The following is a 69,143-nucleotide window of genomic DNA, read 5'->3' on the forward strand; positions in this document are numbered from 1 at the left end:
TGTCATTTTCCTCTTCTTCTGGCAATACAGCAGCCTAATGTAAGTGTAGGCACAATGTTAGCCTTGACTTTAACTCACATTGGCCGGTTTTCTCTACTGATGTCTTGCTTAGTCAAGTACACTGAAACCTAATGGGAACTGTCTAATCATTGCTTTCTGCTGGACACGATCAGCATTGCTCAGCTCTGAAAACTGGAATTGTTCATCCCTTATCTGCCATGTTAGAGGGCTTTTGCTTTTGGAGCAGAAAGGTTTGAGTTCTAACACAGCTGAAATAGTCAGGTGGTTGCAGTGCCCAGTATGACAGATGTGGAGAGCTGGATGGCCACCGATTTACGGCAAGCTATAAAGTCTGTCTCCATTTTCAACCTCTGTCTCTATACCCTGCCCTCTATACTATTTATTATCTCACTCAAGCTCTGTATCTAGAGTGGCTGGCTGCTTCAAATTCACCCAATTATGTTTGCAGAATACAACACATCTGTATATTGTAGAATATACTGTAGGGGAAAAGTAGCCTTGCATTGGCTAAGGGTCGGGGATTGAGGCACAATCATCTTAGGAAGGCTCTTCCATCTCTAACATGTCTGTGTGATCGTTGCATTGCCTGGCATTTGCAGATGCAGGCAGATGGTCCTGGCATGCAGGAGATATTCCCCTGGATTTGGAAGTGCTAAATCTCTGCTGAGATAAAACCCGGCTGGTTGGATTTCCATTTCTCCTTTGTTGAGATGTTGAGACATAACAAAATAACTACAGTACTTTAGGAAGGCAAAGAAGCTTCAGATAAACATCAGCAGGTGGATTTCCGTTCCAAGGAATCATCCTGCCTCAAGTCCAAGTGTTCTCTTGTTCCTAATCCACTGTAGCTTTATAAATAAAACAGCACAAGTAGAAACGGTGAACAAACGGTTTTTCCATCATCACAGTCACAGCTAATTATAATATTTAAATATATTCAATTATAATGATTGAATATATTTAAATGTCAATTATAGCAACAAGAATGATTAAAGGTTTAGAGAACATGACCTATGAAGCCAGGCTTCATGAACTGGGCTTGTTTAGTTTGGAAAAAAGAAGATTAAGGGGGGACATGATAGCGGTTTTCAAATATCTAAAAGGGTGTCACAAGGAGGAAGGAGAAAATTTGTTCCTCTTGGTTTCTGAGGACAGGACAAGGAGTAATGGGCTTAAAGTGCAGCAGGGGAGGTTTAGATTGGACATTAGGAAACAATTCCTAACTGTCAGGGTGGTCAAATAGTGGAATAAATTGCCAAGGGAGGTGGTGGAATCTCCCTCTCTGGAGATATTTAAGAACAGGTTAGATAGACATCTGTCAGGGATGGTGTAGACGGAGCTTGGTCCTGCCTTGAGGGCGGGGGACTGGACTCGATGACCTCTTGAGGTCCCTTCCAGTCTATGATTCTATGATTCTGTGATTCTATGATTCTAATTACAAGCAAAACACCAAGGGGCAAATTCAATGAAGCTGGCATAGAAAGGAGCAAATGGCAACTTTCTGTACTGATCCACTCCTTTTACCCCAGCCCTGGCAGGAATTTAGCCACTGGGTTAATCCTACTCAACGCTGCAGTTTTTATTCCAGCCAGGGGATCCAAAGGATCTTTGCTTGCAGAGGCTATTTCTGTGCGTTCCTTGCACATCTCCTTCCCCACTACCACTGCCCACGCTTTGAGTTGTAATGGTGGAAGGGAGGTTGGGGCCATTTTCTGCCATGGTAATCTCCTCCCTGGTGGATCTGCCACTGATCCAGGAGAACCTATGCCTGCATTTGTGTTCCCAAATCCAGCACAAATCTGAGTTGAATCTGGCCCCAAAAGTACAGTACACAGACTTTGGTATGACCCAGCATGGTAGGATCCCGCAGCTCTAGGCCCAGCTCTCAGGAATTCCAACCAGAGGCCTTAAGCAGTTATCAATAAGGCTGGCTCTATCCCCTCCAAAAGTGATAACCTCCCCATAGCATGTTATGTCATGTCATGTCAGGAATGCACAGAACTAGCCTCTGCAAGCAAATATCTTTTGGAGCCCCGGTTGGATTCAAAGCTGCAGTAATGGGTAGAATTAACCCAGTGGCTAAATTCCTGCCAGGGCTGGGGTGAGAGGAAAGTTATCATGTGCTCTTCCTATGCCAGCTTCATTGAATCTGCCCCTCGGTGTTTTGCATAGAATTAGAATATTATAACTGGATACATTTAAAAATTATAATTAGCTGTGACTGTGATGATGGAAAAAACATTTGCTCGCCCTTTCTGCTAAGGAGTTTCATGTGTCTGCACCAGCACTGTGCACCACTCTATGCGTGTGCTGTTTTATTTATAAAGGTACAGTGGATTAGGAACAGGGGAACACTTAGGCTACGTCTAGACTGGCATGATTTTCCGGAAATGCTTTTAACAGAAAAGTTTTCCATTAAAAGCATTTTCGGAAAAGCGCGTCTAGATTGGCATGGATGCATTTCCTCAAAAGCACTTTTTGCAGTAAAGCATCCGTGCCAATCTAGACATGCTTTTCCGCAAAAAAGCCCCGATCGCCATTTTCGCGATCGGGGCTTTTTTGTGGAAAACAAATCTGTGCTGTCTACACTGGCCCTTTTGCGCAAAAGTTTTGCGCAAAAGGACTTTTGCCCGAACGGGAGCAGCATAGTATTTCCGCAAAAACACTGACAATCTTACATGAGATCGTCAGTGCTTTTGCGGAAATTCAAGCAGCCAGTGTAGACAGCTGGCAAGTTTTTCCAGAAAAGCGGCTGATTTTCCGGAAAAACTGGCCAGTCTAGACACAGCCTTAGAGTTGAGGCAGGACCCTCATTTCTGTGCTACTGTTAGCAGTGGTGTGGCCTTCAGAGCTGGGTGCCTGGCTAGCAGCTTCCCTCTGGCCACCAGGCTCTGAATTAGGGATGTAAAATCCTGTTTAATCAGTTAACCAGATAAATGTTATATTTATCCAGTTAACTGCTTAAACAGGGGTGGCTGGGAGGAAATAGCCTGCCTGAGCCCATCATAGGCAAGGACTGCTCTGGCCAGGCTGGCGCACTCCCCTGCCCATGTCAGGTAACCGTAACGAGAAAGCATCACCAGATAAGGGTCATACTTCACATCCCTACTCTGAATGCAGCAGTGCAGAAGTAACATAAGAATGGCCATAGTGGGTCAGACCAAAGGTCCATCTAGCCCAGTGTCCTGTCTGCCGACAGTGGCCAATGCCAGGTACCTCAGAGGGAGGGATCACAACAGGTAATCCTCACGTGATCCCTCCCCTGTCTTCCACTTCCAGAGAAACAGAAGCTAGGGACACCAGTCCTACCTACCCTTGCTAATAGCCATTGACGGACCGAACCTCCATGAATCTATCTAGCTCTTTTTTGAACTCTGTTCAAGTCCTAGCCTTCACCGCATCCTCTGGCAAGGAGTTCCAGAGGTTAACTGTGCACGGCGTGAAGAAAAACTTCCTTTTGTTTGTTTTAAACCTGCTGCCTATTCATTTAATTTGGTGACCCCTAGTTCTTATATTGTGGGAATAAGTAAATAACTTTTCCTTATTCACTTTTCCCATACCAGTCATGATTTTATAGACCTCTATCCTATCCCCCCCCCCTTAGTCTCCTCTTTTCCAAGCTGAAAAGTCCAAGTCTTTTTAATCTCTCTTCATATGGGACCATTCCAAACCCCTCATCATTTTTGTTGCCCTTTTCTGAACCTTTTCCAATGTCAATATATATTTTTTGAGATGAGGTGTACTCAGTATTCAAGATGTGGGCGTACAGTGGTTTTATATAGAGGCAATAATATATTCTCTGTCTTATTCTCTATCCCTTTTTTAATGATTCCTAACATTCTGTTTGCTTTTTTCACTGCCGCTGCTCACTGAGTGGATATTTTCAGCCAACTATCCACATTGACTCCAAGAACTCTCTTTTGAGTAGTTGTAACCAAATTAGTCCCCATCCTATTGTATATATATTTGGGATTATGTTTTCCAAAGTGCATTATGTTACATCAGTAGGGCACAACCTTTTTTCATTCGCTACCCCTAGGGGAACTGCTGAATTTGGTTGAGCAAAAAAAAAAAGGAAGCAGTTCCTTTAATTGTCGGGCTGCTCTCCTCCTACCCCCACTGCATGTACATAGGACACCAGGAAAAGCAGCCGGCCAGATCCAAGCACTGCGACCCCCCCAGAAAGGTAGCCATGACCCCCACACACAGGTTGCTTTACATTTATCAACAGGCCTTGACAAATAATGCAATCTACTCGCCCGGAAGAGCCAGGTTCGGGCGATCTGTGCATACGCAGATCGCCGGACAGTGCGGCTGGCGAGCGGAGCTCGCCGCAGTTCGGCGAGCCCTGTTTATCAACATTAAATTTCAGTTGCCATTTTGTTGCCCAGTCACTTAGTTTGGTCTGCTTTGGTCTTAACTATCTTGAGCAATTTGGTATCATCTGCAAATTTTGCCACCCCACTATTTACCCCTTTCTCTAGATCATTTATAAATAAGTTGAATAGGATTGGTCCCAGGACAGACCCTTGGGGGACCCCACTAGTTACCTCTCTCCTCTTGGAAAACTTACCATTTATTCCTACCAAAATAGATTGTAAATTTGATAGGGCTGTACCATAAGATAACATCTTGTAGATGTAAAGTCCAGGGATTTGTATGTACATTCAGCAGAAGCTTCAGGGGGTAGCTGAGTTAGTCTGTACAGGATAAACTTAATAAAAAAAACAACCAATGGTCTGGTAGCACTTTAAAAACTAACAATACATGTCGATGGTATCGTGAGCTTTCGTGGGCACAGCCCACTTCTTCAGATGACCAGTGAAAGCTCATGACACCATCGACATGTTTTGTTAGTTTTTAAAGTGCTACCAGACTATTTGTTGTTTTTTAAGTTACCCAGGAGAAGATTATTCAGAAGTGGGTTTCAGTATTCAATCAATCTCTAGACCAGGGGTTTAGACCCCCGGTTTGCCTGGATCCAGCATGCGAGGCTCAGGATCCCTCCCAGCACTGGGGAGCCCGTGTTGGCACTCCAGCCACCCCACAGCCCACCACAGGACTGGAGCACACAAAACATACTAGGCTGGGCCCCCTATATTCTTATGTGCAAGGAGAATGTGGGGAGTGTCTCAGTGAGGATTTTTTTCTTTTCACTTGTGTATAGCCCTGATTGATTTTTTTTCTGTGGGTCAGCGGCCCCAACCCAAAAAAGATTCCCCACCCCTGTTCTAAACCATTAAACCTATGTGTACTGAGTATTTCAGAGAGCCTGAGATTCACAGAGAAATCAGTGCTGGTAATTCTGACTTTGTGAATCATTATTTATTCTGTATAGCATCACAGATGTCGGTAATGGCCACCTGTCCTCCTATTTTAATGATGACTCTTTGGGCTAAATTGTAGTGAACATCTCTCTCTTGACTGGTTTGAAGCAGCCCAAGATCCACACAGGGTTTAAAGCAATTCAAGCTTTGCAGATGCAGGGGATAAGTGCACAGTGGGAGGAGTGAAGATGGTGGAACCAGTATGTCCGCTGCTGGTGAAGTGTTAGGCTATAAAGCTGCATAGCCTGGAATCCAGTTTGAGTTAGAACACGAGATCAGTTTTGTGTGTACATATCAGCCTGCACAGTGTCACAACAGAAGAGGGTGAGTACAGCAGTAGGCAGTGAGGGTACGTCTAGACTACATGGCTCCATCGACGGAGCCATGTAGATTTGTGTATTTGGCAAAGGGAAATGAAGCCGTGATTTAAATAATCGTGGCTTCATTTAAATTTAAATGGCTGCCGCGCTCTGCCGACCAGCTGATGATCAGCTGTTTGTCAGCAGGTCGGGGCAGTCTGGACGCTCCCGCGCCAACCTGAAAGCCGTTTGTCGACCTCCCCCTTATGCCTCGTGGGATGAGGTTTACCGGGGAGGTCGACAAAGGGCTTTAAGGTCGACAGGGGAGCGTCCAGACTGCCCTGATCTGCGGACAAACAGTTGATCGGCAGAGTGTGGCAGTCATTTAAATTTAAATGAAGCTGCAATTATTTAAATCGTGGCTTCATTTCCCTTTGCCAAATAAACAAATCTACGTGGCTCCGTCAACGGAGCCATGTAGTCTAGACGTACCCCCACTGCCTACTGCTGTACTCACCCTCTTCTGCTGTGACACTGTGCAGGCTGATCTGTACACACAAAACTGATCTCATGTTCTAACTGAAACTGGATTCCAGGCTATGCAGCTTTATAGCCTAACACTTCACCAGCTGCGGACATACTGGTTCCACCATCTGTACAGTGGGGTAGCTACAGCAGTGTTTTCATAGATGCTGGTGACTGGTAATATTGCAAGTGCACCACAATCTCAAGCTCTCAAACATCTTGACTCAAATACAGACACAACAAAATTGTGTTTGTTCGTTGCCTTCTGCGTTTAGAGCTGCTAGGCTGCAGTCACAGGGTGATTTCAAGATTTTAGCTGAAACAAAGAGGGTGGGAAGAAGACTCTTTTTAAAATGAAAGCAGAGATTGTCGTGCAATCTGCTCTCCGCAGGTGGGGCTTTCGCAAAACTCCCAGCGCTGTGAGACTTGGCACGAATCCCTAGTGGTGCCCAGTGAATTGGATGTAGCTAGTTGTGCGGGGAAAGTTTACGACTGCGCTGGACTGGCAGCTTCGCATTCTCTGGACCTGGTGCCCATGTGGGAGCAGGAGCAACAGAGACACCTGGCCCATGACCTGCCGGGCTCATCAGCCCCTGCCCCTGCCCCTGCCTGCTGGGTCCAGCCCTGCCCTTCCTCCAGCCCTCCCCCACCCAGAGGGGCCTAGTCCCCGCCCCCTCCCCCAGCTGGGTGCATCCCCCCTGGTCCTGCCTCTCCTCCTTCTCCCTCCTCCTAGCAGGGCCCAGTTGCCCCGCCCCCTCATTACCATCTCGGTTCCTCCCCCTCACCAGGGCTGGGAAGGGGCGGGACCCCCCTATTGCTTAGCCCCGGCAACCACCAGCCAATCGAAGCGTGGCGAGGTAGCTCGTGACCAATCGCACAGCGCAGAGACGGGATCCCGCCTCGGACGGCGATTGGCGAGGGCGCGGTGACGTCTGAGGGCGCGCCACCAATTGCGTAGAGGCGGCGTCGGGGCCGCGCAGGCGCAGTGCGGAGCCGGTGCTGACAGGGCGGCTCGCTGCAGGGTGTCGGGCCTGGCGTGGGACTCGGCTCCGGACTCGCTCCCCGGCCCCGCTCGCACCGGCCTCCAGCCCCGCGCCCGGCGCCATGTTCCTCACGCGCTCCGAGTACGACAGGTGAGCGGGGCTGGGCCCGCGCCGCGCCGGGCCGGGATCTGCCTCGTCATGGGCCTGGGCCGGGCCCCTCAGCCTCGGCCTGCGCGCGGCCTTCTGCCCGGGGGGGCTCGACCCCCCCCAGCGCCCCCCCCGGGGTGCAGCCGCGCCCCCCCCGGGGTGTCGGCCCCGCCCCCCCGGGGTGCAGCCCCCGCCCCCCCAGCGCCCCCCCGGGGTGCAGCCCCCCCCCCCCCCAGCGCCCCCCCCGGGGTGCAGCCCCCGCCCCCCCCCAGCGCCCCTGGCCCCCCCAGCGCCTGTGCCCCTGTGGTGCAGCCCCGCTCCCCCAGCGCCCGTGTTCCTGGGGAGGAGCCTGATCCCCCCTCGAATGCCCTTGCCCTGCCCCCAGCACCTGAACCCCGGTGTCTGAGGTGGGGCTTAATTCCTCTGCCCCAACTGCCCCTGCCCCCCCAGCACCTGCACCCCTATGTCTGGGGTGGGGCTGCCCCCCCGAGCATCCCTGCCCCCCCAGTGCTGTGTTTGAGGCGGGGCTACTGCCACGAACACCCCTGCCCCCCAGAGCCTGAGCCTCCTGTCCCTGGGCAGGGCTTGGGCCTTAGGTGGTATCAGTGGGGGGTGAAAGATTCCCTTTGCCAATTTCCTGGCCTTGAACTGGGGGCTCCTTAATGAGGAAATAGTCTCCAGGGCATCATTTTAGAAAGATTAAGTTGCTCTGGGCTTCAGGGGATAAAATGGTGTCCTTGGCCTCTGTTTGTCAGAGGCTGGAGAGGGATGGCTGGAGACAAATCGCTTGATCATTGTCTTCTGTCCACCCTCTCTGGGGCACTTGGTGTCGGCCACTGTCGGCAGACAGGCTACTGGGCTAGATGGACCTTTGGTCTGACCCAGCACGGCCGTTCTTATGTTCACTTTTGATTTACAACCACATCCTCATTGTGGATGTTCTGGGGGCTGCCCCCCCCCCCCAAATGTAATGTCTGAAATAGGAAAATGAATGCCGTGATCAGAGGAGCACCATTGAGTCATCTTGCTGCAGTATCCTCCTTTTTTGCTCATGGCACCAAACTCTCCTCAAAGTCTTTCAATAATAAACAAAAGTGCTGTGGTATGGCTAAAAGTCAGATGTGAAGCAACTGTTATCGGGTAGAGTCCAAGTTAGCAAAGCCATTTTGACTCTGTGCACACTACAAGTACAGGCGGCCGTATTCTTCCTTACAAGAAGGTAGTTATAGAGTAGTTGGAACCTTTGTCCCTAATTCAACCTGCTGTGCCTTTGTATTGTAGTTTAAATTGCTGTTCTTAAATATTTGAGCCCTGTCTAACCATGGCTCAATCTGCTTTAAATACAATGGTTATTAGCAAAGTGTTCAGTTTCCCTGACCCCGGTAGATGGGGCCTACTCACATTACAAAGCCATGCTACTATGTGACTTGCAACTTCAGACCTATCAGAGTGAGGAGGTTTTCAAGCTTTCGGTTTCATTTTTAGTTGATCGCAATGCTATGTCTTGCATAGTTTAAAACTGCCATCAAAGCAAGTAAATAAAAACTACTCTCCCTGAAAGTTTGGGTCACTATGTAATCATGAGCTAAGCTATTTGTGGGCATGTGACAAATGTGAATTTGCATATGCACCCTCACACACTAAATGTATTTGGAATTGTTCAGCTAATAACTTTTTAATAAAAACATGGCTAATTGTTCCTCATACAAATCCAAATACAAACTTGCAGTTGCATCCCAAAAGTGTAGCAATATCTGTTAATATGATACAGTAGAGTAAGCAAGTCCAAAACCAACACAAGAATATAGAAATTGATTAGACCATTTTTTATGTTGATTTGAGGGTTATTGTTGAGAAACTAACTCTGATAAATGACTGAGTTGCTGCTAATAATTTTACCTTTTATATGGTTTACTTATGTTTATATAATTCAGAAGCATAAGGTCCTGATCCTGTGAGGAGACTTGTGTGGGCAGACTTCTGTGCCTGCAGATCCCCACTGAAGTCACTGGGGCTTTGAGCATGCGCAGTGATCTGCCCACAGAGCTCCCTAGGACACAGGTGTATCAGACTCCATATGGAGCCCATTGCAGATTTGCTGCTCAGGGTAGATTCTTTTCCATGTTAGGGTATAATCCAGAGTTTTGTTGTGGCAATTCAGGGGTGGATTGCCGGAGTTTTTGTGGACAGTGGCATAGGATGAGTTCCTGGTACATGTTAGTGGCAGGCTGTGCCCTGGGTATCAGTCAGCTGGGGCACTATGCTGTACCAAGTTTCCTACAGTTAAATTTAAAATGATACTGTCGTCCAGGGCGAGACAGGAGTCACATGTTAAGAAACCTCCCCGTGCCTCCCACAGAAGCAGTGTGGGGAGGATGGGATTGAGTGCTTGTTGGAAGCAGGCTTAAAAACTGGCTCCCCGTGAGCACTAGCTTGTGTGGAGCTGCTTCCTCCCTTCCCTCCCTGCTGCCTCTGTATCAGAAGCAACATTGTGTTTGGGGGGTTCAGGCAGGACCCCCTTTGACTTTCAAGCCGGCTCCCTGCATGTACTGGCTCCTGCGGATTCAGAGGCAGCGGGGCGGAGGCCAGCTCCCCCCCTCTCCCCTCACGGTAGGAAATATGTAACCACTAAAATGTTCAGCTGTTTACATGTTTCCACAAATACATGTATTTTAACATCTCTAGCATATAGAAGATCTTTTGAAGCATTTCTCCCCAGATATGTAATTGGTCCCACTGGAGTCCTAGAGCATTTTCTGCTGTTTTGTCCAATCTCTGCTGTTTTTCGCTCCTTCCTCTTTTTAAAACTCATGGAATTATATCCCTCTAGTCAGCATCTACCATGTTAGTGTTAACTTTCTGAATATACAGGTGGCATGCTGCTGGATGAGGAGTATACATCTATAAACATATCCAGCAACTGACTGAAATACACTCCCTCTGCATTACCTGATTCCTTGACTTGGTACTATGGTCCTGCTATGGAGCTGAACCAGGAACTATTTTCTATTATATTTGCCCTTTAAGTTTTTAGCCTTTTCTCTAGCTTTGATTTTGTTTTCTTCATTGCAGGGGTGTGAATACCTTTTCTCCAGAGGGGCGGTTGTTCCAGGTGGAATATGCCATCGAGGCTATCAAGGTATTGCAAACCTCAGCCATTGTTGATACATTGCAGTCTGTAGCCAAAGTGCTTCTAATTTTTTTGGGTTGAGTCACTAAGGATGGGAGGACTCTTAAGAAAAGTCCAGTTGTCTCAACTACTGAAATGAACTCTTCAGTTGTTGAGGATTGAACTAGTACCCTATTGTTATTTATTGTTCCCTTTTTAAACACACATGGTGGAGCTATTCAGTGATGCCGGTTAATAGCAATCTTCATGCTATTTTGCAGTTGAGTCAGTCCCCTTCCACTGCCGTTAATGGGCTTCAGATACTGGCAGCAGGCATACTGCTTATTAACTTTTTCTGGAGGAAAGACCCCAGGCAGGTTTGCGTGACAACCACCAGGAAAGAAAGTGCTTGAGGCAGCATAGTGTGTTGCCCTGGCATCAGTGCCTGGGCTCGACATGTCCCACTGCTTCCTTTCCTGGCTGCAGCCACAAACACATATCTGTGACCAAGATCTGCTGCCCTCATCCATAGTGGGCAAAGAAGCTCAGAGAGGAGCCTCTGTCTGAGTCTTGACACTGGGTTGGGAGGCACTGGTAGGGAGGGAGATTTCAGCCCAGATGCTGGGGCTTCCTAGAGTGCAGATGCTGAGGCCCACAAAGCTGCATCCTGTCCTGGCACTGGGGGCTCGAGTTCTGCATGTCCCAGTGTTTGCTCCCTGCCTGCAGCCTCACAAACCAGCTGCTGCCTTATTGGCACCTTCTGGACATTAACAATTTTTACTGGGAACCAAGATGTTGCTAATAAGCAAATCCAGTGTATAATCGATTCAGTGAATGAATGAATGTCAGTTAACACTTAGGAACACCACAGCCTGGAGTCGGGGAAGGGGAAAGAACTCTTCTCCAAACTCTTCCCCAAACTACACAATCAGCAAAAGCTTTAGAACTGGGAGTTCTGACCACCCAAGACTGTTAAAGATCCCATGGCATTTTTGAGACTTGGTGTTAGCACCAATATATAAACCAAACTCTAATTTGAGTACAGCTGGTCCCCGAGTTGCAAACAGTTGATTTACAACCGTTCGCATTTACAACCAAAGCTGTCTTAAATGTCGGTCCCCGAGTTACGAACGTGATCCGCGCTTACGAACAGTGCGGTCAGTATAACTCTGTGGGGTCCAACTTACAAACAAACCAAGTTACGACCAATTGCTTGGTCCGTAACCGGTTCGTAAGTCGGGGAGAGGCTGTAATTACATTCTAGATCCTTAGGTTCTGCCCTATAGCTTAAATTAAAATTTTTTGCTATACGCCTCAAAACTTCTTGGGCTAATGGAGCACTGCATTCTGGGACGTGTAGTTTCCACATACTGCACCTTTCAGAGATTACCAGAATATGGCTCTACCAGAGTCTACTCTATTTAAGGTTAACTAGGTGACCTTTACTTTCTTGGCTAATTGCCAAAGAAGCCTGATGTTTGGGAGTGCCTGTTCATAATATTTGGGAATGATTGTGTTCTTTCTATTGCAAATAGTGCAGTTATCTCATTGCACATGCACCAGATGTATGTATTTTTACAATACATAACAAAGCCAACAATCTCTCCCCAAATTTGTTGCAGAGAGTTTGCATAAGTGTAATTGAGGAAAAACATTTTTTATAGGTTCTTAGAGATCCTCTATTTAATGATTTACATTAAGGATTTATGTAACTGAATATCTTCTCTGTTACTATTGCTTACTAAAACATTTTTGGTCACAAGGAGCAGGGATGATGTAGCTATTCAGTTTCATCAGGTTTTTGGAAGCAAGAACTCTTAAATGCAACCTAGCAGTCAGTGGGTTGATACATTCATATTGCTCAGCAAATAAATATAATTTCTGCTTTAATCCATAGGATAAACTTGCTTGTCTTTGTCAATACCATCAATACGTCTAAAAATTAATTACATTTGTGCAGCTCAAATATTGACTTTTAAGATGTTGGGTACGTTATTCCATGTATTGAGACAATGGCAGGATCCTTCAGTTTACAGGAAAAGATATTGGGGCAATTGGTAATACAATCTTTGTAGTATATCAACCAATAGTAATGTTTCATAATTACGGTAGAGTGTCAGTTTTGCTTGTTGGGAGTTATAAATCTGGAATAACACCAGGCAACATTTCTTTGCCAAAGATTTGAATGTGGTTCAGACAAGATACATACTTAATAACCACCTGGATCCTTTGTTATTGAGAAACATACAGATAGATGGATATGATGCAGCTTCCAGAATTAGGGAACTTTTGTGAGCATTTGACAGTGACATGATTTAGGGTTTCTCTCTAAGGGGAAATTTACTGAAAGTTATACAAGTACAATCTTGCCAACAAAGTTTACTAATATACAAATATATAGGTAAGCCCTTAGTTATGAGCAAGCAATTGATAGCCAAGTACTTCTAATCCTAGCTCTGTTGCCAGGCGTGGCCGTTATCAGTCACTTCACTGTGCCCTTTTCCCTGCCTCTTGACTATCTCAGAAGGGAGCTGAGGATGTAGTAGTTAAGGCATGAAAAGTGATATTTGGTGTTAGTTCAAAGTACCACTGTTTCACTTGTGCACTTGAAGACTCCTATGTAGATTCTGCAGATGGGAAGGGATTTCAAAGCAAAGGCGTTAAAGGAAAGAATAGAAGCGACTAAACCAATAAAATTAATCTGCAAATATTAGATACATCCTGTTTTAAAGCCTCTATGGAAACCAGTGTACCTGATTTAAATTTTTGTTCTGCAAAAGAATATTCACAAGGCACTTTTTAATCCGTGAGACTTTTTAAAAAAAAATCTGAGATTACGATATAGCTCAGGGAAGACATTAATTAGTAATTGATGGTTTCTGGGTTTCAATGAACTTTCAAATTGCACATCCTGAGCAGCCTTATTTCCTTCGGTTCCCAGATCAAATTAGGACCTCTTAGTTTAGCTCTTGCTGTGCATTATCCTGTCTTTGTTATGAAGGTACATTAGTGCAGTGGTTCTCAAACTTCATTGCCTGATGTCCTCATTTTGATGACTGAAATTACTACATAACCCAAAGCGGGGGACTAACACCTTTGCCCACTGGAGCTCTGTTGCTCTGGCTGTGGAGATCAATGCTTGAACCCTGCCCCAGGCAGAGGGGCCTATAACCTGATTGCCGTCTTAGGGCTGATGCTGAAGCTTGAACCCTGCTGGTTGAAGCCCTCAGGCTTCAGCTGGGCCCCACAGTTTGTCAGCCTTGTTGATGCTATTAAAATGGGGTTGCAAGCCACTCTCGGGTCCCGGTCCATAGGTTGAGAACCCTGCATTAGTGTATGTAGAACCTGTTTCTGTTACTGATATTGTAGTACATCAATGGTGTTTTTCTGGGGGGATAGGAGTATGATGTAGGTCAAGATGAACATCCTTATTTTGTGGAGATTCTCTAGTGCTGTTGCAGATCATGTGATGGTGGTAACCTTGTGTGTGTTCTTAGCTTGGCTCCACAGCCATTGGGATTCAGACATCTGAAGGCGTTTGCCTGGCAGTGGAGAAGAGAATCACCTCCTCACTTATGGAACCTGCCAGTATTGAGAAAATCGTAGAAATAGATTCTCATATAGGTAAGAGTAATGCAGGTTTGTTCCATTTTGTGGTAAGGTCTGTGGCATCCTTCCAGCGCTTGGCATATAATGAAAGCCTCTCAAAGGGTATGTCTACACTGCATCCCTAGTTCGAACTAGGGATGCAAATGGAGACAATCGAACTAGTTAATGAAGCGGGGATTTAAATATCCCGCGCTCCATTAACATGATCTCGCCGGCGCGCTAGTTCGAATCACAGCTGATTCGAACCAGGAAGTGCGCGCCGGGACACGTTAGTTCGGACTAAAGCCCTTAGTCCGAACTAATGTTACTCCTCATTTTTTGTTTCATGTTCATTCCCACCCAGCAAATACTGGGTGTGGCTACTGGTTTTCCAGGCTCTAGGCCAGGAGGACATAGTTGCAGGAGCAGGAAGCAGCAGCTGAAATATGCTCCTCCTATTTGACCTCCTAATGAAAGCTCATCCCCCAAATTTAGATCTGGGAAGGCAGGGAATTATTGCAATGTAAAGGTTTGATCCCAGGCCAGCAAATGCTGGGAGCTTACTGATTGGATCACTAATGTTAGCTTGTTTCTCCATGTTCAAGACAGCTTACTGCAGCTGCAGGGGGCCCAAGAAAGGCTTAATTGCCAAATATGTCAGCTTAAAGTTCTCCAAAGCACTCCTCTTGTAAGTGATGAGAATTGGTGTGGACTCTGCTGCCTCTGAAGAGACCGGTGTTCCCTAGGAATCTAGCCTTTCTCCTCTGCTTTCTTAGTATCCTGCCACATTAGCTACCAACAGCTATGTGGTATTGCAAGTTGAACAGATCTATTTATTTATAGCCAATTATTTCAGCCAGCTACAAATGTGCAACTTTGGCATCCTGTGTGCATATCAAATACTGTTAGGTAGAAAGGGGGACTCTTCTGATACTAATAGTGCCACACGTCCTCCCACCCCAAACCTTTGTGTATAGTAGGTCTCCAGTCTGAATTCTGGATGCCTTGTGCTATCCTGCCACTAATTAATTCTCACTACATTATGCCACCCATGTTCGGGAAGCTGGTGAGTGGCTCTGTGGAGCCTGATTGCTGTCTCTGACCTCTTACTGTGCCACTGCCAGTTAATAGAGAAGCCCTTTCCTCATGGGAGAATGACTGTATTATCTTTCTAGTAGTGTCTAGTGTCTTGGATTTTTTTCCAAGGTCCCAAACACAGTTCCTTTCTCAGTTCATGGCAGTACTGAGTGCATGGCAGCTTTGTGTCCTAGAAAGGTAGGCATCAGCCTTGATAAGGCATCGCTTTAGCCAGCTGGCTGACTAGCAAAACCTCACCTGCAATTCCATTTGCATCCAGTGTTCTTTGCTATCTGACTTAAACTATTGTATAGTGCTACTCAGTGCTGTTACAGCAGCTACATTTGGCCCTGTAGGTGAAGGGGTACTTATGTCCCTAGGACAAAGGCAATAAATATGTCACACTTTCTCCCCTTCGTTTCAGGCTGTGCCATGAGCGGATTAATAGCTGATGCAAAGACTTTAATTGATAAAGCAAGAGTGGAGACGCAGGTAAAACTTCTTTCGGTGCCTCTTAGTGTTGTCATTCCCCCTCCACAAACCAATGACCTGATTCTGAGAATAGGTTATTTTTATGGCCTGTTGGATGGTCCTTTGCCGATCTGAGTAGACAATGCTGATTGGGAGGAAAAACTTGGAGCCAAGCCCAGCAGCTGAAATTTCACATGTTTGGCAGAACTGACACTCGCTCACACTGGTCTATTTCGCTGCTTTTCTAAGGGAACTCACAGCTGGATAAAGGCACATCAGTACTGTCCCTCCCTTCTTTTGGAGTAATATGAAACCCTTCTCTCCTTTCAGCAGAGTGCCCTGATTGATATTGCACCACTCTATTAGTGTTGGGCTTCTGTAAAGGAGCGGCAAAATAACAAAGGGACCAATTCACTAATTCTGAAAGATGCTCTTGTGAATTGGTGGTATTTCTGGGTTTTCCCTCCAAAACCCAACCCTGAAGTTACCCTCCTTCTGGGAGGACCATGTAACAGTCACACATCTTTTATCTTGGGATGTTGCTTCTGAGCAGCATGAAGCGTTCCTAGCCTTAGCTCCTCCTTGTGATTGAATGTACTCCCTTGGGCTGCTCCAAGTCAGTGCCAGGTCAGAGAATAGAACTAGAGGCTGCCACCTAGCACTGCAGAGCACTGTCCCTAAGCTACCTGGCAGGCCCATTATTTTTGACCCTTTTATTCCTTCAGAACATTGACTTGTGCATGTCCTGTTGAGGATCATGCGCAAGAACTGGCTTTTGGAAAGGGGTGAGTAGGTCATGCCCTTGTGTTGTCTTCTCCTAGAATCACTGGTTTACGTACAATGAAATCATGACTGTAGAGAGTGTGACACAGGCCGTATCCAACCTAGCCCTGCAATTTGGAGAGGAGGATGCTGATCCTGGTGCTATGGTGAGTAGGTGCTGGCATGGGACACTTTCTGAGTGTAAAATCATTGGATTTGCTCTGCCTCAACAGTTCCTGTGTCAACTCTCCTGTGGTTTTGTTACAGTCTCGTCCCTTTGGTGTAGCACTGCTTTTTGGAGGAGTCGATGAAAAAGGACCTCAACTGTAAGTTCAGCTCTCACTAGTTCATGCTCTTCTTGGGGAGAGGCGGGTGTGTCTTGTCTCAGCAGGTGCTTCTGGGCATTTCTGGGTCTTCCCATCCCAAACCCAACCCTGAAGTTACCCTTCTTCTGGGAGGACCATTTAACCATCACACACCTTTTATCTTGGGATGTGACTTCTGAGCAACATGGACGTGTGTCTTGTCTCAGCAGCCCCTCAAATCTGCCCTGCAGGATAATAAAACTATCTAGAGCATCACAAGATATTTTTATTAGACAAGAAATAGAGAATTGCATAAAAATCAACATCTTGGGCTTATCTCAGTATGTGCCTGGGATGCACCAAGTGCAGTGATTGCCTGTTGAGTGTTGAACAGAATGCGATGCTTGCAGTAAGTTTGCAGTAAATCCTAATTTTAAGTCTAATTTTACAAAAAGCTGAGAATAAAGTGAGAAGGGGAGATCTTTCTTACCCTTCCCCAGAGGACTCGCGGAACTACTGGTAACATGATATCTGGAGCCCGTAATACCGTTCCTTAGTGGGGCAGTGGGAACACTTGTAACCAGAAACTCAGTGTGGTTCCAAAACCAGACCTTCCTGGATTGGTATTGGGGGTGAGAGCTCCATGAACACAGTAGGAGGAACAGCTCAGAAGAATCTCAAGCTGAAGGTCTGTCTGTGAGTAGCCATGGCCTAAGTCCTTGACAGAACAATAAAATGCTGTTGATGTGAAATGCTGCCACTAGTGTTGCAAGTGACGGTGACAAAGTGTGCAACTCTGATTCTACTTGGGCTGCCCTGGTTGTCTGTTGGATTTTGCATTTGCTTTGGGGCATTTCTTGACCCTTCAGCCTATTTGGATTCTTGGTCTGAATTTTGTTTCACCCTCCAAATGCCAGCAGGAGTTATGTGCTGCAGGTGTGTCTTGTCTCAGCAGCCCCTCGAATATGCCATGCAGGTTAATGATGGCATTAGCCACATGGCATGTACTCTGAGCCTCTGTCTCAGGACATCAGACAAGCTGCCACTCTGAATGTTAGCTGATGAGTCCTTAGCTTCTAGCTGTAAATTGGGCTCTGCGGGGAACATTCCATGATTACAAGGGGTTACCATAGGAGATTCACAATGCAGTGGCTTAAGACGTGTTTATCTGGATTCCTGGCAGGTTTCACATGGACCCTTCTGGGACATTTGTGCAGTGCGATGCCAAAGCAATTGGGTCTGCCTCGGAAGGTGCGCAGAGCTCCTTGCAAGAGGTTTATCACAAGGTAATGGAATGAGTCAATAATTATACCTTCTGAATAGCTAGCTAGCTGATGTTTGCAATGCCCTGGAAAATAGGTATGACCCCTTGCTTCATGGGAAAGGAAACTAGGCACCAGGGCCAAAGGACTTTTTCATGGTCACAGAGGAAAATGTGTTAAAGCAAGATTGGTCCTCAGGAATTCTTGGTGCTCAGTCCTGTGATTAGACTGTGCTGCCTTAGTTTTCCTTAGGATTTTTTTTCTTGGTTGGGAAACTTTTTCTACCATAGTGGTAATTATGGTGGAATTTCCATTAGGTAACAATCCCTGAAACTATTGACAGAGTATGGTCCTTTATAGACAACTGTCTTTGCATCTGGCACATTAGAAATACATAGGTAGGTCCCATAGCACCAAGAAGTCACCATTTTATGCAGCTATGACGGTCGTCACAGCCTTGTAGTATAAAGAATGAAACTAAAAAGTGTAAGTGATAAAGATAATTGGCCTTGTCTCACCTAGGGTTGTTAACAGGTAACTGGTTAACTAATTACCTGGTATGCATCACTCTTAACTGTTACCTCATAAGCATCACCCGTTGGCTGGTAACAAACACGCCCCCCCTTCCCAGGAGACAGCTGGGCTGGAGCTGCCTTCTAGCCAGTCACTATTTAATCAATTAACCAGTTAAATGTTAAGTTTAACTAATTCAGCATGATTCTACATCCCTAGTCTCTGTCCCTGCTTGTAAATCAGAGCTAGTTACTTCATGGGACAACACTGAGAGATGATGAATATATCAAATGCAGGAGGTGACTTAAGGAAGGACTTCTCTCTCCCACCAGTGAATCTGTCTGGGTGCTCCATTATACAAGGCCAAATACCATAATGAAGAATGTAATTGATCATGCAGATGGACTGGCTGAATGTTCTGATGGGATTTATTCCTCTTTAAAAGCTTAAACAGCCTAACAAACATAAATAGTTTGTGGAGGAGCCAATGGAACTAAGACCTTAGGTGGCTTATTGATGTTGGCATTCAGAAGGCAGATGGATCAGTAGTGGAAAGACAGCCTATACAGTAGTTACTTCTAATGTCAGACCTGCTGCTATAAAGCAAAGTTAGCAGAAGTCAGGCCCTGTTACAAAACAGCTGCTTGCTGGCAGATTCACTGTCCAGAACATGAACAGACCTAGCACTGCAGAATTACAAGCACTCCTAAGAACACGTTCTGGGAGAGTGGTACCAGAACTCCCCGATACGCAAGTTATGGGATAAACGCACTTTGCAAAGATGATGATCCTACAGATCACATTAGGAAGATACCATGCTAGAGGTGTTTCAGGTGAAACAACAAGTACAAATTAAAGGGTGATAACTAATCGTGCCAGAGAGATGTAACTTGTTTGTGTCAGTATATAAAAGAGGAGCTGCCAAACGGGTGTCTTTGGGCTAGGGAGGAGCAAAAGATCCTGCCTGCTCACTGAGCTGAGTCCATTGCAATGAGCATAATAGAGCAGGGTGCTCTCAACAAATATTTTGGTGGTCTCAGTGTGGCCACCAACTCTTGCTGGTGTCCAATCTAACTAACCAGGGCCTGATGAAATGCATCAAGGAGCTGATAGCGGAGGTATCTGAGCCGCTAGCTATCATCTTTGGAAAATCATGGGAGACAGGAGAGATTCCAGAGGACTGGAAAAGGGCAAATCTAGTGCCCATTTATAAAAAGAGAAATAAGAACAACTGTGGAAATTACAGACCAGTTACTTTAACTTCTGTGCCAGGGAAGATAATGGAGCAAGTAATTAAGGAAATTATCTGTAAACACTTGGAAGGTGGCAAGGTGATAGGGAACAGCCAGCATGGGTTTGTAAAGAATAAATCATGTCATCTGAATTTAGACTTGACATGGTCTCATTTGTTGTGAGGTTTTTTGTGAGGGAGGTTTGACTTGTTTTGTAAAACAATAGCACTGTAATAGACAGGAAGAGGAAGGTTGCAGTATTCTACACAGACAAAAAGGAAAACAGTACACCCAGCAACTTAATTACTATGTTGCCCGAATGGCATCCCTCACTGCTGCCATGTTACTATACGCAATTTGGTGACATTTTGATTTGTGGCCAATGATAGCTTGGCATGATATTTGGAGAAGGCCGGAGAGGAGGACTTCTCAATAGGGTGTGCTTTTCTTTTTGAGAGGACTGGTTAGAGCAATGTGCATGAGAAGCTAAACAATGAAACTGAGCAGCTAACTTTTTGTGGCTTGTTTTATTTAACAGTCAATGACACTGAAAGAAGCAATCAAGTCATCCCTCATCATCTTAAAGCAAGTTATGGAGGAGAAACTGAATGCAACTAACATTGAGGTACTTGCTTCTGTACTGCTCTTCCTTTCATAAATATTGTAATATTTTTTCAGAGTTTGGGCTGCCAGGGAAGTCTGTTTTCTAGTTTTTGCTTCCCTGGTCCAAATCTCTGTGGTTACACAGCAATTATGTCCATTATAGTGTTTCACCTGGTATTAAGTCAGGGTTGCTTTTAGATATTTGTTATCATAGCAGTGACTGTAACGTGTGGCCTTTAAAAACAAGGACCCGTCTCCAACTCTTAGCTTTCAGCCTCTTCCTGAGAAGGTAATTCTTGTCTGTGCTCATTGCCATAAGAGCTGTGTGTTATCACATAACTCTGTGGTATGTCCAAAGTGAGAATGAAGTCTGAAATCCTTAGTCTTTCTCTTGAGTTGGGCTCTTGGGAATGTGGTGCTGAGCTCTTCTGCTTGCAAATGCTTGTCTGGGTGAAGATCTGAATTCTGCAACACTCCCTGAATGTGGCAAAGTTTGACTTTGTATTCTTCTCTGTATGTTGGAGGGGGCCATGCTGAGAGCACTGACTCCACAATGGATGTGTCATGTTAGTTGGGTAACATTTTTTAGGGTTTCCCACTGCCATCCTTTCTTGGCACGTTTCATGCTCCGAGGAATAAAAATTGTACAGCTTCAGGACTTGTTACTTTCAGTCTTGGATCAGTGTCAGCAATCCCTGTTATATGATAATATCAAAGAGATTGTTTCCCAGACTTCAAATCTCTGGAAATGAATACGTAGAGTCTGTTAAGCTCCACTTTCCAGTGATGAGCAGCAACTTTGCCAAATGTAATTTGGTTCATGCATGCTAATGCTTTTTTGGGGTGGGGGGAATAAAATATTTTCCCTCTTACTGTCCATTGTGGTAAGGGTAGGTGAACAGATTTCTTTTAGCAGAGCTAGTGTCTAACAATTTGTTGCTATTTCTGGCATTTTACAAACCAACTGAACCTTAAAATCATGTCATTCTGACTACTAACTTGCTCTTCTGTGTGTTCAGTTCCGGATGTGATTTATTTATTTATTTATTTTTAACAGCAGCTGTCTCTACAGTGGTTAGTTGTAAATGGTAGGTGCACACACTCTAATTTTGGGTGCCTCTGTTTTTGACTACCCATCTTAAGATGCTTGGAATCTGACTGCTCTCAGATGAGCTGCAGCTGCCTTCTCTCTGGCACTCTGAAGGCCCATTTGCTGCAATTGTAGTGGCCATGAGGTGAGGCAGTGAAGCAAGATGATGATCAGAGAATGATGTGATTTTATTTTTTTGTACTGCACAGACTATTAAGCACAGAAATACTTTGACTCCTCTATCAATGCTCTGAAGTCCAGGAAGCATCCCTACGCACTGCTCCTGAGCAGTACCTGCAATAGAAAGCAGTTCAATGACTGCATTAGATACAAGTAGCTGTTCAAGCAACAAAAGCTACTAGGAATAGGCACCAGATGCTAGCTGTGCTGCTTGTGTCTATTTAAATGCTGCTAGTGAGCCCTTCTGAGATGACAAACTGAGGTGGTAAAGAGCATATTGGGTTCAGTTTGTGCATTCAGAGCACAATCTTGTGCCATCCCAGCAACATTCCAAGCTAGCAGGGACTGCTTTGTGGGCATTTTAACTGGGTAGTGCTGCCCTTACATGGAGTTGGGCTCAGCTGTCCTGTTCCAGTCCAGGTGTGCTTTAGTTTGGGGTAATGAGGGTGAGGCTGCCAGGGTGATGAACAAGAGTTGAGGGTCCTGAACAGTTTAGAATGGGGGAGAATCCAGAGGCTTAGGCATGAAGAGAGCTCGGAGAAAGAGCAGAGCTGGCTGAGTGCCAGGGAGGGATACCCCTGAAGCCGGATCAGGCTAAGGAAAGTGAAAGGCAGTCGGAGTTGGGGCACCTCCATGCTTCCCCAGGCCAGTGAGTGCTGAAGGTGAAGAGCAGCAGAAGGTGATGCCTCAGACTGGAGGGTCAGAGGAAGCTGAAGGACGGATGGGTGAACCTGCTGATTTCTCTAGGCAGGAGCTGGAACAAGGCTGGAGAGAAATCCAACTAGATGAGCTGAGCTGGGGTGTGTTGGGGATGCCAAAGCTGTACTTGGTGTTGGTCTGTGGGGACCAATGTGCTGTTTGGACTGTGCTGGGGGTATCTTGACTTATGATAGGTAGTGGGACTTCTGGTGGTAAATTAAAACTGCAAAAAAGCTGCTTGTGTTCCACCGGCTGTACTGAGTTTATTTAAGGACTCGAGGGAAACTGAGGTAGAGGGTCACTTGCACGGCAGTCCTGAGGCTACATTGGGGTGTCCAGCAGGAGGCCACACATTGATAAGCATATTCGTGCATTCTGACCATCTTTCAAAGCAGTCTCTCGGTCAGTGATGCTTTCCTCTGATTGACTGACTTGGAGTACAGTGTGTGAAATCAGTGCCGAGTAATATGTACAGTATACTTGCGTCAGGTCCTTATTTAACAGGGCTTAACTGTCCTCAGCATAGCTCTGTGCACTGAGGAGTCGCTATCAGGTTGAAGTGTGAGAATAGTGTGCTGAGGATTAAAGGGGCACTGTTGGCTGAAATCCCCCTTCTAGTCAAGAATGTTTGACTTAGTTACTGTACTGGAAAGGTTAGAAGTTAAGCTGAAGAGAATTAAGTATTTGTGTGGGGTTTCCACGTACCAGTGGGGTGTAGGAAAACAACAGGAGTACAGGAATGGCTGCAGGGCTTAGGAGTCAGTGAAACCCCTGAAATGTCTCAAGTCATTCTTGCATTGTGACCCTTTGGCTTTACTTAACTTCCTTCCTTCCAGGCACATTTTAGAGTCTAGAGCAATGGTTCTCAATGTGGGGCCCATGTGACACCTATCGGGCCAGTATGGCCCTGAGGATATTGTGTGGATGTGTCATGATCATGAGGGACGGCCAGCAGCCTGGGGACTTAGAGGTTAACTATGTCCCTTACCTAACCAGGTAGCGGGCAGCCAATAGAAATGTAGGTAGGAATTTCAAACTGGGACAAAGGGATTTGGGGGTTTTCCCTTCTTTGTCTCAGTTTCTCTCCAGCTACTGAGGGGGACAGACATGTCTCTCCAAGAAAATACTCTTCACTATCTGTAAGTAGGATAAAGTTTAGATAAATCCGTTAGGTTTTATGGTTTGGGAATGGGAATCTGATGTCTGTGCATTTTAAAATGGGTTTTTCTCTCCTTTGTAACGAAGTTTTTGTCCATGGTGGAATTCCCCATGAGTTTATTAATTGGTGACTTTTCCATCTAGTCATTATGCTTGTAACAGGAATATTGTGGTGATGATAAAAGTTCTTTCTCTTCTTTTTTTTTTTATTAACCTGTTATTGGTTAATTTTTTTGTGTCCTGGTTTTACTTTAAGGCTGAGATTTCCCAAGTGATCTCTTCCCTGGTTTCCTTATTACTTGGAATGAATTTTTCCCCCAGAATCTAGGTTTTTAAGATTTTGGGGGGGAAGCTTTATACCAAAGCCTGGAGAGAAGGTTTTGGGGTACTTTTGTGGGCCCCCACATCTGCATTCATTGTGCCAGAGTGGAGATTTAGGCCTTGACAGGATGTAACCCCCATAACGTGGCCCACAATAGTAAATAGATTGAAAAACACTGTACTACAGTTTGGACAGAAGAGGGCTGGAAAACGAGTAGCTTACTCCTGTCTTTGAATATTGATTGGGGGCATGAATATAGGTGGCCTTTACACACCTATTAAAGAGACACCCAGTCAAAGTGGGTCCAGTGACTTAGGCCCAAACTGCCCCGAGAAGCCTTAAACAGAGCAACCTGTCAAAGTGCCAAGAACCCAGGCTCTGAAAGCCAGGCTTTGGTCAGGTGTTCCATGGCGGCCACTCATTGTTCTGAAAACATTGGCCTTAAAATTCATGACGTATTTTTATACTCTTCAACATGTGCCTCTGACATTCCTTGCTCCCCTGTGGGTCTGAGAGACCCCAAAGCAGCGCCAGCGAGTTCCAGCTGTGGGGTCTGGGCTCTGTTTGTTCTGCACTTCTGTGCCCAGTCCTTCCTGTTCCATGGATGTATGGCAGTACGTGCTTGCTCTCTCCCCATTCCCCAGAGTGAAGACTTCTGCCTCTTTGGTTACCGGTTCCCCAAAGTGTCCCGGAATTTGAGGAGATGAAGTCTCATTTGAAGAGTGTCTGTGTAGCAGGACAGGGCTTGTAACCTGGTTCCTAGAAAAGAGAGCAACCGACTCCCCAATCTTGCCCCCTGAAGATGATAGCCAAAAGGATGAAATGGGGCGGGGCTGAACTGCAACACGGTGCCCCTCCCCTCTCCCCCCCAACCCCTAGGAAGTGTCGTCTGATGGGTCTGTCCCCGCAGAGGGAGAGGCAGCTGAATCTGAGTGTTCCCAGAAGATGTTTCCCTGAGCTGCTGCTACTATGAGACGATTGAGTCAATTAGAAGCTATTTCTGCAGCAAGCAGCTATTTTAGGGGATCAAAGTTACAGACTGGACAGTCTTGCTGGGCTGGCAAATCCGGCAGCTGAGAAGGAACAGCTGCTCCATCTGTGGCTGTTTCTCTGCTTCTTGCCCTGTGCTGTCACTTCCTCCTGTATGCCGGCAAACTACTACACTGAACCTCTTCTTCCTTCCCTTCCAGCTTGCAACGGTGGAGCCTGGGATGAAGTTTCACATGTACACAAAAGAGGAGCTTGAGGAAGTCATCAAGGATATCTGAAAAACAAGGAGCTTCAGAGAGACTCCCTCAAATGCCTCATTCCCTGGTCGACGAGAACTGGTTTCTTTCAGTTCCTTCGAGTGCCCATGATTTTATTTCCAGCAGCTTATGTGCTTGCTCTTTGTAGAAGGCTCTAATGTTTTTTTACAGTTCCTGTACATAAACAATCTACAATAAGAGGAAATGAGAATAAATCCTTTTGTTACTCATCTCGAGTCTCTTGCACTGGAGTTCTGGGGTGGGGGAGATGGGGAGCAGGTATAGAATGACCTCCCCTGTTAAACTGCTGCAAGGTAATAATCAGATTCAAGGCTTGCTGTCTGTTCTGCAAGCCGGCATTTCCAATAAAGCTGCTCACCCTGCCCAGCTATGCGCACCGCTTCTCTGGCCGGTGTTGTCTGGTATTCCCAGACATGGCATGACCTCCAGCAGCCACTGTGCGGGAGATCCTTTCTGGCAACTTCAATGGCAAAGCTCGCTCCCTCTTGTGGAGAATGCTGTGATAACATACTAGCTGTATTCCAACATCTGATCCAAATGTGGCTTCTGAATCGGAAATTGAAGGTCTCTCACACTTCCCCTTTGTGTATCCAGTGTGCCAAAGAGTCCCCCTGCTCCTCCAGGTTGATCTCATCTAGTCTCCTTCCTATGTGCAAAGCTGGTCTGTAGCTATGGTTTCTGTTGAAGGTTTCAAAATCAATAACTGGATTTGACATCTTAACAGGAGCCTTAAAAGTAGGACCGGAGGACACTTATTCCCTTAATTGGAACTAATTTTAATGTACCAAAGTGCTGTGACTTTATTTTCATAGTTCATTTTTAGCCAGTGACTTCATTTTCCAAATGTGAAATCACTTTGAGATTTATGGTCATAGTAGTGCCTATTAACCATCAGCCTTATCTCTGGTTATTGTCATAGGAACATAAGAGCAGCCAGACTGGGTCAGACTAAAAGGTCCATCTAGCCCAATATCCTGTCTTCTGACAGTGGCCAATGCCCGGTACCCAGAGAGAATGAACACAACAGGGAATCAAGTGATCCCTCACCTGTCACCCATTCCCATCTTTTGACAGAGGCTAATAGCCATGGATGGACCTCTCCTTCATGAATTTATCTAGTTCTTTTTTGAACCCTGTTGAAAACCTTCCGTCACAACCTGTGGAACTCCTTGTCAGATGTTAACTGTTGTATGAAGAAATACTTTGTTAAACATGCTGCCCATTAATTTCATTTGGTGACCTCTTGTTCTTGCGTAATGGGAAGGAATAAATAACTTTTGCTTTCCTCACACCAGTCATGATTTTATAGGCCTCTATCATATTCTGCCCCCCCCCCCTTAGTCGTGTCTCTTCCAAACTGAAAATCCCAATCTAATTAATCTCTCCTCATAAGGCAGCTGTTCCATATGCCTAATCATTTTTGTTGCCCATCTTTTTCAAGATGAGACCACATCTGCATACAGTATTCAAGATGTGGGCATACCATGGATTCATATAGAGGCAATATATTTCCTGTTTTATGTACCCCTTTTTTTATGATTCCCAACTTTGTTGACTTTTTTTGACTGCCGCTGTACATTGAGTGACTGTGTTCAGAGATCTAGCCATAAAGACATCAAGATCTCTCGACTGGTAACAGCTAATTTAGACTCCATTTGCTATATATAATTGGATTATGTTTTCCAATATGCATTACTTTGCATTTATATATGATAAATATGGACTTTCCTATTTGAACAATTTTGTATCATCTGCAAAATTTGACACTTCACTGAGCACCCATTTCTCCAGATCGTTTGACTGTGTTGAATAGAACTGGTTCCAGTACAGAACCCTGGGGGCAACACTAAATTACCTCTTTCCATTCTGAAAACTGACCACTTATTCCTACCCTTTGTTTCCTAGTTTGAACCAGATGCAAGTCCAGAAGGACATTCCTCTTATTCTATGACCGCTTACTTTACTTAGCCTTTGCTGAGGGATCTTGTCAAAGGCTTTCTAGAAATCTAAGTATGCTATATCCACTGCTCTACAACTATCACCTTTTAAATTTTAGGTGCCAGTAATCTGGTTCCATTTTGGTTTAGGTAGAGCTCATCCTTCCTGTATAACAGGGTGGGAAACCTTTTCTGGATTTTGTGGGGCCCTCTACATTGTGGGGGTGGGGTGGGGCCAAAAGAGGGGTTCAGTGTGCAGGAAGGGGTTACTGGGAAGTGGAGCCTGGGTGGGAGGTAGGGTGCAGGAGCAGGCTGGGACAAAGGGTGCAGGGTCTGGGTGGGAGATGGGAAGCAGGAACAGGCTGGGAGTGCAGGATTTGGATAGGAGGGGTTAAGGGATGGGGATGCCTACCTGGCACAGTTCCTGGGGGGACACAGGTGTCTCTGCTTGGCTCTGTGTGCTGCAGGGAGCACTTCCTCCCCCTGCCAGGACAAGCCTGTGGACTCAATGTGGTCCTGGCTGGCGCTGATCAGGTCCACACTGGCCAGTGTTGGCACTTCAGCCACGGCGCCCCTCCCACATGGCTGGAGCACTAGCACCAGCCGGCTCCCACCACTGCAGGAGACACGAGGCCCAAGCCTTGCAGGCCAGATCAAGGCAAGCCAGGGCTAGATTCAGCCTGAATCCTCACCTTTGCTGTATAGGCTCCCCTTTCTCCAGTGCCTAATAAATAAAAGTCCCCCTCCCTACACCATCTTCTCATCCATGCATTGAGACCCTGCAGTTCTGCATGTCCACCTGGCCCTGCATCTGGAATTGAGGTCCTGGGCTTCAAACTTTTGCCTAACAGCCTAAAGTTGGCCTTCAGAGCTGCTCTCCTACCCTTCCCCATGTCATTGGTATCTACATGTAACATGACCACCGGCTCCAGCCCATCACTACCCAAGTCTGTCTAGATGTCTGAGAGAGCTGCAACCTTTGCACCAGGTAGGCAAGTCACTATGTGGCTCTCCTAGTCATCACAAGCCCAGCGGTCTGTATCGCCCATTCTACTGATCCAATCGCCCGTTACTAACACCTGTCTCTTCCTAATAACTGGAATTCCCTCCCCTGGAGAGGTATCCTCAGTGAATAGACACCATGAGATCATTTGGAAGGAGGGTTCTAACCCAGTTACGGGATTGTCTCCCTCCACTCCAGTTGGATGTTCTCCTTTCTTGAGACTTTCACCCTCCTCAGCAGCACAGAGGTGTCTAATGGGAGGTGGGATTGTCCTACTGTGTCCCGGAAAGTCTCATCTATGTACCACCCTTATCTCCTCCATTTCATTCATCCAAAGCCCATATATGGTCAGTGAGGGGAAGGAGTTTTTTGTGCCAAATGTACATATGCCACCTGCCTATGGGGCAGACAATCATACATGTTACATGAGGTGCAATAATGGGAGAGCCCCGACTCTCTTTTGGGCTCCTGCCTGCATTCTCTTTTTCCTCCTGGAACTTACTGTGTTGATGGGATGTTTTTTTTAGTCAGGTGGTTTTGGTTTTAAGCTTAGAAAGTATATTTAGCTTTCCCTCTCCCTTTAAACTCCCGTTACCTGCTCCTGTTCACTAGCTGTCATTTAGAGTAGACCGTTGTCCCTGTTGCTCATCTCATACCTGTCTCACTTTGGTCTCCAGTCGAGCATTAGTTAGAGAAACTAACCAGAGCAGCTGTAACTTTCTCCTCCAGAATCTGGATCCTGGGAATCTCCGTGTGTGTTGGATTGATTGCAAGGGAACTGTGCTTAATCACCAAAGAGAAAAGTGTGTTCCTGTGAATCTTGTTTTGCCAGTGCTATTTCAGAATTTAGAAAATTAGCTACATGGTGGTTCCTGCCTGTGATGACATTTTTCTCGCGTGGGTGGCTCATTAAACCCCTGCATATGGCTGAGGGTGGATCTACCTGAAGTTTCAATTTGAAACTATTTTGAAAAATTAAAATGTTCATCATGAAGAATTTAGAAGGTTTTGTTTTTTGGGAAATAAGCAACCGAGGTCGCATTTTGAACACAGGCCTGAGACAGACTTGGACCGCTCAGATTTGGGTCAGTTTTCTTCTACTGCTGCTTGGGAATGGTGTGAGCAGCAGGAAAGGTGGGGGGTGGGGACTGTGAGTGTTAGGAGGAAGCTCTTACGGAACAGAGTAAGATTAGAATAGCAGGGCCCTCTCCCACCTTCCAGGAGGCTACACTGAGGGGAAACTCATCACTCCAGCAGCTGGGAACAGGAAAGATTCAAATCAAACAGTCCTCTTAGGAATCCCAGCATCCTCTCTTGTACCACAAGTGGGAGATTGGACTGCACCAGCCTGCTACCCGGGGACCTTTTAAAAAACCAGCCATACTTGGTTAGAACAATGGGTCATCTGGCCAAGTATTGTCTTCTCGCAGTGCCCAATGCCAGATACTTCAGAGGGAACGAACAAAACAGGGCAAGTTCTCCACACCAGTCATGACTGTACAGACCCCAGCATATCCCTCTTGTCTAACCTCAGTCTGTTGAATCTCTCTTTGTATGGAAGCTATTCCAGAACAGTAATCTCTCTAGATATAAAATGTTTTTGCCTGCTGGGCGACAGAAGGACATCATCCAAGGGGGAGGTGTGGCTGGGGTTGGCAGGCCCCCAGCCCCACTTACGACCCTGCTAAGGATGTTAAAATGTGGTTAATTGACTAGTTGACTAATTGATGGGGGCTCTTGTACATTTCAAAGGAGGAATGCGGCACTCCACAGGCAGCCCAAGGTCAGTGGGAAGTCCTGCTGACTCTTGCCGCAGGTGAGTGCCTGCTTTGACATGTACAAGAATCCCCAGCAGGGGCTCTTGTGCATTTCAAAGCCATGGAGCCTGGGATCAGCAGGGGGCTCACAGTCCCCCGCTGACCCCGGGGTCCACGCTGCATGTCCCTAGCTGGGGAGTCCCCACCTGCCCCTGGGCTCCACTTTGTCATGCAAAGGTGGTGTTTTAAAGGGGCAGCCGCCACACAGCTGATCTGCAAATGGTTATCAGATACTGGACTCACATGTAGTGCAACTCCTGCTCCTCGTCTCCCCTGCCTGTTCTTCCCGAACAGTCTATACCCTTCCGTGACAGCGCTCCAGTCATGCGAGTCATCCCAGCAAGTCTCTGTTATCCCAATCAGATCCTAGTTCTTGGACTGGGCCAGGGCCTCCAATTCTTCCACACCGAGAGAAGCCAGCAGGGCTGGGGCTCCGCCATCTTGCCTGCCACCAGACCTGGTAAGTAGCCCCCTGCCAATCCCTTGGCTGCAGCGCTGGACGGGGGAGAGAGAGGAGGTCCCTGGTGGCCAGTAGGGCCAGGGTGGGAGGAGAAAAGTCCCAGGTGGTCGGAGGGCTGAGGGAGAAGAGGCCCCACTGCCAGGGTGGGGGAGAAAAAGTCCTGCCGGGTGGGACCCCCTGCTCTGAGCCTCAACTCTCTTGCCCCCCAAATCCCCCCTCTCTCCTGCCCCACCCCTTACATCCCCAAGGCTCTGCCCTGACTCCAGCAGCCCCCACAACTCTAGCTCCCTGCCCTGAAGGACCCAGGCAAGGCCCAGTAAATCGCCTCGTGCCCTAATAAATTGAATTAAAAAACCAACAACTGGTCTGACAGCACTTTATAGACTAACAAAACATGTCGATGGGATCGTGAGCTTTGGTGGGCACAGATGACCGGAGTGTTGAGTTTAGCATTTGCAGACCCAAAATAAATAGGGGAGAAGGGAGATGGGGGAAGGAGGAAAGAAAGAGGGAGAGGGCAGGAAACAAGGAGCAGAAGCTATGAAAATATCAAAGTGAAAAACAAGCAGGCTGAGGCTCCTAATAAACGTGTTAGTCTTTCAAGTGCCACTGGACTCCTTGTTGCTTTTGCTGAAACAGACTCACGCGGCTCCCTCTGAAATCTATGGAGAGGTTTGCCCTTAGAGTGGGTTCCTGTGCTCTGTGGGCTATAGAGTGCTGCTTTTGGTATCGGCAGCCTTCCTGCAGACCAGGTGCCCAGCCAGCAAAGCTGAGCCCGGGTGTACATGTTCTCAATGTCAGAGACCTGATACCTCCCAAAGTCTAATGTGTTGGGGCTCCTGGGTGGCTGCTTCATGTTCCGATGGTTCTTAGACGGTTGTTTGATGTGGCATGGGTACAATGGCCACTTGTCCCAGCCCTGGAGGACGGGATGAGCATGGGAGATTGGTTTAGTTCTGAGACAGGCCTTTGGCAGCCACTCAACAATTTCACCATCCGACACAGCCTGGCTAGAAAGTGCGCTACCCAGGGGGCGGCGGATTGTTAATCGTGATGCTGATGGCCTGGAGCTGGCAGGTACATGGGCACCACCTTTTTCAGGCTGGCTGTAAAGCCAAAGCATTTTGAGAGAGAGGCAAAGCAGTTCACCATACGCTGAATGCCCGGGTGTGTGATGAGAGCACAGCTGTCAGCAAGCTGGAGCTGTCCTAATTAAGGATGTAAAATCCCATCTAACTGGTTAAACGTTATGTTTAACTGGTTAACCACTTAAATGGGAGGGGCGGGCAGGGATCAGCCCCCCCCCTTGCTGCAGACGGGGGCTGCTCTGGCCAGGTGGGGCCCTTTGCAGACGGGGGCTGCTCTGGCCGGGCTTGTCCAACCCACCAGTTAGCTGTAACCACTAAGCATCACCGAGTAAGGGTGAAGTTAACCAGTTAACCATTCACATCTCCCATCCTAATAACTGTTCAGTTACCCAGCTGCAGACCCTGAATCTTAACCTCCCCCACCCTCTTCGGTCTGAAGTGGACGTGTATTCTCCATCAGAGCCCTGGAGAGAAAACAAGGGTGTGGCTGAAAAGACAATGGCAGAGAGAATGGGAGCCATTGTGCATCCCCGTTGGGGGCCATTTTGTGAGGGAAGGCTTCTGATGAGTCCTCACGCTCAGCAGCCATCACCTTCTCTGGATAGCCCCATGCAAGGAGTTTCCATGGGCCCTTGAGGCTCACTGTGGTGACAGCCGTGGACAGGACAACCAACGGGAGGTAAAGGTCCTTGTTCTGTTCACCAGCTTCTCTTGTGTTTGTCAGGCTGCAAAGATCACGTCCAGCACCAAAGCCACCCTATGACTGAGTCTGATAAGTGAGAGAGAAGCCTCTTGAGGACAAGCCACGCCAGGCTCAGACAGCAGTGAGATGCTGCCATAGTTGTCACAGCTGGAGATGCTTCCCTTCCTCTTATCAAGATGGACTACGAAAGCATCCTTATGCTTGTGTGGCACCGTGCCTGTCTAACCTTGACAAGGCTGGTGGGTTTCCTGATCACGTGGGCTTCTCCACACGTGTGCACTTCCAGTGAGCACTGTCAGGGCGTGGGGACTTGCCTGTGGACACCTGCATTTAACTCCACTTACAGATGAGCACACGAGCAGCTCCTTCAGAATTCCCCGGGATAAGTCAGTGGCACTATCTGGCATAGGCGAGGAGACTCTCAGGCTGCATCTAGACTGGCATGATTTTGCACAAATACTTTTAACGGAAAAGCTTTTCCGTTAAAAGTATTTGCGCAAGAGAGCGTCTAGACTGGCATGTGCCTTTGCGCAAAAGATTTGCTTTTGTGCAAAAGCATCCGTGCCAGTGTAGACGCTCTCTTGTGCAAGAAAGCTCTGATGGTCATTTTAACCATCGGGCTTTCTTGCACAAGAAATTAACATGGCTGTCTACACTGGCCCTCTTGTGCAAGAATACTTGTGAAAGAGGGCTTATCCCTGAGCGGGAGTGTCGGAGTATTGCGCAAGAACCACTGATTTTGTACATTACACAGTCAGTGTTCTTGCGCAAATACTCATGGCCAGTGTAGACAGGCGGCAAGATTTTGCGCAGAAGCAAATCATGCCAGTCTAGACGCACCCTCAATGTGCTCTGCCCAGGGAGAAAATATTGCCATTGTCTGTGAGCTACTAGTTACCATCTGCTGTGAGGATGGGGCTGTAACACTGGATTTGGGGTCACATAGCTTCATGCAGATCTAGAGCCTTTTGCTCCCAACGGTGGTTCTTGATCTGCCTTAATCAGGTTTGTTGTTACCTGGTCTTCATTGCTGATTTCTTTATCCTAAATGTAGGACTTTTGCCTGGGGTGCACGATCTCCACTAGCAGGCCTATTCCATGGGCACGCTCACTGAAGTAGTCTTGGTGTTTCTGCCTTACAAAATCAAAAACCTTGGACCCCATATCATATATGACATCTCTGAGCTTCTGCCTGGTTGCTTCAGTGTCTCTGGAGTTCCCTGGGACCTCGGCTAACACAGTCCCTGGTGTCTGCTTCCACTTTGCTTCTTTGCTGGTGTCTTTTGTGGCAGCTCATTGATCTTCTTGTGTGGTTTGTGATGTCTTCTGGGGCTCTCTGAGAAGTGTAGCGACAGGCTTCTCACAAGCTGATGGTTTGGCCAACACTTGGCTCTTTTCAAAGAGTGGATGATGTGCTCGTCTTTCGTGTCCTTAAACCGTACAACTGTGTAATGTGCCTGTTGTGTTCCAGGGTGCATCCATGTTGTCCTGACCTGGTGGAAGACTGTTGGTAATGGTCAGGTTGAACTTGGAGAGAAGTAGCTGCCTGTTGGAGTTTAACTTTCTACTGCTGTGATGGCCCTGTGCCCTGGGTCAAAATTGGCTTTAAAAAGTCTCCAAAGACAGATAAGGAGTTTGTCTTGGAGTGCCCACCTCTCTGAGGGTACGTCTACACTACAGCACTAATTCGAACTAACTTAATTCGAATTAGTGCATCTAGACCTAAAAACTAATTCTAATTTGTGTTTTCCTAATTCGAACTAGCATGTCCACATTGAGTGGACCCTGAACCGAAGTTAAGGCTGGCCGGAAGCAGTGCCGGCAGGGCATCAGGTTAGGACTTAGAGCGTGGAGCTGCTGTCTCAGGCTAGCCGAGGGCTGTGCTTAAAGGGACCCGACCCCCACCCCGGACAGACAGTTCTCAGGGTTCCCCGCTTGCTTGTCTAACTCGATGAGGGACAGCAAAACAGTCCTGGCTTGGAGTGCCCGGAGTGCCCACACTCGGCACATCACAGCACTCGGCCATCAGCCCAGCTGCACTTGCCGCAGGCTGCCATCCGGGGGGGTCAATTGGGGGGCTGTCAGGATCCAGGAGGCCCTGCAGGAGAGCTTCCGCCCCAAGGAGCCCGTGGAGCCACCCCAGTCCTCCCCATCGGGGGCTCGTGCCCCATTCCTCCCTCCCCTCCTTCCACTTACCCCTCCCTAGCCCCCCTTCCTGATGTAAAAAATAAAGGACACGTGTGTTCAAAAATAGAAACTCTTTTTATTTAACAAAACTGGGGAGGGGGGGGATGAACCTCTGGGGATACTGGGAAAAGGAGGTGGGAGCGGGGAAGAGAGAGGGTGGGAGAGGAGAGGGGGAAACCTGGGTGGAGGGAGCTGGAAGGGGAAGCCAGGGGAAGAAGGAGGAGGGGAAGTATAAAACTATGGTACGCCATATCTTCAGTACTGGGTACAGATGTGGTCGTCTCACCTCAAAAAAGATATTTTGGCCTTGGAAAGGGTTCAGAAACGGGCAACTAAAATGATTAGGGGTTTGGAATGGGTTCCATATGAAAAGAGGCTAAAGAGACTGGGACTTTTCAACTTAGAAAAGAGGAGACTGAGGGGGGATATGATAGAGGTCTATAAAAGCATGAGTGGTGTGGAGAGGGTGCATAAAGAAAAGTTCTTCATTAGTTCCCATAATATAAGGGCTAGAGGACACCAAATGAAATTAATGGGCAGCAGGTTTAAAACTAATAAGCGAAAGTTCTTCTTCACACAGCACATAGTCAACCTGTGGAACTCCTTGCCACAGGAGGCTGTGAAGGCTAGAACTAGAACAGAGTTTAAAGAGAAGTTAGATAAATTCATGGAGGTTGGGTACATGGAGTGCTATTAGCCAGGGGGTAGGAACGGTGTCCCTGGCCTCTGTTTGTGGAAGGCTGGAGAGGGATGGCACGAGACAAATCGCTTGGTCATTGTCTTGGTCCATCCCCTCCGGGGTCCCTAGGGTTGGCCGCTGTCGGCAGACAGGCTGCTGGGCTAGATGGACCTTTGGTCTGACCCAGTACGGCCGTTCTTATGTTCTTATGTTCTAAGCTCAGGGCTCAGGGTCGGGGGTCTCACTGGAACAACTTGATTTTCATGCAAACCTGCTCCTGGGTTCGCATGTGGCCTTTAGTGGCCAGGCTGGCAGCTATCCTGCCCTAGACAGCTGCATTCCTGTGCCTAGTGCGGAGATCATGGACGTTGGAGGCCTCCCCCCAAACCTCGATGAGGTCCACGATCTCCACACTAGACCAGGCGGGCGCCCGCCTCTTGCGGCCCCGGGCAGGCTCCTGGGAGCCACTAGCCTGGTCCTGAGAAGAGGCGGAGGGCTGGGGGGCAGCGGGTGGCTGGCTCATGCCGTGCCAGGTGCAGGGTCTGCTGGCTGGGTGCTGGCAGACTTGCAACTGGCAAAGGCACTGTAGCCAGACCGTGCCCCTTTAAGGGCTCCAGGGCCAGGAGGGGGGCAGACAAGTTTCCCTGGTTTGGCCCAGAGTGGCCACCAGGGCAAGCTGGGGGGGGTTAGCCTCCAACTAGTTTGAATTAAGTGGCTACACAGCCCTTAATTCGAACTAGGCTTAGTCCTCGTGGAATGAGGTTTACCTAGTTCGAATTAAGCGCTCCGCTAGTTGGATTTAAATTCGAACTAGCGGTTTGTATGTGTAGCCCCTATGAAAGTTAATTCAAAGTAACGGCTGTTAGTTCGAATTAACTTTGTGGTGTAGACATACCCTGAAAGCCTGGTTGAAATCTTCATTAAATGCCCCCTAACTGGTGAGTCATTGTCAGCAACATCAGGCTGTCTGGTGAACTCTCCCTCACTCTCTCGGCTCATCCTTGGCCTTGCCAATCCAGCAGTAGGTGTAGCCTGCTCCCTCGTCCTCCAGGTGGGACTCAGAGTCTGGCTTCACGGGGGACAGCAAGGTCTGTTATAGCTCTTCAGTGTCTGGCAGTTTGGGCTGTCCTTCGGTCTGGTCTCTGGCCATTGTCAAGATGAGTTCTAACATTGTCAGGCTGTGAGTGTTTGTTTTGATTTGGGAGGCTGAGTTGGATGGCCAACCAGGATGTTATAGAAGGGTGTTAAAATTCTCTCTCTGGCTTGGGGAGAGCTGTGCTTTCCGTTAAAAGTATTTCCACAAAAGAGCGTCTAGATTGGCACGGATGCTTTTGCACAAAAGCATCCGTGCCCAGTATAGATGCGCTTTTGCGCAGGAAAGCTCCGATGGCCATTTTAGCCATCGGGCGTTCTTGCGCAAAAAATTAAGGTGCCTGTCTACACTGGCCCTCTTGCGCAAGTATTCTTGCGCAAGAGGGCTTCTCCCTGAGCGGGAGCGTCAAAATATTTGCGCAAGAAGCACTGAATTCTTACATTAGATCGTCAGTGTTCTTGCGCAAATTCAAGTGGCCAGTGTAGACAGCTGGCAAGTTTTTGCGCAAAAGTGACTGCTTTTGCGCAAAATCTTGCCAGTCTAGACGCACCCTTGGTGTTTTTCTAAAGGCCTGGAGTCAATTGATTATGTAGGAATCTCAGCTTTCATTTAAAAAAAAGTTCTCTATACTTCTGGGCCTTCCAGCTAAGGAGGAAAGCTTTAAAACATGTACCCTAAATACTCAAGAAACAAAAGGCCAATAAAAATCCAACAGGTTTGATTTTTAAAAATCTTATGATTTGTAGACCATTCTCATAACTTTGTGTAGGCGTTCCTTGTGATGTTTGGGTTGGCAATATTGCTCTTTGATTGATGAATTTAGAGAGGTCTCTCCCTTCAGTTTCCCTTTCCACCCTCCTTTTTTGTCACAGGTCATCAGAGAATCATAGAGACAATGGAGAGTAGGGTGAGTCCATGACTATGGTTAATGACTGGTCAGGGTGACTAACTATTATCAGCCAGTGGTCTGAATGAGCTATATACTGCCATCTGTGAATCAACTGTAGGAAAAGGCTTCACGAGCAGACCTTGTTTATATAGACAACCTACTTTGCCACAGAGATCAGTAGACACACTTGCTGTCTCAAGGTGATCAATTTTGGCTCTTTTGGGTTGAAATTCACTTAAGACTTGGAGCTGGAAGAACGTTATCCATATTGTAGGATTAAAAGACCTGAACTTAATATGAGCTGGCTTAGGGTCTACCATAACTTGAACACTAAGCAGAGGATAGTGAGTCACATCTAACTGAAAGTCACAGAAGATGGAAACAGGTTTTATTTCTGGTGGTGTAGAGTCTATTTGGGAGTCCTCAATTATATCTGACACTTTACATCCAGAATGCGTCTAGACTGGCAAGATTTTGTGCAAAAACTTGCCAGCTGTCTACACTGGCCGCTTGAATTTGCGCAAGAGCACTGACTTTGTAATGTACAAAATCAGTGCTTCTTGCGCAAAAACTTTCACGCTCCCGCTCGGGGAAAAGCCCTCTTGTGCAAGAGGGCCACTGTAGACAGGGAAGAACTGTTTTGCGCAAAAAAGCCCCGATGGCTAAAATGGCGATTGGGGCTTTCTTGCGCAAAATCACGTCTAGACTGGCCACGGATGCTTTTGCGCAAAAAGCATCTGTACCAATCTAGACACACTTTTGCGGAAATACTTTTAATGGAAAAACTTTTCTGTTAAAAGTATTTCGGCAAAATCATGCCAGTCTAGATGCAGCCCTAGTGTTTAAAGGCAGAGTTGACTAAAATCAATTGAGAGTCCTTGTCTTGTCTCAGTGATCGCTTCAGCAAAAATCATTGATAAAATCATGTGTAGACTGACCTTGGACTCAACATGCAGGCAGTGTGTTGAAGGGCAGTGCAAAGGAGGCAGTGGTGGTGAGGTACCATATTACCTAGTGAAATCATTGGTGCTGAAATCACTAAGGACTGGAATTTGACCACAGAACTGACACTTTCTTAACAAAGGCTCCATTTTTGCTATTTAAAAAGTAAATCAATGTAACAGAAAACTGCAGCGCTCTCTGGTAACTTTTTAAAAATCAAACTTTAAACTTTATTGAAAAAATTGGATAGTTTGCAATTGAAAATATTTGACCTACACTTAAGGCAACTGATTTAATTTTGTGTAAAATTTTGCATAATAAAGGATGGCATTTTTTGCTCAACAAAAAATCCTGGGGGGGGGGGGGGTGTCCCGCCAAAACAGTTTGAATTGGGCCCCGCACTTCCTAAAGCCGGCCCTGATGCTAGTGTTTCCATGGCTTGGGTTAATATGATGGACAACAGGGCGGTGCCCTGATAGCACCCTTCCTCTCTGGTTCTTAACTGTTGTGCAGTTAGTCCGGGTAGGTGCTAGAACGACTCCTGCAGTTCCAGGAGATGGTGCTGTTCCTTTGCTTTAGCTTTTCTATGAAACAAAATATGACAAACAAATGGTCTCGGGGTGGGACTCGGAATAAAGAAGTGTCCTTTATATCTACCCTCATTACGTTACTGGTACCAACTATCACATGACCCCGCGATGGTATTCTAACTAAATCAAGGCTTTGTGTTCCTATCTCCAATCCCTTGGCTCTAGGGAGAAACACAAACACTTGAAGTTGATGCATGTCCAATAAAAGTAGGGGATTTTGGAATAATAGATTTTGCTCTCTTGCAACCTCCAGCTCAAAGGAGTTTCATGTGAGTTCTTTTTACCCTCCTCCCCTAGCCATGTGCAATATGACTCAGGCACTTGTAGAAACCTCAGATAGTTGCCCTCATACTTTTCAAACATGAAATCTAAATGACCGCATGGAAAACCAGCATCTGTGAAAGGGAAAGCACCGATATAAAAAATAAACGCTTTCTTGCCTGCAGTCCCCCCCCCCCTTCTCTCATTTGCTCAGGAGTATGGAATGAGAACACACAGAAGAGCCAGAACCCTGATTTCTAATCTGATTGCCTGCTGGCTTAATCTAGTGCTTTGGGCAAAACAAAGTCGCTTAACCTGTCTTCTACACATCTGCCAAAATGCGATAACTTATCTCCTCCCGCATAATTATGAGGCTTAGTCACATAAAGCTTTTAAGATGGGGAGTGTTACACAGTTGGGTTAGGAACTTTCTCCTTTGCACCTTTCCTTAATCACCCCTACCTCAGGCTGAAGAGAGGAGCTTTTAGCTTATTCCAAGGGCGGGGTCTGACTCTGAGGAGTTTTACTTTCCCCCTGAGCCCTGCCGTGGAGTTGGAGCTTGACACAAAGCTGCTTTTTACCCTCAAAACACTCAGGCTGTGTCTAGACTGGAAAGTTTTCCCCCAAAAGCAGCTGCTTTTGCGGAAAAACTTGCCAGCTGTCTACACTGGCCACTTGAATTTCCGCAAGAACACTGACGATCTCATGTAAGAAATCAGTGCTTCTTGAGGAAATACTATGCTGCTCCCATTCAGGAAAAAGTCCTTTTGCGCAAAGCTTTTGCGCAAAAGGGCCAGTGTAGACAGCTCAGATTTTTGTGCAAAAAAACCCCAATCACGAAAATGGCGATCGGGGCTTTTTTGCGCAAAAGCGCGTCTAGATTGGCCATGGATGCTTTTCTGCAAAAAGTGCTTTTGCGGAAAAGCATCCATGCCAATCTAGATGCTCTTTTCTGCAAATGCTTTTAACGGAAAACTTAACGGAAAATCATGCCAGTCTAGACGTAGCCTCAGCATTTTTCTGTGCAGTGGCACTCTGCAAACAGCAGCATCGACGAGGGAAACTTAAGTTTGGTCTTCACAGGGGACTGCTCAAAGCGCGTGTGTGGACACACTCCAGCTACCCTGCGACAGCACTGTGCCTGTGGATTTGGGGGGGCAAATAGCCCAGAAGGAAATCCTTCCCGAGTGTGTCCTAAAGCAGCTTCCGAGCCCCTGAGGCCGGTAAACTGGGTCACAGAGGAGCTGCACAGCTTTGCTGTACTAGCCGCAGTATCTTGTCCCGTTCCTCGGAGCGGCACGTTGCAGCCCTTCATTGGCTCCTCTGCTCGTCTCCATCGACGGCTGATCGCACAGTCTTGCGGCTCCGACCCCTCTCACTCGCGCCCCCGGCTAGGTCTGCCCTGCCCGTTTGCTTTTACTGGGCTTCACCCCCACTTTCTGGCTTCCTGCCTCCCTCAGGCTGTTTGCCAGGCTCCTTGTTCTTACCCCCCAACCCCCCTGCTTTGGTCTCATTCCCCGGCGATTTCTTCTCCTCCCAGCCCCGCGGTCCCGGCAGAGGCTTGGTGGCGAAGGGCCCGCCCCATGCCTCTGCGATGTCAGGTGACTCAGTTTCCCCGGCCAGCAGGGAGAAAGTCGTGGGGCGAGCCCGGGCCGTGCGGAAGGCAGGGACCCAGCCCGACCCCTGCACGGGGCGAGAGCGGAAAGCCCCGGGGTGCGGGGCCGGAGCGCTCCCTGAACCGCCCCGCCAGCCTTCGCAGCCCCGCAGGACACGCGCTCCCTAAGGGCGCGGCGCCTTTAAATCATCTGGAGGCGGAACTTAAAGATACAAAGTTGCAAAATAGTGTATCTTAAAGTCAACCAATTAAAAAAAGAAACCTGCGCTGCGCAGCCACTAGCCAATCAGAGAATGGTCGCTGGGTAGATTAGGATTGATACGCGTCACCGTGCGTCCATCCAGCCAATCACTTTAGGCGAGGTCAGCCAATGAGCAAGGCGTTCTGGAAGAGGCGGAGCTTGGGGTGTTTTGGACGCCTGATTGACAAGCGAGGAGACCTAATCAGAAGGGAAAGAGGCTGGTCGGGATTCGGGCCTGGCTGCTACGGTAGAGACGGGCAGCTCTTGCAGCCAATCAGAATTGAAGGTCGCGTGCGGGGAAAGGGGGCGGGGCTTGTTTTGCATGAGGAGAATGACGTCCCCCAAGACCAACGGGACTCGGCAGGTGGCGGGCGCGGCCCTATGGGGTGACTGTGGGCGGGGCGCGGGGAAGCCGGTGCGGGCGCTGGCCGGGCCAGCTGGCGAGTGGCGATGGGGCTGCGGGCGGCCGCGCTGTGCGGGGCCCTGCTGCTGCTGCTGGCACCCGGCCGGGGGGACGCGGGGCTGCTGCGGCGAGCGGCGGAGCCGGGCTGTGGGCTGCAGAGCGGGTTCGAGTCCGTCCTGGGCAACAGCACCTACCCGGTGAGTGGCGGCCGGAGCCACCGACAGACACCCCCCCGACATCCCCCTACAGACCGACACCCCCCCGTTCGACCGACAGACACCCCCCGACACCCCCTACAGACCGACACCCCCCCGTTCGACCGACAGACACCCCCCGACACCCCCTACAGACCGACACCCCCCCGTTCGACCGACAGACACCCCCCGACACCCCCTACAGACCGACACCCCCCCGTTCGACCGACAGACACCCCCCGACACCCCCTACAGACCGACACCCCCCCGACCGACAGACACCCCCCGACACCCCCTACAGACCGACACCCCCCCGTTCGACCGACAGACACCCCCCGACACCCCCCCCCCCCCCCCCGACCGACCACCCCCCGACATACAGACCGACACCCCCCGTTCGACCGACAGACACCCCCCGACACCCCCCTGACACCGCCCCCCCCCCCCCGGCCCCCCGCCCGACCCCCCCCCCCCGGGACCGACATACAGACCGACACCCCCCAACCGACTGACAGATGCTTTTTCTCCTCCTCCGGGGGTCCCGCCCCCAACCCCACTCCAACTGACAAACACCTCCCCCACGCTCTGGGGATGGACCGATAGACCCCTCACCACTGGGGGGCAAACACCACCCCCTGCCCTATCCCGGGGGATGGAGCGATACTGACTGACTCTGCCCCCCAGCCTGGGGATGGTGAGCAGACTGACAGACCTCCCTGCCCTTCCACTAGGGGATGGATCGACAGACTGACCCCCCACCCTTGGGCTTGGACAGACCAACAGACATCCTGCCCCACTGCTGGGGAGCTGACTGACAGACCAACTCCCTACAACTTGGGGGGAGGAGCTAACAAACTTACCACTCTCCCCCTTGCACAGCCTTGGGAGGCAGGCTGACTGACACGGCCCATCGGGTCTGGTCTGATAGTCTCTAGGGCACAGATACACCCACACACAAGGGATAAACAGACTGACACAGGGTGTGCAAGGGAGGTAGACTGACAAATAGGGGAGGATCAGTCTTTTTCCTGTTCATACCCTAGGTAATGTGGGGGAAACTCCCCAGCCTCACAGGGTGGGGGCCGAGTCCCCTACTCTAAGGCCTTGGCCTGTCTCACCTGAGAGCTTTTGAGTATAATTGCCTGCTTCTGAAATTGCCAGGCTAAGTCCCTCATGGTCTTGCTGTGCTCAGTATGAGGGTGCTGCCGTGGGCCATGTCTTCCTGGTCTTGGGGGACTCCAGCTACCTTGGTCTTTATTTCATAGCAGAGCCCCAAGGGACAGCAATTCACCTTCTTGCAAGGAGGGATTTGAGCCCTGGGAGTGCCAAAGCTGGCCTCTGCCTAGCACTAGTTGCCAGCGCTTGGAAGAAATCTCTGCAGACGGTAGGGATTGGTGGTGGCGGTTGGTCTTTGCCTGCTGCACCCAGGAGCTGTCGCTTGCAGAAAAGTTTGCATAGAGCAGGTTCCTGCCATGTGAGCATGTAATATGGGGAATGTCATTGTGACCTTTGGTAGGTCACTTGCCTCTGTTTCCCCATCTGCTGAATAGGGCCATTTTGCCTGGAGTTCGAGAGGTTTCTTTCGTGCCTGACACAGCTTATTTGTGTGGGTTAGAGAAGGGCAGAACCTTAATTGCTGGCGTGTGAGCTATTGCAGGCCCATAAGGACCTACAGGGAGCTCTTTAATGCCTCGTTTAAAAGACCTTGGTGAGCTTTCACCGAACAGCATGTCTCCGCGAGATTGAAAACGGGCCGCGTCACTGTGGAGTGAGCGGCACCAGTGCTGTGCTGCTCCTGTCAGATTGCATCTTTGCTCTCTGGGAAGCGTCTGAGGCAGGGAGTCTTGTCCCCCTTTGGTGCACCCTTGGGATGCTGCAGCAGGGCTTGAATGGGAGACGTTTGTTTAAAAAACCTTGTTTTTTCCAGTCCTCTCTTAGCCACGGTTGGCTGACTTGGGGGAGTGCAAGGTCTCCCCAGATTACCCCTGGAGGTACGCTGCAGGGTCCTTTCCCTCCACGGACACTGAACATCGGGGCATATAATCCAAGCTCTTACAGGCCCTTAACTGTAGCAGGGCAAGGCCATGCTGCATGGTGCATTAATAATCTGCTGTGGAAAATCCTGGCTTTGGTTCCGTTGGTCTCCCCCTCTTCCCTTCATGGCTTTAGCAGATGCTTTTCATTCTTGGTATTTTTCTTTGTGGCATAATTCTTTACCTGAGATGTATTGCACTTTTGGGGATCCCCCTGAGAGGCAGAACTGGCTGGCTGGCTTATCCCCACTTCCCCTGCAGCAGGATCTGTTGGCTGGTAGAACCCGAGTTAACCTTTGGTGGAGTGGCTTCTCTTTCTGCCATTTTGCATTTTAAACTTTGATTTGAGCTGAGATGCTGTTCCCACAGCAGATGCGGTGTGCCAGCCCTTCACCGGAACACAGTAACTTCTTTTGTGTAAAATACTATTTGATTGTTACCTCGTTCTTCCAAATGACCCTCGTCCTACGTGCCTGTAGCATTCTGCCTGACACACAGATTGTAACGGCATGCAGGAGGGAGCGTTGTCTGTCCAGCACTGGAATCCTGGTCTTTGGTGGGGGCTCCTAGTTGCTACCATAATATAACAACTGGGAAGGCTCCGGAGAGTTTTACCATTGTCCTGTCATCCTGCCCCCACCCCATGCCTGCCTCAAACAGGTGAGCTTCCTGGCTACTGGCTACGTTGCTCCACCCTTCCCACAGAACCTCTGGGCTGCTGCAAGCTGGAGAGATCGTCACTATTCTTCCCATTCTTTGCCCAGCCTCTTCTTTGAGCCATTCTCCCCCAGGAGCATCCCCAATGGTTTTAGCCTTCCCCGTTGGCAGGTGGTGGGGGCAGACCTAGATTCTAAGCCCAAAGTGATGACCCTGGTCAGTTTTGCAGACCAGCCTCTCTCCATAGCCAGCCTGGGCCGCCAGAGACAGAGGGTGCTTTGCGGCAGCCTCCTCTACCCCGGCAGCAGACTTTGTCTGCAGGGAGCTCAGACCCCCCTCGGACAGGGGCTGCTGCTGCCCCACGCTGCTGCCTCCGCATCAGAGGCGGTACCGGCAGCTGGTCTGCACGGGGAGCTGTTTCTTAAACTGGCTCCCCGGGAGGGGGTCAGAGTGCACTGGCTGCCAGCCCCGGCCCTGGGGTCTATCGAACAGTCATGTAACCCATACGAGTGGTGGCTACACGACTGTTCAATTCCACACTATCTAACCTCCCCACACTTAGTGCCTAGGAAAATCAGGTTGTGTCTGAAACCCGTGGTGGGCAATAACAGGGTGTCTCGGCACAGAGAAGACTGTGCGCTTGTTCGCTCGCGCTGGCCGCGTATTGTTCTTGCCAGCTGCGCTGCCTGGATCGTGCCTGTTGGCGACCAGCGAGCGTGCCATAGCGCTGACCCATGGAGCCTGGTGTCCTCTTCCCACAGCTCTCGGCCCCTGTCCGTGCAGCTTGCCCACAACTCTGCTCTGTGCTCCAGCGGCCCAGTCCCCGCTCCAGGGGGTGGGTGGAGATATAATCCGTTCCTGTTCCCTGCGGCAGGGACAGGGCCTGGCAGCCTTCAGTCCGGGGAGGACTGGCTGGAGCTTTTTGTACAACTGAAGTGCTGCTCTGGAGTTGGCCAAGTGAGATGTTAGGAGACTCTCCTTCCACCCACTCCCTGCGCAGGCCAGCTAAGGTCACTTCCCCAACCCTCTGCAGATCGCTGCCTGCATACACAGCGCTGTGCGCAGCTGCACTTCTCCTGGGATTCCCGCTTGCTGGGGGTGTCTGTCCCAAAGCCTCCAAGAAGCAGTGCGGCGGGAGGGGCCAGTGGGTTACGTTTGGTTGGTTGCTGGGGTTTCCTTCTGTGATCAGAGGCTAAAATTTGTGCTCAGACGTGGCTCTCTCCCAGGGATTTCCCTACACCCCCCCCTATGGAGGTGTATACCACCCCGAATTTCCTCAACACCCCCCCAGTTTTGTGAACTATGGTGCCATACAGCCCACCTTCACCCTCACGGCGTCACCTCTCATTGGCCCTGACACCTCCCCTTGTAAATTCAAACACCCTCCCCCCCCAATTTCAATTCCTGGGGAGGCTACTGCTTTCTCCTGAAGAGCTTGCAAGCTTCCTACCTCAGCCAGTGTGCTCTCCTGCCTTGGCTGCAAAGTTAACGAATAGCACCTGCCAGCTGGCTTGCGGGTAAGAGCGACTCCTCCCTTTGCAGGCGTTTCCTCCGGGTTGGACGTGCCATAGAAGCAGGCTTGTTTGGGGGAGAGGTGTCTTGGGCTTCGTCGCCCTGAGTGGTGTAGAGAGCTGCGTGGGGGACGGAGGGCAGCTCGGACTCAGCACAGCCTTGAGAAGCCAGCTGCACGTGCTGGGAAGCAAGGCTCCTCACAGTGCTTCTGCCTCACGTCGCTGCCCTGGCTGAACGCAGCGGCCTTTGGGGCAGCAAAGGAAATTATCCGCGAGCGTCCCTGAAGGCCTGGACTCCATGGGAGGGGGCTGTGCTGCATGCCGCTGCCTGGGAATCGGTCTGTCCGAACCCACGTGGCTGTGGGGACAAGCGAGGTGGCCGGTACCTTGGTGCTGTCTCTGTCCCTGGAGTAACACCGGGTAGAGCTGCTCAATCACCGGGCCCCGGTTTCTCTCCTGTCAAACAGGAGGCTAGTCTGACCGGAAGGGCTGGGGAAACATTGCTGCCCCTTGACAAGCAATTTGAAAATAGCAAGTGCTGACAGATGCGGCACGCTCCAGCGGAGGGGGAGACCTGCGAGGGATTTGTGCAAGTGGTCGCTTATCTCCTAGGTAGCATTAGGGATTGCTGGCTGGCGGCCTGGCACACGACTTTTCTGTTTAATCAGATAGAAGGATCCCTGCTCTCTGAACAGGGGGAGGTCCCCGGTCGGGGCAGAGAAGGGACGCGCTGGCAGCTCGGCTCACGCCTGAGGACGTTTCACTTGTTCTGTATTCAGAGCAGCGTTCCCCAGTGGTGCCTGAGGTTGCGGAGCAGAGACCGTGTTGGCCAGCAGGGCAGGCCGGCTGAGCACTGTGGGAGAACGGGAGAGCTCTCTGCCTGCGGTACTTGTCCCAGCTGGGCCCGTGCGGAGCTACGTGGAGGTTTCTGCCTCCGGCCTCTGAGCCTGGGGAGACAGTGTTGTGGTGAAAGGCCGAGCTGCCACTCTGGTTCCCAGGGTCAGCTGTGGTTTGGCAGGTCACATGCTGCAGAGCCACTACAGCCGCGCCCGCTGGAATCACCCCTGCAGCAGGGACTGGCCTTCTCCCTGGCACCTGGACAGCGAGAGGCTTTCGACCACATGCTTGGTGTACCGCTCCCAGGTGTAGCTCAGACAGGCCGTGCAAGCCTGCAGGGAGGCAGTGCTCCCGACCTGACGGCCCTGTCAGAGTTGCAGAGAGGAGGATGGTCTGGTGGTTAGGGCTCTGGCCTTGGACTTGGGAGACCAGGATCCAGTTCCCAGCTCTGCCACAAACTCACTGTGTGACCTGGGGCAAGTCACTTAGCCTCACTGTGTGCTCAATTCCTCATCTGTGCAATGCGGGTAATAGTCCCAGAGGAAGATTGGAAGTACCCAGATAGGGGCAGTGGAGTAGTACCTTTGAGATCATACCAGAACAATGGCACCTACAGTAGCTGGATTTTCATCAGGGATGTTCCTCATCCAGCTACAAGCATGAGGTAGATGTGGGCTGTGGTCAGATGGGCACAATCGTCTCGAGTCAGACTGGTGCATTTGCTTGGCTGTTGGCAGGACTCGGGCAACCCGTTCAGGCACTGGGCGGATTGTGTTTGTGCAGGGAACAGCGTGTCTCCCAGGTGACGTGGTGGAAAGCCGCCTCTCTCTGTGGATACACTGCACAGCTCCCGGCTCCTGTTGGCACCGTGGGCGTGCCGTGGGATATGTCAGAATGTGTCTGTGCAGCTTTCAAAAAACCCTTAAACCTTGCAGAGCACTGAGCGGAGGTGCTGCCTGACCCCATGGGCTGGGCACAGATGCTGATCAAGGCGTGTCGGTCCCGGTGTGCTGACAGCTGCCTGATCCGCGTCAGGCGGGACAGAACAGGGGCTCTCCCCTTCCCAAAAGCAAATCTTAGCTCAGTCGCTGGAGACTCGAAGCCCCGTTCTCTTTGCCAGATCTACTTCCTGCTGTGCCGATGGGGGGAGCCTGACGTGCCAAAGGCTGCGGTGACATAGGTGACCCATGCTTTGCACGGTTCGGTGCACCACGCGGGTGACCTTCCTTTGCCCTTCCCTGGGGAGAATGCAAGGTCCCGCCCGTTCAGCAGCTGCTCCTGCATTTCGTGGCGTCTGTACGTGCTGAGCCCAGCCCAGCCCTCTGCACTGCGAGATACGTTGCCTTCTGTCCTGTCTGGTGCTAATTCACACTGTCTGCAAAGGCCGCAGATGCCCAGCTGGGCTTGTCTCCTGCCGTATGCGAGGACTTAAAATCTGCGCTGCCGATCCCTCACTGGAGGGAGCAAGCGCTGTCAGGCACGGAGCAGCTTGTCCCTCCCTGGCTCCTTCAGCCTTTCTTCTCGCCTGTGTTTAGTGCTCCCTGGGGGATCCGTCTGCTGGATCCCAAGGCCCTGGCCACCTGGGAATCTAGGAACCTGTAGGCCGTGGGCCCCACGGGAGTCCCCCTCCCTCTGCTGTGATGTGGGGGAGGGACTGGAGGCCACTGAAGAAGATGGCTTCAGCTGCATATCCAGTGCCCCTGCCGAGATGGGACGAGCACATGTGGCTGCTCCGTGCCAAGCCTGTGGGAGATGCTGGGGCCCTTGCTATGTCTGCTGTTGTCCCAGGGAAGAAACTACTTAAATGTCGGGGGGTGGGGGAGGAGAATGGGAGGGAAAGTGTGTAAGCCGGGTGACTGGCGTCTCGGGGGGGGGTACACTGGGTGACTGGCGTCTCGGGGGGGTATGCAGGGTGACTGACGTCTCGGGGGGGGTACGCCGGGTGACTGGCGTCTCGGGGTGTATACTTGGCATTTCTGTAGTGCTGGTCATTGACGGAGCCCAATGGCGGTGAAACTTTGGGGTCTCCCTCTCCTTTTGAGACCCTTGCAGAGACTGGGGAAAGCTGGTAATAGGACCCAGAGACCTGGTTCCCAAACCCCATTCTCCAGCCCGCACACAGGCGTGGGAGGATGGCAGGAAGCCGTGTTGTGCCAGGACGGGGCGCTCGCGTTCCTGGTGCAGCCCAGCTTTCACTGGGGGTGGGGGGGTTCTCCGGCCTCAGCCCCTTTCAGCTGGGGAGCTGTCCACAAGTCGCTAACCTTCCCCTGGCAAGGGGGGCGCTGGGCACTCTCCCGGCTTTGGGAAAGGCCCCTGTTTCACGAGGCGCTGTGTTGGACATTGTGTGTTGCACGCTGCAGCTGGGCCTTTAGTTTTGGCTACGCTCTTGTGAGCGGAACAGGTCAGGGCATCGTTAGTGAGACTTGAAATATAAACCCCAGCGGCGCTTTTCCCGCTCAGAGGCTGCTCTTCAAGCATCTCGGCAGGAACGGGCTCTCTTCTGAGAAGGCATCCGTTAGGCGACACCAGCGCCGTGGCATGCGGCTGTGCCCCGAGCAGCGCAGCTCCGGCCCTGTCGCTGGGAGCGCCCTCTCCCAGCAGTGTTGATAATAGAACAGCTGATCAAATGGATGCAACTTGGGATGTTAAATTTCGATTAATTGGCTAATCGAGTAGTCGATGGAATTTCCATCAACTACTCGATTAGTCGATGGGGGGGTGTGCTTGCTATCCCGCTGCACCTCTCCCTTTGAAAAGAGCCACATTGTACATTTCAAAGAGAGGCGCAGCAGTCGGGACACCTGCCTGCTGCTCCCCCCTTGCTGCCTCTCTCTGATGGGGGGGGGAGCGACCAGTCAAGTGACTACTCGACTCTCCGAAAGGCTTGTGCTTACCGGGTAGTTGACTAGTCGCTTCCATCCCTAGCTACAGCACGGCCTGCGTGTCTGGGTAAGGCACGTCGGTGGGAACTTAGCTCCGAGCTCCTCTACCTACGGTTGGGTTGCATTGTCCTTGGCCTCAGCCTTTTCTCTTGTGCTGCCGTGCAGGCTCTGTTTGTGTGGTGCTTGGCAAACGCCACCTGTTGTTGGGTTCTCCCGATGCTGCTGTAATCCAGTTCATAAGAACAGCGGCCACGTTCCACCCCAGAGGTGGCCGCGTTTCGGCGCCCTGGGAAAAGGTCTCTGTGTCCCTTGCCTGTGATGTTGAGGCGTAGCCGTTAAACACTCTGTGATCACGTGTAACGTTTCTCCCTGGGTATGTCTACACTACCCTCCTAGTTCGAACTAGCGGGGTAATGTATGCATACCGCACTTGCTAATGAAGCCCGGGATTTGAATTTCCCGGGCTTCATTAGCATAAGCGGGGAGCCGCCATTTTTAAATCCCCGCTGCTTCGAACCCCGTGTAGCGCGGCTACACGGGGCTCGAACTAGGTAGTTCGGACTAGGGTCCTATTCCGAACTACCGGTACTCCTCGTGAAACGAGGTGTACCGGTAGTTCGGAATAGGCACCCTAGTCCGAACTACCTAGTTCGAGCCCCGTGTAGCCGCGCTACACGGGGTTCGAAGCAGCGGGGATTTAAAAATGGCGGCTCCCCGCTTAAGCTAATGAAGCCCGGGAAATTCAAATCCCGGGCTTCATTAGCAAGTGCGGTATGCATACATTACCCTCCTAGTTCGAACTAGGAGGGTAGTGTAGACATACCCCCTGAGGGGTTCTGGGCAGCTGAAATGCAGTGAGAGTTGCTAGCACGTGGGCTGACGAGCTGTGGGTGGAAGCAAGTTTTGTCCTGCGTCTAATGGACCGAGCCCTGAATCCGCCCACTAGCTTCCCAGCATGGCGATGTTCCCGGGAGCTGTGCTGAAAGCTCCTCCTGCATTTTTCCCCAGCACGCTTTGTTGTCACCTTGAGGGCCCTGTACCGGCCCCTCGGAGGTGGGAGGGGGGCTCCCCAGAACCCCTTGCACTGCCAGAACTTAGTGCAGGGTAACCCAGGAGACCGGGTCTGCTGCTGGAGTGTACTGTCCCTGGCTGATCTGGCCCTGCAGCGCAGCTGGCGGAGCAAAGCACAGCTTGGTTCCCAGAGGACGGCCTGCCCGGCGGAAGTGGGGGTGACTCTAGAAAGCCAGCTGGGAGGGCTGGGTGCGTGGGCCAGGTGCCACGGGTGTGGTTCCGTTCTCAGCAGAACTGGAAGAGCAGCGTCTTTGGGGAGCTGGGAGATGATTTGCCTGGAGCTGGGTGGCCTGGACGGTAAAGTGGAGCCAGGTGTGTCTCCTGCAGCCTCTTACTCAGGCTCGGGGCAGGGGGGCTGCCCTGCGTTGCCCCAGCTCACAGCTTCCGCTCTGCCTGCGGAGTCACCGTACCAGTCCCACCTGCCGTATGCTGACGTGCCGCTGAGCACGTGCCGGCCCCGAGCCCCGTGTGCTGGGAGCCTGTCCAGTTTCCCACGCTGACTCTGGCTCCACTTCCTGCCTGTCTGCTTCTCTCTTGGGCAAGAGAGGCATCCGGCGGTTCCTCTTTCTTTTCTGTGCCTAGAGAGCCCCACTGCCTCCTGGCCAGGGTTGGCTGCCGCAGCTCCCACCTGTGTCTCCAGGCCTCCCTCTTTGACTGTTGAAAATCCCTCCCATGCCTCCCAAAGACCCACTTCTCTGCCTCCAGACTCCTGAGGATCAGCCATCGCCTGCACGCCCCAAAGCCGGGATTGCACCCCCAGCTCCATGCTCCGTCTTGGGTCCTTTCAGAATGGCCCAGGCTATGACTCGGCCAGGGCTCCATCCACCCCACGCCGCGCTTTTCTGTCTACTCCCTTGTTCACCCAGGGCAGGGCCAGGGAACCTTTTTTGGGTTGGGGGCTGCTGACCCACGAAAAATCAGTCGGGGGCCGCGCACAAGTGAGAAGCCAAGGAAAAAGCCTGCCCCTCGCTGGGGTGACCCCTGACTGAGAAGCAGAAAGTCGCTCCCCTCGCACGCCGGCGCCTATGGGGCCCTGCACGAGTCGACACTGCGCCAGCCCCGCAGAGGCACGGGGGGGGGGGGAGTGGAGCGGAGCGCAGTGCAGGCTTGTGACGGACCAGGCCGGGTCTGGGCACCGCTGAGGGCGTCCGCTCAGGGCGAATAGCTCAAATTCAGGGCTCCTTACAGCCCCCAGACTGGAGACCTTCCCAAACAGGCCCCAAACCAGTCCCATAGAGCACTCCAGCCGCCTGCCTGAAGCCTCACGAGCAAAACCCCTCCGGCACCCCAGCAATATCCGTGCCCCAGATGGCCCCGGGCCTCATACACAGGTGGGGGGTCCTAGCACCCAATCCCACCTACCCCGAACAAGTTCTGTCCGGTTCCACGAAACCAGCCACAGATCCCTGATCAATTTACCCTCTGGACCTTACCCACAAACCACACTGAGCCAACCCTGTAGCATCTAACAACTAAAGGTTTATTACCACAAGAAAGAAAAGCGGGAGAGTGAGGTTGTTAAAGGATAGTACGTTACATGCATTGAATCTCCCAGTTCTCGATGCAGGCTCCAGCAGAGATGTTACAACTGCTGGTTTAAAAGTCTTTGGTGAACATCCTAGGTCAGGATGGGTTCACAGTTCTTTCCGGCTCTTCAATTCCTGCACTGCTGCCTCTGGGATGAAGGGCTGAGCTGAGAACAAAATGGAGTCGGCCACATGGCATATTTATACCCCCTCCTGGCTTCTTCCAAGCTGGAGGGAGTCACATGGCCAGTGGCCAGGTGTGTCTTTGGCCTCCAGAGGTCCATTGTTAAATCACATACAGAGAAACTTCCAGTCTCCATACAGAGTACAGATCCCTAACTCCACACACGGACATTATACAGATATATGAAGAGCATACACAGAATCAGTAGAAAGTCAGCTTTTGTTTGACACCTCACATGGCCCCCTTTGTACCAACTTCTGGGGCAAACGCCCCCCATGGGTGCAGCAGTGGTATGGCTGCGCCCCTCAAAATCCAGTAACGTGACAAGGCTCCCCAGTGGTGGGTGGAGAGCCCTAAGTCTCGGGGCTCCCTCTGGTCCATCACTGTTTGTGCAGGCGCCCTCTCCACAGCGTCCCCATCCCCCTTTGCCTTCCTTGAGATCTCCCCGCACAGCTCCGTAACCATGTGGCACTGCCCCTTCCCTGCACCAGTGAGTTCCCAAGGTGCCCATGGCTGTCGGCTGCATTCTGCACCCTTCCCCACGTGCTCCCTGGCCTCTGTGCCTGTGCTGCACACTCCAGTGAGGCTGACAGTGGGCGTGCTTCTCTTGGAGCCTCTCTAAGGCTCTGTGGTTAGGTCCCAGGCGTATGTCCCTGGCGGCTGTCTGGCCTGCAGAATGCCTGGGGGGGGAGGCTGCAGTCTGTCCTAGGTGGCTCGAGGCTGAGTGGGGTTTTTACGGCACAGGTGCGGGCTGCGCGGTGCCTGGCGAGTCTCGCAGGGTGATGTCGTTGAGGCAACCTTTGAGACTGCAGGGCAGGGCACCGACAGTGTTGATTGTTCTGCTCAGGGCAGTATTTGCATTGCCAGGTTCCGCCTTGGCACTCCGGCGGGGTAGCGAGCCAGATCCCCGCACCACTGCTCTGCCGGCGTCCCCTCTCTGATGTCCTGGGCTCAGCGGGAGCCGTCTGTGCTGCTCCTGCCGTGATCCTGCCTGGCAGCCAGCAGGAGCTGCAGGAAATGGGATCCGGAGGCGGACGCCTTGGCAGGGCGATAGGGCTGCGCTGCATCCTCCAGGCACCGGCACAGCCCAGTTTTACTGCTCTGCAAGGCCAAAGCAACACACCAGCGTGGGGCTGCTCGGGTGGGCGGCCAGCTGTCCAGTGTGGGAGGAGTCCAGCTGTGCAGAGGGCCCGGCAGTAAGGGTGTGACGAAGCGGGTAACTGTATCGAGTACCCGATTAGTCGATGAGGGCCCCCCCGCGGTGACTCTGCAGTTGAAATGTAGTCGGAGCTGGGCGGGGGCAGGGCTGCTGTGGGAGCCACAGAGACGGTGCTGGGGGAAACCAGCATTTAAGTCGGCCCCCCCCCCCAGCCCTGGTTCCTGTTCTGCCCCCCTTTTCTCCCATACAGAGGCAGTGGGGGGAAGTGAGTAGGCCTAGGCTTATCAGGTAGGCGTGGCTAGTCACTGACATCCCTTTGGAGAGTGCTGGGGTGGGTGGGGGGGTGAATTTAGCAGCCGTGACTCTCAAAGCTGGAGTTGTGCTTTGCTCTGCCTGGCCAGCAAGCCGCTCGTGGGAGAGCTGCTGAAGGGGAGAGGTAGCCTGGAGCAAGAGACCTGCCCTGGAAACCTCCCGGGGGCTGGCTGGAGAGAGATGCTCTGAGCAGGGGCAGATAACCATTTTGCAGGGCCCAGGGCAGCACAATTTCGCAGGGCCCCCCTTTGCCACGGGGCGTGCGCGGGGCCCAGGGCGGCCACCCCGCTCGCCCTGCCCTATATCCGTCCCTGGCTCTGAGGTGTATGGAGGGGCGTGGCAGAAACCCACTGGGCCTCTCAGGAGCTTCCCGCATAAGGAGATGCGTGTGGGTGAGTGAAGGAAGCCACCCGAGGGCGCATGAAGCGGAGAGACGGCCCCGGCGTCTTGGCTTTCCTGGTTCAGCAATAGGCCCCCCGGCTAGCAAAGAGGAGGGCAGATCTGGGTTATTCCCCCGAGGGCGTGGAGGCGGCAGGGTCGGTTGTTTGGGGTGAGGTGGGGGGCACCGAAGTTGGATTCTGACTCTGATCGTTTCCCTTGCAGTATGTCTTTGCCGACTTCGGCGGCTCCGTCTCGCTCTCCTGGCTTGGAGACAGCAATGGAGTAAGTAGGGCGTGAAAGTAACCAGCCGTGGGCTTGGGCAGGCTGGAGGGGCAGCTGGGGAGCAGGACTTTGCTCACTGTAAACCCAGGGCACAAGCATTCGTGAGCACTGGGCACTCGCTGCGCCCACGCTTGTATCCCGCCTGGGACGGTCCTCAGCGGGGACTGGGCCAACGCTCCAGCTGGACCAGCCAGCAGCGCGAGCAGCACAGCCCTCCCCACCCCGCAGCAGGGGCAGTATGCTGGCCGAAAGGTGCTTAACCTGGCCTGGCTTGGGTAGGTCCAGCTAGAGCAGGGGGTAATAATTTTTGGTGAGGGGCTCCGAGGATTTTGCTAAGTGGTCAAGGGCTGCGCTTTTCTACGGAGGGGCTGTGGGGCCTGGGGCGGAGGGTGGGTGCAGAAGGGAGCGTGGGGTAGGGGAGGGTGTGGGGTCTGAGGGGGAGATGAGACCTGGGGCAGGGGAATGGGGTGCAGGGTCCAGAGGGGTTATGGTGCAGGAGAGGATTCTGGCCTGGGGGAGGGTTGGAGGAGGGGGTGCAGGCTCTGGGAGAGGGTTGTGACCTGAGGCAGGGGGTGCAAAGGGTTTGGGTGGTGATGTGGGGCAGGGAGTTGGGGGGCAGGCGGGGGTGGGGTGCCAGAGGCAGGCTGTGGCTGGAGTGCGCTTACCTAGGCGGCTCCCCACCAGCAGCCCCCTCGGCGTGCTCCCTGCCTGCCAGCAGCTCCAGACTGCTCCAAGCGGCTGGCTGTTCCCTGTGCCTCTCTGGGCTGTGCGCCTGTGGGGGAGGGGGAGGGCAGGAGGTCTTGTCTGGTCTGTGGGCCTCTGATCCCGTGGCCCTTCCCAAGCTAGCCCCGAGTCCTGGCCAGCCCCACCCCCATCGTGGTGCGTGCAGGTGGGTGTACCGCCCACAGCCGCTCCTGGCGTTTGCTGCCAGAAATGCTTTGGGATTGGCTGTTTCCTGAGAGTGGGCTCGAGCCAATTTCCTGCCCCAGATTGGGCTGGGGGCCAGGTGGCTGCCTGACAGCACCCACGTGACCTGTGATTTGGGAGAACTCCCTTGCTGGACCCTCTTCCCCAGCCTTGGGCCAGCGCGTCCCTGCCTTGCTGTTCAGAGTGTTCTCTGGGGGAAGCCTGGGCAGAGGCAGGTCAAAGCACTCGCCGACGGGCCGCAAGGGGCGAGTTAAGGGGCTGCCAGCCCCCTTCCCGGGGGCAGCGGGTGCGATGGGGGGGCTGCAGGCTGCGCACAGGCTGCTAGTGAGCCGCCCCGGGGCCTGACGCCTGTTCTCTCTCTCCAGGTCATTCTCGTCCTGACCACCTTCAAGATCCCGCTGGTGTTAGTGAGCTTCACCAAGTCCAACCTGTACAGGAGGTGAGGCCCCGGTTTGCTGACCTGGCTGGACTAGGGAGGCTGCGCGTCCCGCTCTGGCCCTGCTGCCGTGCTCCCCTAGCCTGGCGTGTTCCCTGGCCAGGCGCTGGGAGGGGACCGAGCAGCCTCCCTGGGCGTGGTGGGGGAGGCAGGGCCCCTGCCTGGCAACAGATCACTCCGCTGTGTCACCCGAGCGGTGGCCTGGCCTGGGTGATGCCTTGGGTGGGACTCGTAGCTGTGGGCAAGGGGGCATCTCGCCTGTGCCTGGCAGTGTGAGAGTCGCAGACCAGCTCTGCCCAGCCCTGGGGTGAGCAGGGGGGCAGGGAGCACGGGCGTGCCCAGCCGGCCTTTCCATGCCCCAGTGCGCTGAGCCCGCCACGTGGCGCCCTGCGCCCAGCTCCCTTCCCTCTGCAGTCCTGCCCCGTTGCCACCGCCCGCAGCCTCCCAGGCCGCCTCCGCACGGCTTCAAGGGCTCGCCAGAGACTGAGCGCCCAGCCGCCGTCTCTGTCCCGGCCCACACAGCCCCTTTCGGGGCGGAGGCTGGAGCTGAGCAATGCAGAAAGAGGCAGGAAGGGGGTGGAAGAGGAGTGGGCGCTTCAAAGCGGCAGCACCACGTGGAGCTGGGGACTCCCCCACCGCCCCCGTGCTCCCCGTAGCGCTGCCACTTTGAGATGCCGCGGGGAGCCCGGGGCCAGCGCTCTTGCCTTGCCGTGTAGCTACAGCCCTGGGGCAGAGGCGCCCTGATCGACTAGTCGGTGCAAATTGCATCGACTATTCAATTAGCCCATTAATCAAATGTAACATCCCCAGGCCCCACCCCTGGGGGGCACGGCGAAGCTGCACTGCTGAGGCTTCAGCCTGGTGGGCCCTGGGCTGCAGCTGCTTGGGGCTTTGACTTTCTGCTCCGGGCCCCAGCGACTCTTAACGCGGGTCCTGCTTGGAGAGCCCCCGAAACCCGCTCCCCGCTTGAGCCGCTGCGCTAGGAGAGTCATCAGCTACTTTCCTCTCTCAGCGAGGACTATGGCAAAACGTTCACGGACATCACGAAGCTCATTAACCACACCTTCATCCGGACGGAGTTTGGGATGGCCATCGGACCGGAGAACTCGGGGAAGGTAGGAGATGGCGGCTGCTGGGGACAAGGGCAAGTCACATCACGGCTCCGTGCCTCGGTTTCCTCACATGTAGAACGTGGGAAGTCTCTGGGGCTGAGAAGCACTTGGAGCCCCCTTGCCAGGAAGTGCACATTGTGATCCCATGGCATGGAAATGGGGGTTGAGTGAGCCATGTGGGGCTGACCAGAACAGCCGCAGTGGGGGATGGCGAGGCGGATGCTGTCGCAGCAAAGGCACGTGCCCCTCTCTGATCTGGTCTTCGCCTCCTTGTCTAGGTGATTCTGACGGGGGACGTGCCTGTGCCTGGAGGGAGACGTGGTGGAAAGATCTTCAGATCGTCCGATTATGCTAAGAACTTTGTTCCGACAGATCTCCCCTTTCAGCCCCAGACTCAGGTCATGTACCACCCGCAGAACTCCGACCACCTGCTGGCCCTCAGCACCGAAGTAAGACAGGACCCCTTCTGCTCCCTCGCCTCTGTCCCAACAGGGCTGCCGGCGTGCTCTGCGCGAGCCTGGCTCTGAGTCCTGCAGCCGTCCCTGGTGGGGGTGGGTAACAGCATCCCCCAAGGAGGAGAATGGCAGAACAGCCCTTCAGACACGCATCCCCCGAGCCCTATTCCCGAGTCTGGGCCAGGCAGCGGGGGCTTCCCAGGGAGTGTTCAGCAGCCCTGATGTGCTCCGTTTCCCAGAGCTGGCTCTGCCTCTTTTCAGGCCAGCCTCTGTCGGATGCGCTACGGTAACCCCGCTAGTAACCAGCAACCCTGTCTGACTGCTGAACTTTTCAGAACAGCCTCTGGGTGTCCAGGAACTTTGGGGAGAAGTGGGATGAAGTCCACAAAGCTGTTTGTCTGGCCAAATGGTGAGTAGCCCAACGGTCAGCGGGTGTCGGCTGCTCTCCACCCTCCTGCCGGAGGAAGGCAGTAGGGAGATGGGGTTGGGAGACGTCCCTTCTGCAAGGCCGCGTCCAGGGCCCTCGTATGGGCCGAAGTTCGCTGTGCAAGGCTCTGCTCTTCTCTAGAACGCTGCACCCGGCCTGGGCCTGTGGCTGGGCTCGGAGGGTAACATTTGCCTGACTGGCTCCACCTAACTTTGCTCAAGAGCATCCCCAGCCTGGCCAGCCACCGTGTCCTCCGGCCGGGCTGTCTGAGGGCCTGTGTTCAGTCACACACTGCAGCTGGGCCCTTGGCAGGCTGATAAATGCCGGCTCCTCCTTTGGTGGGCTGGGCTGGGCTCGCCGACATCCGATTCCGCCTGTGAATACCCCCCGGTTCTCCTTTGTGGCTGTGCTGGGGGAGGGGACACTTGGGAAAATCTCAGGGGGGAGCCGTGTGCGTCTGTAACTGAAACAACTTAAAAAACAACGAATAGTCCTGCAGCACCGGAGACGCTCAGGGTATGTCTAGACTGCACCCCTCTGTCGCCAGAGGGATGTACGTTAGACATATTGACACTGCTAACGAAGCGGGGATTTAAATATGCGACGCTACATTAGAATAAAAATGGCCGCCGCTTTTTGCCGCCGCGGCACTTTGCCAGCAAGAAGCGGCAGTCTAGACGGGGACCGGTCGACAAGGAAAGCCTTTTCCGACCGATCCCGTATGCCCCGTGCAACAAGGTTTACAGGATCGGTCGGAAAAGGCTTTCCTTGTCGACCGGTCCCCGTCTAGACTGCCGCTTCTTGCCGTCAAAGTGCCGCGGCGGCAAAAAGCGGCGGCCATTTTTATTCAAACGAAGTGCAGGATATTTAAATTCCCGCTTCCTTAGCAATTTTGGTATGTCTAATTTACATCCCTCTGGCGACAGGTATGTCTACACTACCAGCCTAGTTCGAACTAGGGTGGTTAATGTAGGCATCCGAAGTTGCAAATGAAGCCTGGGATTTAAATATCCCGGGTTTCATTTGCATCTTGCCAGGCGCCGCCATTTTTAAATCCCCGCTAGTGCGGACTCCATGCCTGCGGCTACACGCGGCACGGAGTAGGTAGTTCGGGTTAGGCTCTCTATTCCGAACTACCGTTACTCCTTGTGGAACAAGGTGTACTGGTAGTTCGGATTAGAGAGCCTAATCCGAACTACCTACTCCGTGCCGTGTGTAGCCGCAGGCATGGAGTCCGCACTAGCGGGGATTTAAAAATGGCAGCGCCCGGCAAGATGCAAATGAAGCCTGGGATATTTAAATCCCAGGCTTCATTTGCAACTTCGGATGCCTACATTAACCACCCTAGTTCGAACTAGGGTGGCAGTGTAGATATACCCAGAGGGATGCAGTCTAGACATACCCTAACAGAAAATCCAGATGGCACCGTGAGCTTTGTGGGCACAGCCCACTTCCTCAGGTGGGAAAGGTAAGGGAACCTGGCTTTTTTGGAGTTGAATCCATTTGCTTTTTAACCCCTTGGAGCCAGCAATACCGCTCTGCATGCTGGCCCTAGATACCGAGGGGGCAGAGCAGCCGAGCGCTTTCAGTTCCAAGCCAGGGGCTTTGGTAGGTCTCTGCCCTGCGTCTGGGGCTAGAAGCTTCATCACAAACTTACTTGTGTCCAGTCGAACGAATCCTTCAGCGACTACCTGGGCAGGGCCAGTGTGCGCGGTCTGGGCAGCAGCTGGTCGCAGCTCTGACTGCTGGTATGTCCCCCAAAGGCCCAGCCGTAGCCTGTCTCACTGCTGCATGTGTGCAGAGTCCCAGGGTCGCCCTGGGGTAGAACTTCCCTGTGTTGTGTGAGACCAGGGCTGTGTCTGCGCTGCCGCCCGCCTCGCTGGCATGCAACTCGTGCACCTGCAGGGGGCTGGACCCGGCCAGGTGTTGTGGGTACACGTGCGTAGCCTGCGCTGCTGTGTCCTGTTGGCTTGTGGAGCGGCGCTAGAATCCGTCTGCCCACCCAGACTGCCTGGCGCAGCTGTTGAGCTGCTTTTCTTGTGCCAGCTTTCTCAGCGCTCTTCCCTCCCGTCTGTCTGTAGGGGCCCCGACACCACCATCTTCTTCACCACGTACCTGAACGACTCCTGCAGTGAGTACGCCCTGGCTCCAGCGAGGGCTTGTGCAGAGCTGGAGAACCAGAGCCGCGGGGGCGGGGGCAGGGGGTGAGGCCAGCGACTTGGCAGGCTTTTCCTGTCAGCGCCGTGCTCTGCAAACACCGGAATAAATCAGCGGTTAGCAGCTGGCTCGTTTGCCCGGGGGGCGGGGGACAGGCCGGTGACTGTCCTGGGCCCAAGGGCTCTGCAGGCCGTACCGTCGCTGACTGGCGGCCATTTGAACACGTGAGTCCCCAACCTGTCAGCAGTGTCCCCTCAGGCCCTCGCACAAAGTGCCTCAGATGCCTGATTTCCTGGTTAAACAACGTACGTAAAGGGCCTCGGGGTGAAGGAAAGGGTGCAGGCTTTGGGGCTGGGAGAGGATGCTGACTTGGAGGAGGGGGACAGGCAGGAGTGCAGGGCCTGGCAGGGGGTTGTGACCCGGAGCAGGGATGTGGGCAGATGTAGCAGATTGGGGTGCCAGAGGGAGGGGCTGGCAGGGAGGTGCTCACTTGGGTGGCTGCCAGCCAGTAGCTCAGCCAGGTCCCCTGCCTTCATGCCTCTGCATGCCGCTCACGTGGGGGCCACGTGCGGCTAGCCTAGAGGCGGAGGGGTACTTTGCTTGCAAACAGGCAGCTCCCCTTGGTTGGCTTCTGGCCAATGGGAGCTGCGAGATGGTGCTGGGCGTGGGGGCAGTGTGACGTCTCCCTTCCCCTCAAGCCCGCAAATTTGAGATGCACACGTGGTCACCTGCGAGGGTGGGGCAGGCGGGGGCCTGGCTGAGGCTCCTGCTGTGCCCACGGGCTGGATCCAGTGCACAGGCCGGATTTCGCCCGCCCCAGTGTAACTGCTTTGTTCAGCGGGATGGGTTTTTGACAGCCCTGAGCAACGTAGTTACCCCAACTTCACTTCCTAGTGGAGACCGGCCTCGGTGTCCTCCCCTCCCCCCCCCCCCCCCCACGCGTCACAGCCACATGCAGACTCCTTTCTTTCTCTTCAGAAATGGACCTTGGGTTTCTGGAGCTAAAGAAAACCAAGGACTTTGGCAAAAGTTTCAAGACCATAGGAAACAGAATCTACTCGTTCGGCCTGGGAGGTCGCTTCCTCTTTGCGTCCGTAGTGACGGAGAAGGTAGGAGATCGGTCCTTTCCACCTGGCTCTGTGTCCACGTGGGAGGCCATGGCCCGGGCTGGGATGAACGCCCAAGTCTGGGGTTGTGGGCACGGGATCTGTGTGAACATGATGGTGCCGTAGGGGGCTGGGAACAGGCAAGGGTGTAAATGAGCACGTGACTCGTGTTCATCCCATCCTTGTGTCCTACTAATATCAGGACAGTTCTGTTCCCTATCACTCTTCCCAAGCTGTCCTAAATAGAAGAACTAGAGGACACCAAATGAAACTAATGGGGAGCAGGTTTAAAACTAATAAAAGAAAGTTCTTCTTCACACAGCATGTAGTCAACCTGTGGAACTCCTTGCCAGAGGAGGCTGTGAAGGCTAGGACTATAATAGAGTTTAAAGAGAAGCTAGATAATTTCATGGAGGTTAGGTCCATAAAAGGCTATTAGCCAGGGGATAAAATGGTGTCCTTGGCCTCTGTTTGTCAGAGGCTGGAGAGGGATGGCAGGAGACAAATCGCTTGATCATTGTCTTCGGTCCACCCTCTCTGGGGCACCTGGTGCTGGCCACTGTCGGCAGACAGGATACTGTGCTAGAAGGACCTTTGGTCTGACCCAGTACGGCCGTTCCTATGTTCTTATGTCCGAGAGCAGGCACTGACGCGCTCTCGAGCACGATGGCCGTTGGGGGTGCAGCCTAAGCGTGTGCCTGCCTTGCAGGGCAATACAAGGAGGATCCATGTTTCATCTGACCAAGGAGACACCTGGAACATGGCCCAGCTTCCCTCTGTGGGCCAGGAGCAGTTCTTCTCCATCCTGGCAGCTAACGAGGACATGGTGTTCATGCACGTGGATGACCCTGGAGGTGAGTGTCAGAGAAGAGGCGGGTGGGTGTCGATCAGCAGCCTGAATAGATCCCCAGTTCAGTTCCAGAGCTTCGGCTGGCTGGAGCGGACTGGACGTCTCTCTGCTCCGGGGAACGCTGTAGCCCAGATGTGCAAAGCGCAGCTCCCCGGCCCATGTCCTCGGAGTGCAGCAGCCTCCCTCGCTCTGCACAGACTTCCTGCCTCGTACTGCCGCGGCACCTTCCGTGGAGGGAGACAGTAGCTTTCGCCTGTGGCTGTGGGAGCACCACGTCCGCTGACAGCCTGCTTGCAGGGCCCGGGAGCTGGGAGGGCAAGCGATGGCTTTGGATGTTGATGTGGTACCCACAGCGTTTCGGCTGCCTAAGCTCAGGTCCACGCGGTACGTTAGTTCCCCAGGAGCCGTGGTGTCCAATCGGTTCTGCCATAGCCACACTCAACCGGGCAAATAGCCACATGTGGCTCGTGGCTAGCGTGCTGGACACCACGGCCCTAGAAGCATTAGCCCCCGTCTCTGCCAAATGGTTCACTGCAGCACTTAGGGCCTTTGACTCTTGTGGTCCTAAATCCAGCCTCCTGTGCTGAAGAGTCTCCATCAGTCTCCGTCCTTGCTTCTGCACTTGCTCATGGTCTGGAAGGAGAAGAGCAGCTTGGGATGGTGGAAAGACCGATGCCCTTGGGTTGAAATTCCCCGGTGCGGTCTAGGAGCAGGACGAGGGCAGTCCAGCTAGGTGCCGTTGGCTGTCGGAGTGCGTGGCGGGAACGTAGGCTTGCCTCGTGCGGAGTGAGACGAGGGCCTGCCTTGCCAGGCACGCCTGTGCTTGCGGAGTGCTCGGAAGCCTCTCGGAGGCTTTCCCAGGAGTAGCTGATCTCTCCAGTCTTCACTGAAATATTCTGCTGGGGAACTTTCTCTCCAATGTCCGGGGTTGTTGGGGGCTTGCCCCTTGTCGGGCCTGGGCCTTCGTGGCCTTCCTTTCTGGTGTCTGGACTAGCCGCCCAATCCAGCTCCCAGTGCTCCCGTCCCCAGTCCTGGAGAGAGCCACGTCCGGCTGCGGAGGGGACCCCTCAGTGCCCCCTGAATGCCTAGCTGCTCCCCCAGGCCATAGCGCTGTGTCCCCTGAAGTTGCCTCTCAGATACGTGGAAACACTTATGTTCTCCCCCAAATCCCTCCCCAGCCAAAGCACTAGGCTTCCGGAGCAGCAGAGTCTAGTTTCTCGGCTGCATGGTTCGAGAGTTAGTGACCACCCAGAATCACACCAAGTGTAACCCGCCCTTCTGTGCCGCTGTCTGGCTTCGGCCATGCCAGGAAAGCTGTCCCCAGCCCCCAGGCATGCCTGGGACGTTTCAGTTGCACTGGGTTTGGCTTGGAAAGGTAGGAGTTTGGGATCTGTACTGGACGTTGGATGGGAGACCTTCACTCCGGTGTCGGGCTGTCCTCCCCGCCTGGCTTCTCTCCCTTGTGCAAATGAGGAACCGAAGCCAGAGACAAGTGATGTGCTCATGGGGCCACACCCTCGGGTCTGTGGTCGAGCCCACGGGGCTGGTTTGACACACTCACTGCTGGGCCTCACCCTGGCAAAGCCGGGGACGCCAGCGCTGTCTCCACACCCAGCTGTAAGGGGAAGCAAAGAATTCGGCAGCCGGCACCATCGTGCCACGTGAGCTCTGGAGTTGGAGCCATTTTTGCTTCTCCTCTGGGACTTGCTGCTTCTCTCTGCCCTGCCACCCGGCAGGCAAACCAGGGTGAACTGGCTGCTGTGGCGCCGTGTCAGGGCTGCTGTGGCTCTGGCGTGTGGAGGCTTGAAGCTGGGTGTGACAGGACACGTCCCTGACCTGGTAACTTTCCCAGTCGCTCTGGAGGCTCTGTCTGACTGCTCCGCAGGGCAGTCTGTCCAGAGCTCTCTAGTCCGTCTGTCCTGCAGATACGGGCTGCGGCACAGTCTACACGTCGGACGATCGAGGCCTCATCTACTCCAAGTCCCTCGAGCGGCATCTCTACACTGGCGTTGGGAGTGAAACGGACTTCACCAACGTGACCTCGCTGCGGGGGGTCTTCATCACCAGCGTGCTCTCCAAAGGCAAGCGCTCGCCCTGGGCACGGGCGGCAGCCAAGGCAGAGCCTCTCTTCTGGATGCCCCTCCCTGTTCGAGTGGAGGGAGGCACCGGGGCTTGGGGCTGGGAATCGAGTGTGGGAGGGGCTGCCAGAGATCGAGATTTCAGTCCTGCAGCAGGTTCCGGGATCGGGGTTTCAGCCCTTGGCCCTGAAAGGGCCGATTCCCTGCTCCCCCCTTGAGAAACCTGCTTTGGGGGTGCACATGGGCAGGGGCACACAGGCTACATCTCCTCCTATGGGCTTTCTGCCTCTGTGCCCTGCCTCAGAGCGCCACCTGCTGGCCATCACCTGCAGCCACAAACAGGAGAGCGCCACCTGCTGGCCATCACCTGCAGCCACAAACAGGAGAGCGCCACCTGCTGGCCATCACCTGCAGCCACAAACAGGAGGCTGCTGGCTGTGCTGACCACAAAAATACAGGACAGTTTGCCCGGCTTTTAAAAAAGATGACACAGGCAAGAATGCTAATCAGGGCCTGTCTCTTTACAGCCGGGACAGGTGGCCGCCCTGCCTGTGTCTCCGCTGTCCTTCGTCGGCCCCTGACTGAGTCCAGCCCTTACGCTGCCTGGCAAGCATGCAGTCCTTGCTCGTGTCTGTAGCCCCCTGGGGGTGGGCCCCATTGATGCTGGTGGGGCGGCTCACAGGAGCAAAGTTGGGGCTGGCTGGAGCACAGAACAGCTTTCACTCCAGGCCCTGCTACAGCCGGGCTGTCTGGCTCAGGGAGGCGGGGGCTGGCCAGACTGGGGCCCCCGTCCCCCCGTATTGCTGTGTGCAGAGGGCGGGCTGAGGGGGTACAAAAACCCGAGGGTTTCACCCCACGTTTCTCCCTCCCGCCAGACCGCGCCATCCAGTCAGTGATCACGTTCGACAGAGGCGGCAAGTGGCAGCCCCTGAGGACGCCCGTGGATGCGCCGTGCAACGCCACGAAGGACGCGGCGGAGGTGTGTGTGTCGGCCTCTCCGAGAGCAGGGCAGCCAGGCTAGGGGCCGGGGCCCCACCGCGAGTGTTTGCTCTTCACAACTGCCGTCTTCCCGTGGGAGTCCAGGGGCCTGCTCCCTTGGCCACGCGTGGCCCCACAGCACGAGTGGTGACCGCTCAGTGTGTTGGCACCCGGCAGGGTGGGCGAGGTGCTTTGCGTGGGGGTGTCGCTGCCTTCCCTGCGGGCTGGGCTGGGCCTTGCACAAGGAGAGGCCACGCTGCCTTGCCAGGCGAGGGATGGGCGCGGTGCTCCACAGAGGCTGGGAGCACCGGTGTCTGATCACAGAGCATGTGCAGGAGGGTCAGGCCCGGGTCTCGGGCGCCGCATCAGCTGAGAAGCCCCAAACCTGAGCTGGCTTTGCAGAGATGCTGGTGGGAATGTGCTAGGAAGCCCCCCCCCCCCCCCCCCCCCGCCCCCCGCCGCATTGTCTCCTAACTTGGATTCTCTGCTGTTCTGTTTACAGTGTAGCCTTTACATCTACGCGCTGTACGGCATCTCCCTGCATCAGAACGTCCCCATGCTGCCTCTGTCCGAGCCCAATGCGGTCGGCCTCGTCATCGCTCACGGTGCGAACCACCAGCCGCAGCCCGCGAGGGCAAGTGGGGCTATGGGGGCGGGCAGGAGGGGCTCTCAGGATCCAGGCATTGGGGGGAGGTGACAGGGTTAATCCATTGGGGCGAGTGGCTGGTTCCTGCTGAGCCGGCAGGGGAAGGCCAGAGGGCAACGTCTGTCTGTCTGTCCGGCGGAAGGGGCACTGCCTGGACTTGCTCTGACCCATGCGGTGTGGGGCTCTGTTGCAGGCAGCGTGGGGGATGCCATCTTCACCGCGACCCCCGATGTTTACATCTCGGATGATGGGGGCTACACCTGGGCCCGGATGCTGAAGGGGCCCCATCACTATGCCATCCTGGACTCCGGGGGCATCCTGGTCGCCATTGAGCACAGCCCTGAACCCATCAATGTCCTTAAGTATGCCTGAGCTCCCCCGGAGCCGCCAGCTGAGCCCTGTCCCTGCGCATCGGTGCTGAGGCTGCTGTTGGCCGTGGGATTCCCCCGCAGTCTCTCCTGCAGCTGCTCGGAGGCTCGTCACTGGTAGCGGGGGGGAGACCTCCCCTGTGGGCAGACACCGGGCTCCGCCCCGGGCTAGCTGTGCGGCCAGTGCTGTCTGCTCCCCTCTTCGCCTGTGAACGGAGCAGGGGCTGGCAGACAGGTCCCCCTGGGTCCCGGGATCCAGATCCTCACCAAGCCTTTGCTCTCTAGGTTTTCGACGGACGAAGGCCAGTGTTGGCACAAGTACACTTTCTCCAAGGAGCCCGTCTACTTCACTGGCCTGGCCTCGGAGCCCGGAGCCCGCTCTATGAACGTCAGCCTTTGGGGCTACAGAGACTCTTTCTTGTCCCGCACGTGGGTCTCCTACACCATTGACTTCACTCCTCTGCTCAGCAGGAACTGTGAGCTTTGCATGCCGCCTCCTCTGTCCCTCCTCGAGGGGGGCGGGTGGGCTGCTGCAGGGCCCGGTGGGGACAGACGGGTTAGCGCAGGAGGTGGGAGTTTCAGTGGAACCCTTTCCGCAGAGTGACTGTGACTCTGCGGTAGCTGCACACGTCCCCCGCCGCTGCCTTTCACACCTCAGCCTGCCGTGGGGTGGAATCGCAGCAAATGGAATCGCCCGACCCCAGGATTCCTGTCAGTCCCTCTTCAGTCTCCTCCTCCCAACGCAGCGCCCGTTCCTGCAGCCTTCGCTCAGGCAGTTTGCATTCCCTCCCCGGGCCCTCTGGCACCCCTCTGGGTCCTTGCCCCGTTCGGTGCCCAGCGCAGAGAGGGGTGCTGCCGCCCCTCAGCTCATGCAACCGGAAGTTGCTTTTGCTTCTTTGCGATAGCATCACGTTGCTGACTCCTGCTGAGGCCGAGACCCACCGCGGCTCCCAGCTCCTCAGCCGTGCTGCGGCCGTTTTGTATTGGTGCGTCGGATCGGGGCTTGCTCCTCTAAATGGAGCAGCTCCCGTTTCTGTGACGTTTCGCTTGGTCGTCTGTAGCCCAGTCCTCCTGTTCCCCGGGATCTCGCTGAGTTTTACCGTTAGCCTCCAAAGTGCTGGCTGCTCCTCAGCTGTGTGTTCTCTCCCCTGCAAATGGGATCTGTTCCCACATGCTGAGATGGTCCCACCGGCCCCAGAACTGATCCCTGGGGAGCCCCCTGGAGTCCCACACCGTTCTGTCGATGGCTGCTCTGCTGGCGGTGGCTTAACCGACTGTTGTCCACTTGCGGGCGGTTCTGCCCAGCTTGCTGCCAGGTCACACGGAGCTGTGGAAGCCTGGCTGAAGTGCAGATCCGCTCTACCTCCGTGTCCCCCGGCCACTGCCCCCGTTACCTCACAGCAGGGAATCCAGCCGGCTGGGCAGGGTTTGTTCCTGACCACCCTCGCCCCCAGGCATTCGCAAACGGAGGGTTTATCCATTGCTCCGGCAGCCTCCCAGGGATCAAGCGCCAACTCCTCCTTGGCCCCTTTTTCAAGATGGGCAGCACATCAGCCCGTCTCCCGTGCCCTCTGCTGTCACCGGGCGTTTGCAGCGACTTGCCAGCAGCTCTTCGATTCCTTCAGTTAATTCCTTCAGCCCCCTGGGGGGCAGAGCATCCGGCCCTGCTGACTGGCATCCATGCAGCTCGGTCAGAGGGTCTGAGACGTTCTTTATCCCGACCTGCGCCCCTGCCCTGTCCAGGGTGACTTTATTAGTGGTCCGCCACGTGGTACTTTTGCCGGGAAGACTGAAGTGTAGTAGGCGGGGAGCCCTTTCTTCCGCTGCCAGCTCATCTTCTCCGCTGGGCTGCCGGACTACAGCCTCCCTGAGCTGCTGTTGCTAGAGCCCCTCCTCCTTGTCTGGGCTTTCCCGATGTCCCTACCCCCTCGTGCCATGCCCAGGTCCACATCCTCAGTGACAGGCTCCCTTCCGTTCCCTGGGTGTACCCTGCCTGGGTGTCACTAGCCCAGCGGGGACGGTCAATCAGTAAGGGGCTAGCTCCTGGGTGGGACGAACGGTCCTCACTCTCGCCCACTCCAGGGCCGCTGCACCTCTGCTTTGTACGTGCAGCAAGAGCTGCCAGGCTCCTACCACGTTTTAAAAGACGGAGCCACCGTGTCTGGGGCCCGGCACAAGCCAGTCCCAGCTCGTGACAGGCCCCTCTGTGCCTCTGCCTCCCTTCCCTCCCCCCCTGCGCAGATGGGGCAGGGGAGAAAAGCAGCTCCTGCTCCCCCCCCCGCTGCCTCTAATACAAGGCGGGGGAAGCGACTAGCCGAGTAGCGACTCGACTACCCGATAGGCCTCAGCTTGTCAGCTACTCAACGAGCCGCTTACACCCCTAAGCCACAGAGCTCCTGGTGCGGCCGCCCCCATGGCTGCTCCTGTCAGGGCCGTGCGTGTGCAGTGGCTCCGGGGCGGTAGGATTGGCGCCCGCCTCTGAGGTGGGTCAGAGTTTTGAGTTTTGGGGCCTTGTCTGTGGTGAAACTTGTGACGACGAGGCCGAGCAGGGACCAGCCCTGGGTGGAAATGCTGGAACCGTCGCTCTGGGGTTGGCGGCTGTGGCGTTGCCTCGGCTCCGTCCCTCCTCCTCCTCACCTTGTCTTGGGCCTGCCCCCGTAGGCGAGAAGGACGACTATACCGTCTGGCTGGCTCACTCCAGCCAGCCCGGCAACCACACCGACGGCTGCGTGCTGGGCTTCAAGGAACAGTACCTGCGTCTCCGCAAGTCCTCTGTCTGTCAGAATGGCCGGGACTACCTGGTGGTCAAGCAGCCGTCCGTCTGCCCGTGCACGCTGGAGGACTACCTGTGGTACGGCAAGCATGGCCAGGCCACACGTAACGCCCACGGGCTCTTGGCCCCAGCTGGCGCGCTCGGCTGGTGGCAGGGGAGCTGCCTCCGTGGGCGTCTGGCCCGGTCCGAGCACAGGGCTTGTCCTGCTGTCTCAGAGCATCGCCCGGCATGGCAAGGGCCACGCTGCTCCTGGCATTGCACCGTGGGTGGTGCCGCTAGCGGGGGAGGGACCCGTCTGCAGCACACGTGGGCGTGCCGTTCGCTGGCCCTCGGGCGTGGAGCTGCTCGGCTGGAGGAGTCGAGGTGCCCCCAGGGCGCGATGGCGCGGTGCCGGCGCGGTGCCGTTCGCCCAGCCCCGGCGTGTCGCTCACCGTCTCCGCTCTATGTTGTTGCGCTGCAGCGATTTTGGCTATTTCCGCCGTGAAAACCAGTCGTGGTGCGAGGAGCAGCCGGAGCTGCAGGCCCACGACCTGGAGTTCTGTCTGAACGGCCGGCAGGAGCTGCTGACGACTCGAGGGTAAAGCGGCGTTTTGGCAGGATTTGCTCAGTGAACGCTGGCCCTCGAGAGGGCGGCACCAGTATGGACGGGACTCCTGGGGCCGAGGGAGAGCTCGCTCTCATGGCCCCGTAGGGTGGGAATTGGGGACCTGGGTCCTGTGCCAGGCTCTGCCACCATTCCCGCCAGGCAGTGCTGGGCTTTGGGGGATGTGCTGCTGGGGACTGGATGTGCCCTGCCCGGTGCTGGGTTTGGGGCAGGCTGTTCCTGTGGCACCGGGGCGGGCCGGAGACCTGCCAGCGGGTCCTGGCGGTGCTGCTCTGCTCCGCCCGGCGCTGTTCTGCTCCGTCCGGCAGGGTGTCTCCAGGGATGGGCAGGCCTGGGCAGCTCCCTGCT

General features: G+C 52.8%; 2 protein-coding genes across 3 annotated transcripts in view; both read left to right on the plus strand.

Annotated features, from left to right (window-relative positions):
• Positions 1-7,138: 7,138 nt before the first annotated feature.
• PSMA5 (proteasome 20S subunit alpha 5) lies at positions 7,139-25,150 on the plus strand. Its single transcript, XM_075910393.2, has 9 exons — positions 7,139-7,305; positions 10,375-10,441; positions 13,909-14,035; positions 15,501-15,568; positions 16,369-16,476; positions 16,577-16,635; positions 17,798-17,900; positions 20,160-20,246; positions 24,864-25,150. Exons 1-9 carry the CDS (start codon positions 7,277-7,279, stop codon positions 24,939-24,941), a joined length of 726 nt encoding a protein of 241 aa, XP_075766508.1. The 5' UTR covers positions 7,139-7,276; the 3' UTR covers positions 24,942-25,150.
• Positions 25,151-40,848: 15,698 nt separating this feature from the next.
• The window catches only part of SORT1 (sortilin 1), a 31,345-nt gene continuing 3,050 nt past the window's right edge, over positions 40,849-69,143 (plus strand). Inside the window, exons 1-16 of one of the 2 annotated variants that reach the window (XM_075910391.2) lie at positions 40,849-41,046; positions 53,819-53,878; positions 55,171-55,244; positions 56,254-56,356; positions 56,632-56,802; positions 57,144-57,217; positions 59,317-59,366; positions 60,371-60,501; positions 61,208-61,352; positions 63,274-63,429; positions 64,302-64,405; positions 64,907-65,009; positions 65,244-65,412; positions 65,704-65,894; positions 68,080-68,269; positions 68,652-68,768. In XM_075910391.2, coding sequence (XP_075766506.2) covers positions 40,897-41,046; positions 53,819-53,878; positions 55,171-55,244; positions 56,254-56,356; positions 56,632-56,802; positions 57,144-57,217; positions 59,317-59,366; positions 60,371-60,501; positions 61,208-61,352; positions 63,274-63,429; positions 64,302-64,405; positions 64,907-65,009; positions 65,244-65,412; positions 65,704-65,894; positions 68,080-68,269; positions 68,652-68,768 — 1,988 coding nt within the window. In that variant the 5' untranslated portion in view covers positions 40,849-40,896. The remainder of the gene's footprint in view (positions 41,047-53,818; positions 53,879-55,170; positions 55,245-56,253; positions 56,357-56,631; positions 56,803-57,143; positions 57,218-59,316; positions 59,367-60,370; positions 60,502-61,207; positions 61,353-63,273; positions 63,430-64,301; positions 64,406-64,906; positions 65,010-65,243; positions 65,413-65,703; positions 65,895-68,079; positions 68,270-68,651; positions 68,769-69,143) is intronic. The other variant, XM_075910392.2, reaches the window with a different exon arrangement.

This window comes from Pelodiscus sinensis, chromosome 27 (assembly GCF_052426305.1).
Source record: "Pelodiscus sinensis isolate ZL-2025 chromosome 27, ASM5242630v1, whole genome shotgun sequence".
Classification (NCBI taxonomy): Eukaryota; Metazoa; Chordata; order Testudines; family Trionychidae; genus Pelodiscus; species Pelodiscus sinensis.

Excerpts from the sequence above, each read along its gene's own strand:
- PSMA5 (XM_075910393.2), top strand. The coding sequence starts at position 7,277 with ATGTTCCTCACGCGCTCCGAGTACGACAG. Across the intron at positions 7,306-10,374 it reads ACGCGCTCCGAGTACGACAG|GGGTGTGAATACCTTTTCTC; the intron begins GTGAGCGGGGCT and ends TCTTCATTGCAG. Across the intron at positions 16,477-16,576 it reads ATGCTGATCCTGGTGCTATG|TCTCGTCCCTTTGGTGTAGC; the intron begins GTGAGTAGGTGC and ends GTTTTGTTACAG.